This window comes from Salvelinus alpinus, chromosome 9, assembly GCF_045679555.1.
Source record: "Salvelinus alpinus chromosome 9, SLU_Salpinus.1, whole genome shotgun sequence".
NCBI lineage: Eukaryota > Metazoa > Chordata > Actinopteri > Salmoniformes > Salmonidae > Salvelinus > Salvelinus alpinus.
In genome coordinates this window covers 46,810,180-46,882,268 of record NC_092094.1, presented here as the reverse complement: position 1 = coordinate 46,882,268, position 72,089 = coordinate 46,810,180, and the positions used below count along the sequence as shown (strand labels likewise).

At 42.0% G+C, this 72,089-nt stretch overlaps 3 protein-coding genes and 1 pseudogene across 7 annotated transcripts in view; 3 read left to right on the top strand and 1 right to left on the bottom strand.

Annotated features, from left to right (window-relative positions):
* Positions 1 to 20,810, top strand: part of LOC139530232 (calcium-dependent secretion activator 2-like) — a 250,472-nt gene extending 229,662 nt beyond the window's left edge. Inside the window, exons 23-28 of the mRNA XM_071326441.1 lie at positions 2,827 to 2,901; positions 3,236 to 3,319; positions 3,429 to 3,461; positions 8,129 to 8,236; positions 17,213 to 17,317; positions 17,527 to 20,810. Of these exons, the coding sequence (XP_071182542.1) occupies positions 2,827 to 2,901; positions 3,236 to 3,319; positions 3,429 to 3,461; positions 8,129 to 8,236; positions 17,213 to 17,317; positions 17,527 to 17,697 (576 nt within the window). The 3' untranslated portion in view covers positions 17,698 to 20,810. The remainder of the gene's footprint in view (positions 1 to 2,826; positions 2,902 to 3,235; positions 3,320 to 3,428; positions 3,462 to 8,128; positions 8,237 to 17,212; positions 17,318 to 17,526) is intronic.
* Positions 20,811 to 27,622: 6,812 nt separating this feature from the next.
* Positions 27,623 to 30,579, top strand: LOC139530231 (fez family zinc finger protein 1-like). Its single transcript, XM_071326440.1, has 4 exons — positions 27,623 to 28,808; positions 28,916 to 29,050; positions 29,403 to 29,535; positions 29,851 to 30,579. Exons 1-4 carry the CDS (start codon positions 28,026 to 28,028, stop codon positions 30,102 to 30,104), a joined length of 1,305 nt encoding a protein of 434 aa, XP_071182541.1. The 5' UTR covers positions 27,623 to 28,025; the 3' UTR covers positions 30,105 to 30,579.
* Positions 30,580 to 48,978: 18,399 nt separating this feature from the next.
* Positions 48,979 to 54,165, top strand: LOC139530960 (alpha-aminoadipic semialdehyde synthase, mitochondrial-like; annotated as a pseudogene).
* A 3,914-nt stretch (positions 54,166 to 58,079) lies between these two features.
* The window catches only part of ptprz1a (protein tyrosine phosphatase receptor type Z1a), a 68,714-nt gene continuing 54,704 nt past the window's right edge, over positions 58,080 to 72,089 (bottom strand). For 3 of the 5 annotated variants that reach the window (XM_071326434.1, XM_071326437.1, XM_071326438.1), the window contains 19 exons: positions 71,674 to 72,089; positions 68,560 to 68,698; positions 66,067 to 66,158; positions 65,734 to 65,819; positions 64,987 to 65,007; positions 64,701 to 64,797; positions 64,530 to 64,612; positions 64,246 to 64,380; positions 64,011 to 64,145; positions 63,606 to 63,769; positions 63,073 to 63,208; positions 62,684 to 62,830; positions 61,728 to 61,821; positions 61,179 to 61,255; positions 60,748 to 60,903; positions 60,491 to 60,643; positions 59,783 to 59,925; positions 59,127 to 59,262; positions 58,080 to 59,014 (listed from right to left, as the gene is read on the bottom strand). The exon at positions 71,674 to 72,089 is cut by the window's right edge. In XM_071326434.1, the coding sequence (XP_071182535.1) occupies positions 58,871 to 59,014; positions 59,127 to 59,262; positions 59,783 to 59,925; positions 60,491 to 60,643; positions 60,748 to 60,903; positions 61,179 to 61,255; positions 61,728 to 61,821; positions 62,684 to 62,830; positions 63,073 to 63,208; positions 63,606 to 63,769; positions 64,011 to 64,145; positions 64,246 to 64,380; positions 64,530 to 64,612; positions 64,701 to 64,797; positions 64,987 to 65,007; positions 65,734 to 65,819; positions 66,067 to 66,158; positions 68,560 to 68,698; positions 71,674 to 72,089 (2,554 nt within the window). In that variant the 3' untranslated portion in view covers positions 58,080 to 58,870. The remainder of the gene's footprint in view (positions 59,015 to 59,126; positions 59,263 to 59,782; positions 59,926 to 60,490; positions 60,644 to 60,747; positions 60,904 to 61,178; positions 61,256 to 61,727; positions 61,822 to 62,683; positions 62,831 to 63,072; positions 63,209 to 63,605; positions 63,770 to 64,010; positions 64,146 to 64,245; positions 64,381 to 64,529; positions 64,613 to 64,700; positions 64,798 to 64,986; positions 65,008 to 65,733; positions 65,820 to 66,066; positions 66,159 to 68,559; positions 68,699 to 71,673) is intronic. The other 2 variants (XM_071326436.1, XM_071326439.1) reach the window with 2 other exon arrangements.

Here is a 72,089-nt window from a genome sequence, read left to right as displayed (position 1 = left end):
CTGGTGCACTTCACAAAATAGATGGCATCACGAGGATGGAAAATTATGTGTATATATCGAAGCAACATCTCAAGACATCAGTCAGGAAGTTAAAGCTTGGTCACAAATGGGTCTTCCAAATGGACAATGACCCCAAGCATACTTCCAAAGTTGTGGCAAAATGGTTTAAGGACAACAAAGTCAAGGAATTAAAGTGGCCATCACAAAGCCCTGACCTCAATCCTATAGAAAATTTGTTGGCAGAACTGAAAAAGTGTGTGCGAGTAAGGAGGCCTACAAACCTGTCTCAGTTACACCAGCTCTGTCAGGAGGAATGGGTCAAAATTCACCCAATTTATTGTGGGAAGTTTGTGGAAGGCTACCCAAAACGTTTCACCCAAGTTAAACAATTTAAAGGCAATGCTACCAAATACTATTTGAGTGCATGTAAACTTCTGAACCACTGGGAATGTGATGAAAGAAATCATTCTCTCTACTATTATTCTGACATTTCACATTCTTAAAATAAAGTGGTGATCCTAACTGACCTAAAACGGAATTTTAAGTTGGATTAAATGCTAAGGTGTATGTAAACTTCCGACTTGAACTGTATCTTTTTTATGAAAGTTACTCTAGAGTCAATGTTTTCATCAACAACAAAGAAATCTGCGAAAACTAGATGTTTTAGGCTTTGTGAATGGAAATGAATGGAAATCTAATTAGCATAATAAGAAAATCCCAATCATCTGTTTAAGCTATAGATTAGTTTTTTTCAATGGGCTGCATCACAATCTGCTGTCTGCGTATGCGGTGGAAGGTGGCCAAGCTATAGCAATGTTTATCAGACCATGAGACATCCCAAAAATCGTTCTTCTTACGAAAACGTCTGTAGCGTCCGATCAGTTTGGGCTACACACTAATATGACGCTCTATGGAAAGGTGAGACTCTCAAGAACACGTACATGTCGGACTCGTCTGAAGACCGGGACCCGTTTTAATAAATTATGGAAGTACAGTATATATGGAAGTAGTTTCGTGCAAAAAAAGAGGTTAAATATGGGTGAAGAATCAATTAATTAAAATTCCTGAAAGAAATCTCATATAAAATCTTACATCTCCCAGATTTAGGACAAACACTTTAAAACAGACTTCCTTTTGATTTGTTTTTGACTATCTGTTTTCCCATGTATGAATCTGTTATTCAATGTGTTTCTATGGGCTAAAAGCAGTAAGGCCAAATTCAATGTTTCATCAAATAATATTTTTTATATATGTTTTTAGAACTAAAGCGATCCTAAAATTCATAATCAAATAGATAAATGATGTAGCTTTGTAGAACCCCCCCCACACACACACACATTTAAGTTCCCTCTGATCCTTGTAAATGCATTAAGCAATTTGTCTAACTTCTGACTTGTCTCAAAGGGACCTCAATGTGAACTACATCCTAACATTCTGTTGCACATTCACCAGAGAATGTCTTTGGGTATAGCAGTCTGTGCCAGAGTGCTCGCTTTTGATCGACACAAAAGAGATCCTGGCATTTCAGATGCTTGTGCATTGAATGGTGTCTGCCATTGCCTGCTTCATCATACTTCCTATTCAAACCACTGAATGGAGGAGTCGTCATCAACTTTTACGAGACCAAATATTTCCTCCTTTGTGATTTTCCAATTAATCATTCCCCAGCGTATAATCGAATATCTTCATCAAAAGCATCTCTGCAAATTAGGACTGTCTTGCTGTATACCAATTTATCCCCAGGATTGTTATGTCTAAGGGATGATCAGCTGTTGACTATGTGGTCGTTGGTATTGTTATTGGAATGAGGCACTTGCATTTGAAAATGACAGTTGGGCCTTGGAAGAAAAAAAACTGGCTGAAGTGACTCTTAGTGGTCTGCTACCAGATAAATGTTTTTAAAATAAATTATTGTTCTTTTGGGTGTGGCAAAAACCTCACAATTTAATATTCTTTAATGTGAAGAAGGACCTCACAATTAGGCCCCCTCTGTAAAATAGAAAGAAAACACAGCAATGTTAATTGAGGTAAAAAGTCCTTAAGATTCGCTTGAAATTCAGTTTATGAAAGAAGCTGCCATTTCATGGGATGGAGAAAAAGGTGAAAAGAAAATTAGGGCTGCCGATAGTGACCTCCAGACCCTCAATTTGTCACTGATCTGCGGGCTTTGTTGATTGAAATTTTTAATTTGGGTGTTCTTTAGACGCACCGTGAAAGGGCATTGTCGCTAAGAGATGAACTCTCTGGCTGCTGTGCGAGCGTCGAAGGCAGCCAGCCATTCAACGCTGCAAATGGAGGTTCTCCCTCCCTCTTCTCTCCACCGTCTCCCTCCATCTCTCTCTTTCTCACTCTTTTCTATCAATACCTCTTTCTGGCTGCGCCATTGGTTTTTTGGGGAGGGGAAAAAAGTCCCATGAATATGGGGGTTATGAGACATGAAATGGCGGATTAATTGAATCTAGTGAGAGTCTTTGGTCCCCGCAGCTGGACCGGTGCTTTAGAGAAACACAAGGCTGCTCTAATTGTGGGGAAGCACAAAAAGTATCCTTCGAATTCCTTTGCCTTCCAACGAGAGCGGGAATGCCATTCAGCAACATAATGGCCCTATTAGCTGCTTAACTCAGCGGCGCTACATGGGAAGATTTTCTCTGCTGAATGTTTGGGGTGGGGAGGCGGGGTAGAGAGAAGGAGAGAGAGTGTGGTCGTCCATGCGTGCCTTGTGTGTTTGTGCGTGCGTGACAGGATGAAGGAATCATTTTCACCTTATCTCCCTCATAGATTTGTAAAATGCTTGTTTGTTTGTTTGTTTCCTTGCCATCTTCTCAGCAACAGTATCATTCGAAAATCGACGACCTGATCGATGACACGTTTAAAGACATGATTTCCTCCCTGGTCTCAAAGGTACAGTATGTTACTGCACATCCTCCACAGGCTCAATGACACCATCCTCCCTATAGATGCAGTATATGTCAGCCCACCTCAAATCAAATGTCCATTTTGCTAAGAATCACTATCATTCCTTCTCTTCTTCTCTTCTTCTCCCTTACCCAGTTTTATTACACCTGCTTTTTATTTTCATATTCTATGCAAAATATGATAGAATATGTTCTAATCAAACGATGACAGGAACACATAGATCATTTGAACAGGAGAAAGTCATTCAGGCTGTGCACTCATACCCCATATTCCTTTACAAATGGCAAACTAACATGTCTGATTGTCTTCTGCCCTGGAGTTTGCTGGACCTCTAGACACCGTTCTCTCCAAGCTCTCCAGATATGACGAAGGGACATTATTTTCTTCGATCTTCTCTTTCACGGTAAGTAGCAGCGCTTTCAGTGCATTTAGTGCTAACAAAAGCCAAGTTTTATTTGTTGCAACCAAATCTGCTCAGTTGAACTTTTTTGTGTCTTTCCTTTGCCTCGAAGGTGAAAGCGGCTGCCAAGTATGTGGATGTGCCAGTGAGTATTGTTTCTCCTTCGTTTCTAAAGATGTCTTACTTTCTCATATGAACCTGTTTGCACAATTTATTACTGTCTAAAAGAAACATCGCTCGGAGCTGGCATTGAGTGGGATCATATTGTTCAAGATTTTTTCATCAAACGCTGATGTTAAACGTGGGTGAAATATTTTAACATTTCACCTCGTACCACCATGGTGTGTCAGAGCGTTCAAAGTTGAGGCGGGGTGCGGGGCTAATTATTGGCACAGTTGTCTAATGAAAACTTTTTGGAGCGATTCGCCAAGGTGTCAGTCATGGGCGGTCACCACACGCCACAGCAACACTAATGAGTGACAGCGCCATGGCAGGGAGCAGGAGCTCTATATCAGCAGACAGAAAGATGACAAACAGCGATGAGGAAAGGCCTCCAATTACCAAAAGAGAGACGCAACAACACATACTGAAGGACATGCACATTACGCCTACTCTCCATTGGTCAGGGATTGTAAAGTTAAAGTAGAATGTTGAGGTAGGTTGTTCAAATTTGGGCCAGGTTGTCATTACTTACTGCAGTCAAATGACCTAGTGGCCTCATGGGTGGAATGCAGGGGAGGCTGGTGGGAGGAGCTATAGGAGGACAGGCTCATTGTAATGGATGGAATAGAATAAATGGAACAGAGTCAAAGATGTGGTTTCCATATGTTTGCTGTGTTTGACACCTTTCCATGAATTACATTCTAGCCATTACAATGAGCCCGTCCTGCTATGGCTTACAAAAAAAGACATTTGTACCATGTCAGATATAGAGTGAATATGTATTATATATATATATAAAACAGAAGACTGAAATATAACAAAACCGTTTGACATAGAAACACCAGATTTCCGTCAGGGTTTTTGAAATAATGTTTATTAATTACAAAATTTGAAAAATATTAATAACATTCCACCAGCGGCGGCTGGTGTTAACCATGTGTGTGAGGTGTATACTTTTGTTTCAAAGTAGATTTATTTAAGACTACCAAGAAAAACACTCTGTGTGACCCTGATTTAGCCTGCTGCAGTACAAGGTTAATTGTGACATACTCTTGTTCTTAAGCCATCAAAAGCTTTGTCCTGTTCAAGATTCAGTCCATTCACCATCGTGGGCTGAGTTTAGTTCTGTTTCGGTCCACAAATCCTACTCTTAACCCAAAGCAAGAGGTGGTTTCTCTATATCATAACCAAGCTCTTTTCAGAATCCATGAGTAGAGCCTTGGCCATTAGTTTGTAAAAGTCTGTAAACTTTTGATAAAGACAGCCAAGCTAGAGCCTCGCAAAAGCCTTTTGCCAAACCTTTGTGGTTCTCTTCAGTCCTCCCCCTCCCGCCTGTCCTTGACTCAGCAAATCCCACGTGTCCTATTGGCACTTTTTCCCAGAGCTCTGAGCCTGTCAAATCTCCTCTCCTCCTCCTCCCTTCACCTGAAATTAGAATGTAACCTCCACCTTGCGCTTTTGTGTGGAGGGAACCGAAAGCTGCTACGCCCCGGTTACAGGTGGGCTAAAGAGAAGAGGAGGGTTGTGTCGCTGGGGCCTTTAGCAGGAAACTCTTTTCGGTCCCTCCCTTTTTTGTGAAGACTGCTGTTCAAGGGCCTCGTGTTGGCAGTGCACCCTACTGGTTCACACACATGCACACGCGCGCACACACACACACACACACACACACACACACACACACACACACACACACACACACACACACACACACACACACACACACACACACACACCCAACTGCACCTGGGGGAAACCGAACCAGGGTAGGAAACCGAACTGGCAGTGTATAATTAACAGCAACACATTTTGTCCCCTCTCTCTCTCTCTCTTTTGTCTCCACAGCTCCCAGCGCTTATCCCCATCAGGTTAACCGGGCTGCCTCGCCCTAACTGTACACCTCTCATTCAGCCACCACTTGGCCTGGCTCCACATTCCCTCTCCTCCTTCACCCTCTGTCTATCTCCACCACCTCCACCACACACGCATTTCTCTTTCTCCTTCCCTTTGACATGATGCCATTTCACACTGGATTGTTGACGGTCTGGAACAGCCTGTGTGTGTGTGCGGGTATGTGTCTGGCGTGTTTGGCTACAAGTCAAGTACAGAACTAAAGTTTATTTCTTTGAAAGAGGGCAGAGCGTGACAGAGGGCGACCGGTGTGTATTTTGTGCGAGGCCCCAATCTGGACTGTAGCAGTGTTGGAACCTGGCCTCTGTCTGTATCTCTACCATGCTTCCCTGTCACACTGCTTTGTCACCTTGTCACAGAGGGAGAGAAGGAGAGAGCTACTGAAAGAGATGGAAAGGGGGATAGAAAGAGAGGAATAGAGAGGGCCCTGCCTTGGGGGTGTGAGGTGGGGCAGTGGGGGGGCAGTGATATACTCCCAATAATCCTGATACACACACTCACACACACAGCCCCACACCTGTCCAATTCACACTGTCACTCATTGCAGCGCAGGAAGTGGCGGATTTAACATCTCCACCCACTGGATTACAGTTTTTTGACAGCCCTGTCAATCATCATCATGCCCAACCACCCCCCCACCCCCTCTGACCTCACATCTCACCCTCCTCACCCTTATTGTACTTTAGCCCCTGTGACACTGAAGTACAGCTCATCAAAGGTCCATATGATTTACTGTGAATTGAATGTAACCTTCGATTAAATACATTCATGTCACTTTGTATTACATCCTTTTTATAGTATGAAATACATTTCTTTGTGAGAAACATATTTCTATGCTTTATATTGGATGCCCTATTTTATGAATTTAGGAACAGCATGGATCACAAAGGAAAATGTGATCTATAAAGAAGCTCTACTCATTGTTTAAGGTTTTTATTTAAGTGAAATGTGTTTTATAGAGGAAATGTAGGGATATTTTGAGGGGAATATGAGTATATGGATTTGAGAGTCAATCAGTATTTATTTTTAACACATTTTAGGATGGCTGTTTTGCTGCTAGGCAACTGAAAATAAGCCATTCAGTCAAGCAACAAATATCTATTTGGATGCATGAGCAGAGGTGAGTCCTCAGCACCATCTACTATTGTGTGCCTCAGGTTTTCCTCTCCAGCGTCTTCTTTATCCAACTAAGCGGCAAAATCACATAAATGATGGTAGCTGCAAACACATTTGTGGTCGGTTCGATCCTTTTTAAGGGACCATTTATCGTTTAAAAACGATTTAAACCAAAAACAATGGACCCCAGTTATATGACAATGAATGAACAACATCTTTGTTTGAAATATACAGGATATTATGATGCTTTGCTGGGTTGAATGTAGTTGTATTTGTACAGGGTTTGATTTAAGTTTTTATCGATGTTGGGTCACATACATCGTGTGGCTCAGTTGGTAGAGCATGGCACTTGCAACGCCAGAGTTGTGTGTTCGATTCCCACTGGGGACCAATTGGAAAAAGTATGGAAATTGTATGTACTCACTACTGTAAGTCGCTCTGACACATCAGGGTCATCCCTGTCACGTCAGAATCGCCTCTGTCACGGCAAAGCTGACTGGGTAGAGTTGGCCCCTGTTGACTTGCTCCCAGCTCTAATGACTACCTCAACCTAAGGTAATGACACACACACAGAGGCTACCCCACTTGGTCAGTTACCCACCTTCCGCTTCGGTTGCCACAATTACAGTTGGTAATCACAGTCTTCTCTTCCATCTCTGTTGAAGAACATCAGTCAAAGGGGTTTTCTGTGCTCAGGTTTTTATTTTATTTGCACATACAGAAGCTCCTTTTCCACAGGGGAGTTGGCGTGTTGTGTTCAGCACTGTAGCAGGACAGCAGGCCCCGGGGGCTATCTAAGGCCCTGAGAAGCGGGTGTGAAAGATGTCAAAGCAATTACAATAGCATTACAGTGTAATCTCCAACTGACATAGAGAGTGTGAATGGAAGAGGGTTAACCCTTTTTTCTGCCTCTGGCCTCTCTCCTCTGGCGCCACGATTGCTTTGACATTCACTAAATGTTTAGTTGGTAACAGCTCCACCGCTTGTTATTCTGACAGCAAGTGTGCAGAGTCGTACCTTTTACACATCTCTCGAAGAGAATGGGATGTGTTAGAGTGCAGCAGTTGAAACTCAGTATCCATGTTGTCCAATGAAAATATCACTTTTAAAGGGGAAATCTGCCATAGCGACATCAATTTTTGACCTTACTAATGATATGTACCCATTGATTCTTGAAGAATATAACTTATAAATGCATCGTGAGCTTAGTTCAACTGCTGTACCCTGTCAGAACCCAAAATATAAGCTTATTTTACTCCAATGTTTGTAAATGAAGTAAATGTCAAGTAAATGTATAGCCTCAAAACATGGTTAAAACTATAATTTTGATATCATGGATGGTTAGCCCTTGCATCATAATTTGAGAGTGGTTACATTTTTCCAACCGCTCAGCTTTTTAGCGAAACAGGTGGGGGGGAGTTTGCTTTGTTATTGTTTCAACTGCTGATGTCCACTTTAAGGCAATGAATATGGCCATTCTCTGTTTAGGTGTTAAAGTCGAACACACCAGTCCACAAATAGTGTCTTCCCTATTACGCTCCCCATGTTTAACCCTATCTATCACCTCCTTGTGGTTTTTCATCTCTCTTCTTCTTCTCCCTGTCTCCTCTCTCTATCCGCTCTCAGAAGCCAGGGATGGACCTGGCTGATACCTACATAACGTTTGTGCGGCAGAACCAGGACATCCTGCGAGACCGCGTCAACGAGGAGATGTACATCGAGAAGCTGTTTGACGTAAGTGTGTCGACCGTGACGTGCACTCACACTTGCACCTTGTAGACAGGTTGGCTGGCAACGTCACGAAAATTATGCGCAAGCATCTAGCTGGTCTGTCAAAGCCGTGCTTTGTAATGATTGTGAACGGTCAGATAGCTAGCAACAATGACAAGAAGCTGCCATGTGGGGAATCGTAGGTGGCTCGATTCAGCTACTTTTATCTTGTTCTTGATGCCATGTTTTGTTTTGAGGTGTTTTGAGTGATTTCATGTCAATGCTAATATGGCTAAAATTCGCTAGCTATCTAACCAACAATTGTAACAATGTATTTGAGTGAGAAAAAGTGCTCATTGTGCAAATCTATTTATGTTTTCAATAAACATTCGAATATGAAATATAGTTTACATGTTGTCAACAACCTAATCCAACACCTAAACAACCTTTTGCTAAACAACCAACATATCTATATTATCTAGTAGAAAGAGGAGGAAGGGAAGCGCTACTAAGGTACACAATAGTACATTTTGGTAGATAGAAGGTGCTCTTTGGTAAAAGGGGTAAATTGGTCATCAAAAAGAAAGGAGGACCAAGGCACTCTTCATATAATTAATTAAAATGCCTTTATTAGTATGGCATTTTAATTAATTATATGAAGAGTGCCTTGATCCTCCTTTCTTTTTGATATCTATATTATCGTAGACATATGAGTATGGCAAGGAGTATGGCTATTGTTAAGTCCCTATTGCTTCATAAACTCAGCAACAACAAAAAACGTCCTCTCACTGTCAACTGCGTTTATTTTCAGCAAACTTAACATGTGTAAATATTTGTATGAACATAACAAGATTCAACAACTGAGAGATAAACTGAACAAGTTCCACAGACATGTGACTAACAGAAATGGAATAATGTGTCCCTGAACAAAGGGGGGGTCAAAATCAAATGTAACAGTCAGTATCTGGTGTGGCCACCAGCTGCATTAAGTACTGCAGTGCATCTGCTCCTCATGGACTGCACCAGATTTGCCAGTTCTTGCTGTGAGATGTTACCCCACTCTTCCACCAAGGCACCTGCAAGTTCCTGGGCAATTCTGGGGCGAATGGCCCTAGCCCTCACCCTCTGATCCAACAGGTCCTAGACGTGCTCAATGGGATTGAGATCCGGGCTCTTTGCTGGCCATGGCAGAACACTGACATTCCTGTCTTGCAGGAAATCACGCACAGAACGATCAGTATGGCTGGTGGCATTGTCATGCTGGAGAGTCATGTCAGGATGAGCCTGAAGGAAGGGTACCATATGAGGGAGGAGGATGTCTTCCCTGTAACGCACAGCGTTGAGATTGCCTGCAATGACTACAAGCTCAGTCGGATGATGCTGTGACACACCGCCCCAGACCATGACAGACCCTCCATCTCCAAATCAATCCCGCTCCAGAGTACAGGCCTCAGTGTAACGCTCATTCCTTCGACGATAAATGCGAATCCAACCATCACCCCTGGTGAAACAAAACCATGACTCGTCAGTGAAGAGCACTTTTTGCCAGTCCTGTCTGGTCCAACGACAGTGGGTTTGTGCCCATAGGCGACGTTGTTGCCGGTGATGTCTGGTGAGGACCTGCCTTACAACAGGCCTACAAGCCCTCAGTCCAGCCTCTCTCAGCCTATTGCGGACAGTCTGAGCACTGATGGAGGGATTGTGCGTTCCTGGTGTAACTCGGGCAGTTGTTGTTGCCATCCTGTACCTGTCCAGTAAGTGTGATGTTCGGATGTACCGATCCTGTGCCGGTGTTGCTACATCATCCACTGCGAGGATGATCAGCTGTCCGTCCTGTCTCCTTGTAGCGCTGTCTTAGGCATCCCACAGTACGGACTTGGCAATTTATTGCCCTGGCCACATCTGCAGTCCTCATGCCTCCTTGCAGCATGCCTAAGGCACGTTCACGCAGATGAGCAGGGACCCTGGGCATCTTTCTTTTGGTGTTTTTCAGAGTCAGTAGAAAGGCCTTTTTAGTGTCCTAAGTTTTCATAACTGTGACCTTAATTGCCTACCGTCTGTAAGATGTTAGTGTCTTAACGACCGTTCCACAGGTGCATGTTCATTAATTGTGGATGGTTCATTGAACAAGCATGGGAAACGGTGTTTAAACCCTTTACAATGAAGATCTGTGAAGTTATTTGGATTTTTATGAATTATCTTTGAAGACAGGGTCCTGAAAAAGGGACGTTTCTTTTTTTGCTGAGTTTACAATGGTATTGAAACCTGGAAGGGACACAATGTTATACTATACACACGCCTTGCTTTTTAGCATTTAATGTTTTTACTTACAGTCAATAGTACAAACAACAGACAGATAACTTCACAACTCCGCCTGAAAATTAAAAATATATATATTTAACTTTTATTTAACTAGGCAAGTCAGTTAAGAACTAATTCTTATTTACAATGACAGCCTACCGGCGAACAGGGGGTTAACTGCCTTGTTCAGGAGTAGAACAACAGATTTTTACCTTGTCAGCTCGGGGATTCGATCCAGCAACCTTTTGGTTACTGACCCAACACTCTAACCACTAGGCTACTTGCCGCCCCTGTTTGTGTGTATATGTTTTCACTTTTCTTCTGCGTTTTCGTCATACTAAGAACATAGAATGAGTGAGTAACAACGCTATGTTACAACGCTATGTTAAAATAGTTAAATACATTTTGTTAAACACAATAGAAATAGGAACCAGTGGACATTATATCTGCTGTGTTGTGATGCCAGTACAGTATATGTAGGTGTTGAATGAAAAACAGCATAAAAAGGAGACACATTTCACCCACTTTATTTATCCTATTCTGAGGTGAATCGTTGTCAGGTCAAACAGAGTGTGTGTGGGATTCCATCAAACCTTAAATGTGCGGTAGTGGACACACAAACACACTCCCTCCCTCTCACTAAGACACAGACACACATGCACAAAAACAAACTCTCTTTCCTTTTCACTCATAGATACAGTGACACACACTCTCCATCTCACTAGCTGCTATTTCTGTCCCACTGTTTCCCTTTCCTTGCACCCCTCTTCCTCTCATTTTATACACACTTCCCCCACCTTTCTCTCTCTTCTTCAGCTCTCTGTCTTCCCCTTTCCTGACCAGTGCTTTCCACTCTACTTTATATCTCCCTCTCTCAGCCATTTTATTTTCACTTTTCTTTTCACAAACTCCCTCCTCTTCTCTGGACCCCTCTTAACCTGTATGCACCTCCCTTCCCATTTCTCCCTCACACATTTGCCCTCCTTTTTCCTCTCCCTATCTCATTTGCACCCTCTTATTGTTGTGGGGAGGCCGCATGATGTGATGAGTGCGAGAGGACACTTGTTTCACAGTGAGAGTACCCCATTGTGACTACTTCCAGGGCCCAAGCTAACCCCCCCAGGGTTTTTGTTGACCTGTCTACCATTGAAATATGCTGAGAGGTGCCCTGTGTGTGGCCCCTTACTTCCTCTATATATCCTGCGGTTGCAGTGTGTCACAGAGTACCTTCAGTGTTCAGCACATAAGATGAAATGCATACACAATTACACACATCTAAGGCACACATACATACACATACGTACCTATCTGACAATGCATGCAACAACAACAAAAAACGATTCATCCATCCGACACACACGCAAACACAGCCCTCCTCATTGCTACCCTCTAAGATTGGGTTTGTAAACTTGACGTGGAAACTGAGATTGGAGTAAAGCAGTGTTGATTTGGGGCTGGGGAGATGGGGAGGAGGGGGTGGATGGGAGACGGAGGAGGCAGGCACAGCTCTAATGGACCCCACACACTCACAGTCATGCACTAGGAGGAGAGACAACGTCAGGGTCTAACCATGTCACCACACACACGCTCACCGCCTGTGGTTGTGTGTGCTGGGAAATGTGATGATCTCTCCATAGATGTGTTAATGTGCACACATCTGTCTGTTTATGTGTGTGGGTAATTGCATTGCATGAGTGTAGCTCTTGCTGCTTTTGGGTGCCATCAGCTTGTATTGGTCAGCTGTTTTTAAGTGTGTTTGCATGTGTGTGTATGGTTTACTTGTGTATGTGTCGGTGTGTATGCATGCATGCATATAGAGTCGGATCCAAAGTTATTGACACCCTTGATAAAGATGAGCAAAAAAGACTGTATCAAATAAATGCATATACTGAGCTATATTGTATGCTCCAAAAATGTATACTAGTACAATTGCTCAGATAAAGACATTTTGTTTAACAAGTTTTTTTTGTTTCTCAAAAAGATAAGGGTCAAAATTATTGGCAACCCTGTCATTTTTATTTATTTTTACCGTTTTTCTACATAACGGCACTGAGCTTTTTTTTACACTAGTTGTGGTTTGGCGTTGAAATAAGGATGCTTAAGTAGAAAAGAACCCCAAAATATGGTGGTGGATCTTTGCTGTTATGGGGCTATTTTGCCTCCACTGGTCCTGAGGCCCTTGTTAAGGTCAACGACATCATGAACTTTACCCAGTACCAGGACATTTAAGCCAAAAACCTGGTTGCCTCTGCCAGGAGGCTGAAACTTGGCCACAAGACAATACTGGCAAGACAATAACCCCAAGCACGCACATCAAAATCCACAAAGAAACGGTTAATTGGTCATAAAATATTTTTTTTGCAATGCCGTCTCAGTCTCCGGACTTGAACCCCATTAAAAACCTGTGGTTTGAATTGAAGAGGGCAGTTCATAAGCGCAGGAGAAGGATATCAAGGATCTGGAAAGATTCTGTATGGAGGAATGATCTAAGATCACTCCCAATGTGTTCTCCCATCTCATAAAACATTTGAGGAAAAGGCTTAGTATTGTTATCCTCGTATTGCAAGGTATTGAAAACATGGTTGCCAATAATTTTGACCACAACCTTTTTAGTATTTGTAGTATTTATTTTATACAATCTTTTTTTCTCATCTTTATCAAGAGTGCCAATAATTTGGGACCTGACTGTATGTGTTTCTACACATGAGGAGCAGCCAAGATAGTGTTTGGCTTCCTTTGTTGATGACGAGGGTAATGCATGCCCTTGCGGGCGACCAGTCCTTCTTCTCGTCCTCCATATTAGGGGACAACTCTTCCTGATTAATCTGATAAAGCCTTCTGACAGGGGCCACACAAACTAGCCCTCCCCTCCAGCCAGCCCCCAGATGTGGCCCTGCTCTCTTCACTCTGCCCTTAACCACGTCAACCGAGGGACACTTAAGTGTGTCATTAACATCTCGCCGTCAGAAACACCACAAAGACACACTCAGCTACCAAACTACATAAATAATGTTCCAGGAGAACTAATGACAACAAACGACCTGACGTTCACTCGTCTAGTTAACGCTCTCTTGTTCCCTCCATCTGTTTTCCCCCTCTTCCACTAATCGGCTCAATTAAAGTGCATCTCCATTTTCAATTTCACGCTCGCTCCATTGAGTGCCAGGGGGCGGCTAGCCTGTTACCGAGTAGGCTGGCTCTCGTTGTAGGTATTAATGTTTTTATTGGCTGTTGTGGAGCCAACGATACTCAAAGTGAAATGAGATGGATTCTTCTGGAAAGGGAGCGTTAAAATATCAGAGAGGACAGGCCGAACGATGGAGAAAGTGTCATGCTCTTTGTCAGAAGTCCTCACTTGAGAAGACATTGATAGAAACCCAGATGCTTTCAGTCACCAACATCCCACTAGTTTTTTATTTCCCTTTCAATGAGCAGGGAGCTCAATGTAGGAGATTGCATCGTCAAATTAACTCTGTATAGAGTGAGGCACACTGGCTCCAAATAGGGTTCACCAACAGTGTACTGTGCCTTTTACTTAAGTCAGTTGTTTTTTGTCCCCTAAACTCCCAAGCCTTATCATTTCAAATAGAACAGCTAACTTATATGTAAATATACTATGCTATCTATACACCTACACTACTATACTATACCAGTGACTTAATTGAAAGAACCATGTGAGATGATTTGCATGAAGAAGAAATATTCTGGCATACTACTGTATGTAGCCAGGAGAGAGGTGTGAAAGGTAGCCAGCCTGGTAATAGAACTACAAAGACATTTACAAACAAATTATGCATTCTATTTTTAAAGCAAGGAGGTGAACCTCTTCAGACCCACACATTCAGGTATTCTTCAGTAATTGGCATATTTGAAAGTATAATGGTTTTAATGGAACACTGTTATCCTTTTAAACCCTATCCTTTGACCTTGTGTGATGTGTTGTCTGGGGGTGACTGGAGAGGGTGTTGTGGAACTTGTCAATGGAAAATGTTAGTCTTCTATACAAAAAAGGGATTGAAGGAAATATAGCAATAAACACTTTGAATGTAGTAATAAACAAGTTGAATGAGATGTACAGTCACCTCAAATTATTGGCACCCTTGATAAAGATGACCAAAAAAGACTCTATAAAATAAGTAGTACAGATAATGAGCACACAAAAAAAAGGGGAAATTATATTGTTTTATACTAATACAATTGCTCAGATAAAGAGACTTTGTTTAACAAGTTTTTTAAAAAATATGAAAAAAGATAAATGTCAAAATGATTGGCACTTTTAAAGATTCTTATAAGTAAAATCAAACAAAATTCAATCTGCATTAACATTCTACTTTTTTAAATGAATCTCATCTTAAGGAACTGTATTTGGGCCTTCCGTGGCTTCCTGTTCCACTGGGGTATAAACATTTGGTAAATCGCATGTAAAAACCTTTTGTCATCCATCACCATTGGGAAAAGAGGCAGATGGTTGTTGACTTTCATCAAACAAGCGATGGGTACAAAAAAACTCAGAAAATAACGAATATACCACTTACCACTATCAGGGCAACAATTAACAAGTTTAAAACCAATGGAACAGTGGTAAACTTGTCTGGTAGAGGATACAAGTGTATCTTGTCCGCACGCACAGTGAGGAAGATGGTTTGGGAGGCAAAGAAGGGACAACATTTGAGAATTACAGAACTTGCTCGCATCTAGGGTCATCAAGTCTCCAAATCCACATTTAGACGCCAATAGGCTATTTGAAAGGGTTGGTAGATTATTCTTATTTTTATGAGAGCAACCAACAAAGGTAAACACCTGGAGTTTGCTAAGCGGCATTGACACTCGGATTGGAACTGGTGCTATGTTCAGAGGAGTTGACAAAGGTCTTTGTCCATGCACACCAGTGGTGGGTTTGGCCTCAAAAGAAGGATGCATATGCCGCATATACTGTAAAATACAGTGGTGGATCTTTGATATTATGCGGCTGTTTTGGTTCCACTGGTCCTGGGGCCCTTGTTAAGGTCATCGGCACTCTGCCAAACGCCAGGACATTTTAGCCCAAAAACCTGGTTGCCTCTGCCAGGAGGCTGAAACTTGGCTGCAAGTGGATCTTACAACAAGACAATGACCCCAAGCACACATCACAATCCACAAATAAATTCTTAGAGGTCAGTCCATAACCACTGACCGAAGGATATCAAGGATCTGAAAAGATTTTGTATGGAGGAAGATCCCTCCCAATGTGTTCTTCAGTCTCATAAAACATGATATAAAAAGTCTCGGTGCCATTGTCCTCGCAAGGGAAGGGTGAACAAGCTATTGAAAATAGGGGTGCCAATAAATTTTGACACCTATCTTTTTGCGATTTATTTGTTACTTGTTACTTTTATTACTTAACCAAAATATTTTTCTCTGAGCAACTATATTACAATTTAAAACAATATCATTTCCCCATATAGCTTCACTATTTGTATTATTTATTTTGTAGTATTTTTTGCTCATCTTAATCAACTGTGTGTGTGTGTGTGTGTGTGTGTGTGTGTGTGTGTGTGTGTGGTGTGTGTGTGTGTGTGGTCTGATGTTTTCCAATTCACTTAAAAATGTATCTGATGATTTATGCATATCAACATCTGATGGTGCCCACATTGATCGTGTCCCCGCTTGTAAATATCTGGGCATCTGGATTGACGAAAAGTTATCATTTAAAAACCATATGGATGAGTTAATTAAGAGGTTGAGAATAAAAATAGGCTTCTTCTTCAGAAATAGACCATGACTGTCCCTGAATAGTAGAAAGCAGATCATTCAGTCAACTCTCCTGCCAGTGCTAGACTATGGTGACACCATTTATACAGCTTCCACTTCACTGATACCACTAGATGCAGTTTACCACAGCGCACTTCGCTTTATTATGGGCGACAGGTTCAGTACACATCATTGCATCCTATATCAGAATGTAGGCTAGCCCTTTGTTAAGTCTCGTAGATTCATATGCTGCTCTCTTTTTGTTCATAAAGCCCTCTTGCACAGACTTCCGCTGTACCTTACTTAATTGTTCAACAACAGACTTACGAGTCACCAGACCCGATCACAGGGATGGCTAACTCTAGAGGTTCCGTTGATATCTATGGAAATAGGTAAATCTGCATTCAGTGTTTTTGCACCCCATGTATGGAATGATCTGCAGAGCTCGTTGCTCCTTGGTGCTTTGTTACCTCTAGGGCAGTTCAAGTTGTTGATGGAGGACCTCCGTGTTAAGGAATGTGATTGCTTTTTTTTTGTTGCTTGTAAATATTGTATGTTTTTATTGCGTTGTATTTGTAAATGTTGCACATTTGTATGACTGTGTACATGCAGCGCTCCCTTGAACAATAGGCCTTGGTTTCAATGGGATTTCCCTGCTAAAATAAAGGTTCAATTAAAAATACAAATAAATACTATTTCTTAACAATTTACACAGTCCTGGCAACCACTAGCCTATGCTTAGCCATCTAGCTTAGCTAAATTACATTTGCCGTTATAGTGTAACTCAGCTATATCTTCTGTTACTTCATGCTCACAACCACGTTATATCAGCCTTATTACCTTGTGACAGATATAGTGTATAGAATCATTGTAACTTGACATGTTGCTTTATCTACAGTGTACCTCGGTTAAAAGAAATGTATAAGCTGACTTGTTTGTGTCTGTCTGCGTGTGTGTGCGTGTTCACAGCAATGGTACACCAGCTCCATGAAGGCTGTGTGTGTGTGGCTGACAGACAGACTGAACTTGCAGCTTCACATGTACCAGTTGAAAACACTCATCAAGATTGTCAAGGTAACGTGCATTGTTGAAGTGGTGTGAGTGTACACTGTAACCATTCAGCTGTAGGCCTCCGTTCAAACATGTACCTCAATCCAAATATTAAGTCTAGTGTTCTAAGAATTCTTCTTCCAGTTGTGAATTAGCCTACAACTGTACAAAGTCTCGGTTACCCATTGCCTGCGTGTCCTCTGTGTGTTTTTGTGTTTGGTTTCATCCCACAGAAGACATACCGAGACTTCCGGCTCCAAGGAGTCCTGGATGGAACCCTGAACAACAAAAGCTATGAGACCGTCTACAACCGACTCACCGTGGAGGAGGCTACCGTGGTGGTCAAGGCTGGCGACGGTCTCCAAGGTATCACCATGAGAGACAGTGACGAGGAGGATGGATGAACTTTGGGAGGAGGATGGATGAACTTTGGGAAGTGTGTACTTGTGTGGAAGGGATGGCGATTGTGTGTGTGAGACAGAATGATATGGAGGGGTTGGAGAACACACACTAAAGTGTGGGATGAATTCATCCATCGTTGTGTACCCCCTCTCTCTCTCACCCATCCCTAGTACATTAGTGGGTACCTTCCCAGCCATAATGACATGATGTTATTTGTACAGTACAGCTCAGTGGTCACCAACTGGTAACCTTCAGTACCCCTTTGTTTATTTCATTTGTTTGTTTGTTAGTTTGTTTTTACTTTATTTTAATGGTGATGTAGACCAAGAAAAGTTTCAAGTTGTTCTCTTAATGCAGACCTTAATGCTCAAATCAGTTTTGTTTTTCAAATCCGTTTTGGAATATTGACTGTCCAAACAGTACAAGTGACCAAATCGGATTTTGCTGACAAAGCAGTCTTTGCTGACATGGCAACGCTAGTTGTCATAGTAACAACTGTTGTGTGTGCAGTGGTGTTGGCTGATTGGTGGTGGTGCTCATGCTTCCTATCACTCAGAAGATATGTACTGTAGCAAGCTAAGGTGACGACAACAACAGTAGCTATGTCTCCATTCACTCGTCCAGTGATTTTGTGTCAACATTTAGAAAGTTTGCAAAGAAAATAGATGCAACAATTGCCTGCTAGGTAGGGTGTGTTTCCATTGAACTACCTTGTGTCGATAAAAACAGCTGGACATAATGTCACACCCCAACAACAACAACGCAAAAACCTACAGTGTCAAATTAAAATGTAGTGGCGGAAGTGTTTCCATTACCCATTTAGGCAAATTGCACATCAATACATTGGTGACAACCTGTATGCCCTCCCACCTACCCGTTTCATGTCTCGGGTAGCCTTCGAAAGCCAGCAAGAATGCAATAATTGAGTAGGCATTTAGAATTAAATGTTGTGGAGCTTTATAGTTATGTGAAGACATAGTTATGTGCCTCGCGTACCTTAAAAAATATTCTGCAATCAGAATTTATTAGAAAAACCCAGTTTCCATTTTAATTTGTCACAATAAAAAAAGTTCGACCGAAAGAAAAATCCACCAGTTGAACGAATAAAAATGTTGTCCATCTTTAGAAAAGTTCTCCTATATCTGCCATGACACATGTCGCAAGGATTTTTTGTTGACATTGCTTTTGTCTAATTAACCTGGGTCAATGGAAACCTGCCTAGTGCCTGTCATGAACATTTCCCAATTGCATTGAATGTTCAAAATCATAGTGTACATACACTTTTAAGCCTCAAAGGATAAGATGACCCAACTTTCAAAATTATCCCTTTTGGCTAGCCACAACATTCAACAAGCTAGCTAGTTGTTTAGCTTACTAGCATACTCACTAATTTGTTTGTACATGACTAACATGCTAGTTAGCTACCACATGTTCTTGTCAAACTGTCAACAGAGTAGCTTACAAGCAACGAGTTATGCCAAATAAAACAGTCTGAAAACCACTTGAGGGCAAATAAATCAGTCACATTGCCAGGAATCCGATTTGTATCTGATTTCAAAACACCTACAAATGTGGTTTGAACTGTGGCTTGAAATATCTGATTCGATGTGATTTTTGACTGTTCAGACTGTAGAAAAAAAATCAGATTCAAATCGGATATGCAAACCACTAGAATTTGAGTCACTTCAAACTGCCAGTGTGAACAAGGCTTTATGGTTACCTAGATATAGCCATGCCAATTCAAACAGGTTTCTGAGATCTCACCAATTGCAGGTCCATTCTGTGGTAAATTTACAAAGTGCATTATGAGGACATTGGGGTTGTTCTTACATAAGTACCCTGAAAGACAGTCGATACAGGCAATATCCATTTGTTTATGCTGTGCACTGTATGAATGGAATGTATACTGTAGGTTAAAGTGTCACATTATCATGTATGTAGGCTATGCTTGAATGTGATTTCCTCTACAAGAGTTACCAGATGACTATGAACTCAAAGCTGTGTTAAATAGGCTATACCTGATGGATTGTGTGCATCATGTTTGGAATCTGAATTGACGTCTTAACTGTAATACTTCAATGAAATATATTTCTATTGTCTTCTGTGCACCTGGTTTTGTTAAGGTGTGTTCTAAGTGTTGGATTTAGTGTTTTTAATGCAACCATGGTGTCCTTATTGACTACATTACTCCATAAATTATATTAACAGCACATTCTGCAACTACGAACCCTTTGGATGGTAAGGTGATGGATGGAGCTGTACGTTATTACATTTTTTTAAGGAGCTATGCATATTGTTTTATAAAAATTGCTATTTAAAACAAAATTACTCAAATCACAACAAAAACATAAACAATTGAGTATTTCAAAATATCAAGCTAATAGGTATTTATAAGTTATATTTTTCAAGAATCATATATCATTACCATAACTAATATACAAATTGTGACTATCTTACAAATTGTGACAACCTATTTGCCAACCTATTCCAACAGTTTATAGTTTTGTTAGAAGCCTAGCTGAAAAGTTTCCGTCATGACATCAACATTGACAGTCACATGTGTTGAAATACACCTAGCCTAATGGCCATTTCCTTTGATTTTTATTCATCTCAAAAAGTACTGAATTTCATAAATTGTCATTTTCTTGAGACGTGACAACCTCGTTTCAACTAATCATCTTGTTCAATGTTATCACGAGCAGACTTTTTCTCCCCATTCACTGACCTGTGTAAAAGGAAAGAATCAATATTCTGAGTAGTTTTAATTTTCCTCCAAATGGGACGAATACAGTTCTGTGGTCAAATTGAAGAGTTTGGTTCCAAAGCGCTATATCCACCAATTTTATTCGCCTGAAATGATTGCTTATGGTTACCTTCATGTGTGTGTGTAAAATATTACTGTTCTCAGATTTGTAATTCATAGATTATGTTTATTATTATTTAAATGTTTTGCTAAATGCTATGTATCCATTGTTTAGCTGGAATGGAATGTTCGTATAGTATATTGCCTGTGATATGTGGTTGTCTCACGCTATCTTAAGATGAATGCACTAACTGTAAGTCGCTCTGGATAAGAGACTGCTAAATGAATAAAATATAAAATGTAAATATTTTACATACTGTTTGGATATACATATTACTGTTTGGATTCATTTTTTGAAACTTCAAAAAAAATATTGATGTCACAAATGTATAATTTGTACAGTTCTTTATATAAAACCTAACAGGACTACTTATTTCTCTGAGAGTGAGGCGGATATACGCAGTGCCTTTAGAAAGTATTCCCACCCTGTAACGACTTTCCTCTTCTTCTGACGAGGAGTAAGAGATATCGGACCAATGTGCAGCGTGGTAAGTGTCCATTTTAATATATAAAACTGCACACTACAAAAATACAAAATAACAAAGTGAAAGAACAAACGAAAATCGAAACAGTCCCGTATGGTACAGACACAGGAAACAATCACCCACAACACACAATGAAAAACAGGCTACCTAAATATGGCTCCCAATCAGAGACAACGACTGACACCTGCCTCTGATTGAGAACCATACTAGGCCCAACACATAGAAATCTAACAACAGAACAAAACATAGAAAAACAACATAGAATGCCCACCCCAACTCACGCCAAACTAAAATAAAGACATAAAAAAGGAACTAAGGTCAGAACGTGACACACCCCTTGACTTTTTCCACATTTTGTTGTGTTACAAAGTGGGATTAAAATGGATTTAGTTGTCATTTTTTGGTCAATCTACACAAAATACTCTTTAATGTGAAAGTGGAAGAAAATTTCAAATTAATTATTTTATTAATTAATGGAAAATAAAATGTTTAATAAAATATATATTGATTAAATAAGTATTCAACCCCCTGAGTCAATACATGTTAGAATCACCTTTCACAGTAGTTACAGCTGTGAGTCTTTCTGGGTAAATCTATAAGAGTTTTGCACACCTGGATTATCCAATATTTGCCCATTATTCTTTAAAAAATGATTCAAGCTCTGTCAAGTTGGTTATTGATCATTACTAGACAGCCATTTTCAAGTCTTGCCATAGATTTTAAAGACAATTTAACTCAAAACTGTAACTTGACCACTCAGGAACATTCAATGTCGTCTTTCTTTCTTGATGTCTATAGCATTCTCTCTGGTATGCAATCTGGTTTCCGCTCAGGTTATAGATGTGTCCCTGCAACCTTAAAGGTCCTCAATGATGTCACCATTGCCCTTGATTCTAAGCAATGTTGTGCTGCTATCTTTATTGACTTGGCGAAAGCGTTTGATATGGTACACCATTCCATTCTTGTGGGCCGGCTAAGGAGTATTTGTGTCTCTGAGGGTTTTTAGCCTGGTTTGCTAACTACCGCTCTCAAAGAGTGCAGTGTATGGAGTCAGAACATCTGCTATCTCAGCCACTGCCTGTCACCAAGGGTGCACCCCAAGGCTCGATCCTAGGCCCCACACTCTTCTCAATTTACATCAACAACATAGCTCAGGCAGTAGGAAGCTCTCTCATCCATTTATATGCAGATGATACAGTCTTATACTAAGCTGGCCCCTCCCGGATTTTGTGTTATACCCTCTACAACAAAGCTTTCTTTAGTGTCTAACAAGCTTTCTCTGCCCTTAACCTTGTTCTGAACACCTCCAAAACAAAGGTCATGTGGTTTGGTAAGAAGAATACCCCTCTCCCCACAGGTGTGTTTACTATTTCTGAGGGTTTAGAGCTTGAGGTAGTCACCTAATACAAGTATTTGGGAGTATGGCTAGACGGTACACTGTCATTCTCGCTCCTCTATCATAATCGCTCCTCTTTCACCCCAGCTGCCAAACTAACCCTTTGGCAGCTGGGGTGGCAGTTACCAGCAATTGGACATTGTTCTTAGGGGGGGGGGGGGGGTAGTTACCCCCACATTACCTTAATAGTTATATAGACATGTAGGCCTAAAACAATAGAAATTGGTGAAAACAATTGCAGTTTCATTCCAAAATGCTATATATACATTTTCAGAAATGTTGGTAAATTAGCTTTTATTGTTTAAAGGTAGACTCAGCGATATGACATAGATGCAGAAAGTAAACAGCATATTGGGTCAAGTTCCGCAACAACTAAGAGCATTGAAGCGCAAGGCTCAACTCCTCCACTGCTTTGGTGCTCTGGTGCCTTGGCTACAACGCTGTGAACAGCATGATGCGAACCCATGCACCTGTGCAGATACTATCTGTGACTGTGTGAGAGCGAAGTCTTGCATCTCGCTCATCTCCAACAGTTCGTAAAGAATGGCACCTATTGCTAAAAAATAAAGAAAAAGAATAGCTGACATTGAATATCCCTTTGAGCATGGTGCAGTTATTAATTTCACTTTGGATGGTGTATCAATATACCCAGTCACTACAAAGATACAGGCGCCCTTCCTAACTCAGTTACCGGAGAGGAAGGAAACCGCTGTAAACAGTTACAGAGTTTAATGGCTGTGATAAGAGATAACTGAGGATGGATCAACAACATTTTAGTTACTTCCCAATACTTACATAAATTACTTTATATCATTGATCTTGGCTTCATAATACTGTTTCTTCTGCTTTTCATTTCTCGATTTTCAGTAAGTAAGTCAGATGTGCAGCCAGACTTATTAACCACTCCTTTTACCTCATCTTTCAACCATACCGTTTTTCAATTCCTCACCAACCATGGGGCCTTAACAGTTAGTTTCTTAACAGTTGCATGTTTATCAATAATTGGAAGTGCAGCATCTAGATGCTCCTTATTAATCACATCAGACCAACAATAATGTTGATCTCTTATACACTATTTTAGGCACAGCTTTTGGAACAGCCCTTCAAATTAGTGGATTTGGCTATTTCACTCACACCCGTTGCTAACAGGTGTATAAAACCGAGCACATAGCCATGCAATCTATAAGGGCACAGGGCAAGACCCAGATGCAGACACGGGAGGCAGATGGATACTAATAAATATCAGAGACTCGAACCAAGGGGCAGGCAAGAGAATGGTCGTGGACAGGCAAAAGATCATAACAAGGTCAGAGTCCAGGAGGTACAGAGGCAGACAGGCTCGAGGTCAGGGCAGGCAGTATGGTCAGGCAGGCGGGTTCAGAGTCAAGGCAGGCAAGGGTCAAAACCGGGAGGACTAGCAAAAAACAGAGAAAAGGAAAAAGCAGGAGCATGGAGTAACACACTGGTTGACCTGACAAAACAAGACGAACTGGCACAGACAGACAGAAAACACAGGCATAAATGTGGAAGTGGGGATAATGGGGAAGATGGGTAACACCCGGATGGGGTGGAGACAAGCACAAGGACAGGTGAAACAGATCAGGGTGTGACACAATCTCCATAGACAAACAGTAGAATGGCCTTACTGAAGAGCTCAGTGACTTTCAACGTGGCACCGTCATAGGATGCCACCTTTCCAACAAAGTTCGCCAAATTTATGCCCCGCTAGAGCTGCCCCGGGCAACTGTAAGTGCTCTTATTGTAAACTGGAAATGTCTAGGAGGAGCAACGGCTCAGCCGCGAAGTGGTAGGCCACATACAGCTGGAACGAGCTGCAACAAACACTCAAACTGGACAGTTTTATCTCAATCTCTTCATTCAAAGATTAAATTATTGACACTCTTACTGACAGTTGTGGCTGCTTTGTATGATGTATTGTTGTCTCTACCTTCTTGACCTTTGTGCTGTTGACTGTGCCCAATAATGTTTGTACCATGTTTTTGTGTTGCTACCATGTTGTTGTCATGTTGTGTTGCTACCATGCTGTGTTGTCATGTGTTGCTGCCTTGTTATGTTGTTGTCTTAGGTTTCTCATTAATATCCTCACTATCCTCACTATCCTCTTCTCATTAATATCCTCACTATCCTCTTCTCATTAATATCCTCACTGTCCTCACTATCCTCTTCTCATTAATATCCTCACTATCCTCTTCTCATTAATATCCTCACTGTCCTCACTATCCTCTTCTCATTAATATCCTCACTATCCTCAATATCCTCTTCTCATTTTGACGCCAAATCATTCTTAAGTAGCCTATCTAAAAAAATACTGTGTAACTCATTTAAGTTACTTTGTTGATTATTTGGACGTGAGTTGGACATGATTTGGAAAATTATGTTAGGTACCATTCACTTGCATTGGACTACGGGGGGCAGTTACCCCCCAGCACACTCACCTTAAATTGTACTGCTTTATTAAAAACAGATTTAAAAAAATATATCTAAACAAGTGGATTATGTATCTTTAGTCTCCCCTAATGGTAGGTATATCTATAAAAAAAAGTTTAGAGGTTAATTTAAGTAGATGTAATACTGTACATTACTTTTTCTAATAGACAAAATATTTGATCAACTTACCTCAGAATCGTTTTGTTAGAGTGACTTAAAAAAGATCAAATTTTGATTTGTGCAAGAGTAGTGGCAACCAGGGAAAGTGTTGAAAATTGTTTCTGTGAGAATGACAGGGAGGGGTGCTAGTTACTCCACATTACCCTATCTCACATGACACAAAATAAGGTGTTGTTGAATTTGTATTTTCAACAGAAATACAAGTGAAGAGGAGAAACAGCATCAGGAGACCTCACCCACGGTCCAGCCAAAGATGTTTTATAACTAACTGTGGTCCAGCTGTCGGTCTGTGTCGCCACAAGCATAACGTCGTTCTGCTGTGGAGTTAACCAATCAGGATATCCCCTTATTAATTACTGACAGCATGTAATTACTAAGTAGTTAATGGTCGGTTACTTACTTGATGATTGAAGCAGTGTTATAATTTACACAGTGTGAAGGCTTAAGTCTAGCCTACGTCCAATGTTTTGTTTCGTTTTGTTCGCCAGAAAGATTAATAAAAACTATTTAGGCTACACTGTACGAATAGGCCTAATAGGCCTATAAGCAATATGTTATGGGTTAATTTTCATAATAAACCCCATAGGAGGCTACTGAAGGAGTTTAGCCTATTCTTTTTTTGAATTAGGCCTATTTGCCGTCCGCAGAATTTTCACAACATAAACGATTCTTTCGCATATTAAAGAAATGAATGCATGCAGTTAGGACTATTTATTTTAGGCTTTTAGTATATAGACCTAACCTTAAATTCAATTGGTGAAATATCAGTATTTTTTGGGAGCATTTCTTCAATAACTTTTAGCCTAATAGGAAAGGTAAATAATACCTAATAATACTATTTATAATAATACATATGCATTGACTGAGATTAAAAATAGGCCTAACTAAATAATAATAAGAAGAAATATTATAAATAAGAAGTATTATTATTATTATGCATCACTGTTTATCCCTTGAGCCGCGTCTTTTACTACAATCACTGTGTTGGTTACCTAAATGATCCTTGCAATAGAAGTGAGCTGTATCGCATTCTCTTCATGCCATAGTCTCAGAATTGAAGGGAAAGAAAAAGCCCGGGGGGAAAAGAAAACACAAGGGATTAACGCCAGTTTATACCAATACTTTGTAATTATACGAGATTTTAATGTCAATGAACTGATTTCAAATGATTTTAATTACGTGAAAGATGTTTAGGTCTGAATCCTTACCACCGCATCAATGAATAGCAAGCCAAGCCATATGGGTTTGTCAAGTCTCCAAAATGTTTAACTGAAAGAAATTCGAGCAGCACAAGAAAGCACCCCGCTGATTCTCTTTAAAAGGCTTTAGATTATAGGCTATTTGACACCAAACAGAAAGCATTTTGACCACCAATTTGATTTGTTTCACTCAATAAACTTAAAATATCGTCACCTATTAATTTCGACAATCCGTATCATATAATATATTGAATAATAATTACTCCAATAGTTATGTTATAATAATAATAATAATGTAGTGTTGCTATTAGTGCTACTTTAATTAGAAGAAAAAATAACGCCAACATATCTCTTTATTCTATTCCGTGACATTCCTTCATCATTAATTTCTCGGTATCCTATATTTTTAATTTCAATTGGAAGAAATCAAACAGTGTAAACAGTCTGAATAAACATTTCTGTAACGGAACGCAGACAGTTTCAATCAATGCGCATATTTACCTTGTTCATTGTCAGAATTGTCATTGAGCATTCTTCTAGATGTACCCAGATGAAACGTTCCACGGTATTACCGATATGACTTCAACCGGAACAGTGGGCAAGCTTTCATTACTGTACATTCGCTAGAGAAGTTGTTGCTCGGATACATACACCTCTCCTGACAGCGCAAACCTATAGTCCTTGAGGCACATATGGAGCTCATCATGCACACCTCGGCAGTCCCACCGGCTTTGGGTTTACTTGAGCACCCTCGTGTATAGGCCTACTGGCAGACTGATAAAAAAAATGAATAGCTCTACTTGAATTAACTTAGTGTTTTATGAAAATACTGTATCCTATATTCGATGTTATACAGTAGCCAAAATGTAAGGCCCACACCTTAAGACAAGCGTCAAAAGCTTTTTATCAAAATGTATCCACTATAATTCAGATTAGATTGTAATGTGTTCTGCATAGTGGGGTTTTCTTGTTGTTGGATTACTATAGAGACAATTAGAATTGTTCATTCGGTTAAAAACGCAATGAGTAAAAGGTAGCTTCATGTGTCTGACCAATTTGAAAATATAGGCCTAGGACTAGGTCCTAATAGCTGAGTTATAGTATAGTAGAGAGGATTTATACATCTACTGCTTTGTACATTTTTATAAATAACAGTTCATCTTTAATATAAGCATAATACACATTCGTAAAACCAATGTCTATATTCTTTTAGATTGTTGCATGCTTAAAATATCATGCACCAATTAAGATATCAAATTCTGATATGTCAAATGCTGACATCCTCTGACCCCACAGAGCGCCTGTCTTGTGCGATTTCAAATGATGTCACACGAAACCACAAGGGGAACTCAGATTTGCCAAACGCATTACAGTTGTACAAGACTCCGGCCACCAAAGAACAGCTCCTTTGCGACGCGGGTAAGACAAACGTTCTGGTAGCAGTAGCCTAGTAGATGGGCCACAAGTGGAGAATTGATGGAAGAGAATTGAGCAATTATCTACTTTACTTTTTCTTCTTGGGCGGTGACTATTGGTGAGGTCTTGGCTGCGTTATTGACTCAACACGCCTTATTGAGCAGTCGTGCTAGACATAAGTGCTGATTTTCCGGAATCAACGCAAGCGAGAACAGTGAGGGGGCTCACGTCGACTCAGAGTGTGCCGAATGATGTCCTTTCTGTCGGGGCAGTGAGAAGGAATCAAAGGTATCTACAAAAGGACCACCAACGCCTGCTTTCCAAAGGTGTTGTTTTGAAAGTTATGGACAGTGCGCTCTACCACTCAGCGGGAATTTTCGGCACCCCCTCGGCTTCTGGAAACTTGACTGCGGGCGGAAACATGATCACCTCCACCAAGCCTCTCGCTTTTTCGATCGAACGGATTATGGCCAGGACGCCCGAGCCAAAGTCGATACCTTTCCCCAACCTGTTCCATCACACTCCGGTGGGCAAAACGGACCCGAAGCAGCCGCTCAACATGACTTCATCATCACTGCATTGCATGATACCATTAGTGCCATTGGCATACGAACCGGGTCATAAACTAAATATTAATGGATTAGATACGAGTAACTTTGACGCTTCTTCGTATAATTCAAATGAGTTGGTCAGTATTGGTTTGAACTATAAGAACGAACAACCAGATCTGAGCTCGTCGGTGGGACAATACAAACTTTTTCGACCACGGGTGGTAAACCAGTCATCTTTTCATGCCATGGGGGCTGTGTGCTACCTGAACTGCGGGCAGAGTGCATGCCCACCCCCAGCCAACATCGTAAACATCCACCCCATGGCCTCCTACTTTCTCAACACTCCACTGCAGCATGCGCGCCAGAGAGCTTTCCTCGCGGAGAAAAATAAAATGTCTCACTGCTCAGACAGATACGCATCCGGAGTTAAAGACATTTCCCAAACTCAACTCCATCACTACATGAAAGAGAGCGCACAGATTATATCGGACAAACTATTCAAGGGCTCTTCCAAATTGAACAGTGGTTGCCCAAGTGGCAAACCCAAAGTATTCACCTGCGAGGTTTGCGGAAAGGTAAGAACATCCATTTCGTACATCTGGTAGTCTCTGCCTTGAGGGCCTGCTTGATCATTTAAAATCGTTCATGTTAGAATCATAATATCTGTATTTTCTATTCACAGGTGTTCAACGCCCACTACAATTTAACGCGCCATATGCCCGTGCACACTGGAGCGAGACCATTCGTCTGCAAAGTATGCGGCAAGGGATTTCGACAAGCAAGCACCCTTTGTCGCCACAAAATTATTCATACTCAGGTATTCTATTCAATCATCATAATCATACCCAAAGCCATTCCTATGTTCTATGTTGTTTAAGCGAGGCTATATGAAAACCACAACATGGAACTAGGCCTGCATTATCGGTAAATTTGTTAGAACCACGCATCAATGCCATTATTGTATTTTAGGATAAAATATTACTATTTTTGCCTGATGTTGAACATAGGATTCTCAACGTTCACTTGTTTAACAGTAGGCTATAGGCTATAGTCTAGTTTATTATAGGCCTATATATCTGCAATTGTACTGTATGCCTACAGCTTTAGTTGGAACCCAAATAATATTAGATTTCTAAAATCACATTAATTTGTTCATATGCCCTTCACAGGAAAAACCTCATAAATGCAACCAATGTGGAAAAGCGTTCAACCGGAGTTCAACTCTTAACACTCACACACGAATCCATGCAGGTTACAAACCCTTCGTCTGTGAGTTCTGCGGCAAAGGATTTCATCAAAAAGGTTATAAAGAATGTTAATGTTAAGTGTTCTGGATTATATGATTGGAAATGTACCTTGTTATGATCATTACTCGATTTGTCCAAATAAAGTAGCTTAAATAGATGGAATAATTTGCAATATCTGGATATGAGATTATTATTTATTCTGCTTTGAGAAGAAAATCTAGATTGCTTTCAGAACTGAATTTACGTTGCTTAATTCAACTCAGATTAAATGTACAATGTATGCCTCAGTTTATGATTTGGAATTGACTGACAACTGTGGCACTGACTCTTCACAATATTGTTGACATCCACTTTTTTTTTTATCTTCAAGGTAATTACAAGAACCACAAATTGACGCACAGCGGGGAGAAACAGTTCAAATGCAACATCTGTAACAAGGCCTTCCACCAAGTGTACAACCTGACGTTCCACATGCACACGCACAATGACAAGAAGCCCTTCACGTGCCCGACTTGCGGCAAGGGATTCTGCCGGAACTTTGACCTGAAAAAGCACATGCGAAAACTACACGATCTCTCTGGATCCCAATCCCCTGCCACTCTCGCCACAGGCGAAACTGACTAAAAAGCGCCGAGGCTAAAATGCCAACCAGGCGCCTTTACGCACACTGATTTGCCCAAATCTGGAATTACGCATGCGAGTTTAGACCGCGCAAAGATGTTGTGGACTATTCTATTAGTACATATTTTCCTTGAATTTGACATAATAATGTCACACTACTGTTGTTTTAAATCTCAGGATTACTGTAAAATGTCGATATTTATTTGAAAATGTATAGGCTAATAATTTAAGAGAATAATTGAAGACTATGTACAAATTATGTTTTGCTGTGATAAGTGTGGTACCCTACCCCATTTTATATGATGCCCTTGATAAAGTGACATGATTTTCCAACACTTGTGTATATGCAAAGTTTTGCAGGAAACGAGGGTCTTTGACACATAGACCTATAGGCTACGTTTTTAAACAGGTGCACAAACTCAATAATTTAAGTTATGAAAATAAAATAATGACAATAAAATGAAACTCTGTATATGTCCTATTGTGTCCGATATCCTATTTGACTGACATGTTTAAGAAAAAGGAGTTCCATTATTTAGAAAGTGATAGACATAGCCTAGAACAAAATATGGTGAGAGGAAGTACTCGGGTAATAATAACAGTACTAGTATTAGTAGTAATAATAATAGCCTAATATAACTTTACTGTTATTATTGTCATCATCATCATCATCATAGGCCTTCGATTGTTGTAGTGATTATTAGGTCTATATCATCATCATCAGTTGCTGTTTTTGTTCTATAAAAAAATAAGATTTGGGTTTTCTTTTTTGCTTGTATGGAGGATAATCAGTGCCACTTTACAAATGAAATGCTAAATTGGAATATCAAAATGACAAATGCATTTATATTTTCATATCAGTGTGCATGATTCATGTCACAATGAAATTGCAGTGTTAAAATGACAATCGAAAATTCTAAATGAAAATGCTAAATGGTGCATCGAAAATGGAAAATGGTAAACAGAAAATTATAAATGTAATGTTCAAAGTGAAATGGAAAGTGCTTGTTTTCATTTTCCAACTGCCCAACGTACAATTTTCTCTTTTCATTTTCAAAGTGTATACAAATTGCTTCCTGGAGGCTGAACCACGAGCTCAACATGACTCCACCATGCATTGCTACATCCTAGCCACGTCACACTCTTTGTGCATAGATTTTAGTGTAAACAACAGGGTTCAGACCCGATTTCCTTTACGCCAAAATAACATTTGGCATGCTAACCCAAAGCCTGGGCAATTTAGCTTGGGGAGCCAATGCAATTTTTCTTGTCTCAGGCAAAGTAACATCAGACATCGTTAGTCATCACAGGTGCTTGGTCACTGAACCACCTTTGTTACACAAGCAGGTACTTGACCACACCGCAGGCACACTTTGAAAGAGAACAATAATCACAACACCATCACAAGACAGACTCCTCAGGCTCAGATGGGTCTCTGTGAAGAGGAGGAGGTCAAAGGATGATGCTGCATTGTAATTGAGGTTGTTCAGTGACCACACATGCACGATTAGTATGTCTAACCTGAAAAATACAGTTTCAATTTCACTTTACACATTGCATATACAAGTTTTTGCCATTTCCCAATTTTGTTTAGAATACATTTTTACCTGCCAATTTTAAATGAGACATTTTCAATTTTCATTTTAACTTTGCAATTGATGTGGCATTAATCATGCACACTGATATGAAAATATAAATGTGTTTATCATTTAAAAATTCCTAGTAAAGCTGGAATAGTTCATTGAAACAATAATAAAGCGGTCATCCCGCCTCTGTGTGGGGAAAATGCTGAGGGATGGGCCTGGACAAATGTAGTCTTCCGTGGCCATACCTCCAAAGTTACGTTGTTGTCACACCTCGTTTGGCGGTCCGGAGAATTTTGTATTAGCCAGAATGGCTACAATGGTCCAGCAGCTACATTTTGACTGGATGTTTGAATTCAAGAACCATACCCCCACATGCCTGTGAAAGGTGTGCTGCATGTAATGTTCATCACTGCTTTCCTGGTAGATGAAGGCATTACAACTGCTCTGCTTGAACACTACAAAAAAAATAAGTTATGGCTATGGTCAGCTCTAGCCTTTTGGGGCCATAAGCGAGATTTTGGTTGGTGGCCCCCCTCTTGATGACTGAGAGAAACATGTAATATTTAATGTTAATTTCCTGAAACACATTTCGACATGGGGCATAGTGAAAATGTTGCAGATTAAAGCACATTTTCTGCAGTTCTACACATTTTGCCACACAGAGAGAAAATGTAGCAGTTTTATAACACATTTCATGCAACTCTACTTACTTTATTTTGCCATGGGGCAGAGATACATTTTTGCAGTTTAAAGCATGTTTTCTTCAGGCGGATAGAACATTTTGACATTCATATCACATTTCATGGATTTTTACAAATTTTGCCATGCGGCAGAGAGAAATTTTGCAATTTTAAAGGACATTTCCAGAAATTCGACCCATTTGGCCATGGGTTGGAGAAACATTTCACTTATGTCGCTTACACCTGGAGCCAGCCCTGGTTATGGCATTTAGTTAACATTTATTTAACGAGGCAAGTCAGTTAAAAACAAATTCTTATTTACAATGACGGCCTACACCTGCCAAACCTGGACGACGCTGGGCCAATTGTGCGCCACCCTATGGGACTCCCAATCATGGCCGGATGTGATGCAGCCTGGATTCAAACCAGGGTGTCTGTAATGACACCTCTAGCACTGTGATGCAGTGCCTTAGACCGCTGAGCCACTCGGGAGGGCATGCTTACCTACAGGCTATAGTAAATGTTTAGTGTATCAAGTGTAGCCAACAGTCTGTGATTTATTGAAATTGAAAGTCACCACAAACACAGCATACATACACATATTTTGATGGGGTTTTAATCAAGGATATTAACCCCGGATTGCTGAAGCTATGTATTTTTCTTCTCCGTCCAAGCAAGGCATTTGATTGGTTTGACGTGTTGCAAAGCCCCTTTGTAGCTGCTTTCTGTTATGGACTTCACCAGGCTTTACCAGGCTTTACGAAAAGGGAAGACTGGTTCTCGACGAGGCTAGGAGAAATGTTACCACACTCAAATTCATAGACAGAGCTATGGGTGCAAGGGCTGACCATCCACAATAGCAAAATTATAGTTTTAACCATGTTTTGAGGCTATACAGGGTTTGTTTACATTTACATTGTTTACAAACATTTGGGGTAAATCAAGCTTATATTTTGGGTTCTGATGAGGTACAACAGTTGAACTAAGCTCATAAAGCATTTATAAATGATGTTCTTCATGAATCAATGGTAGCCTATATATAATTTATTTATAAATCAAAAAATGGATGTAGCAACTAAGGATTCTAGCTTTAAGCATTTAATTTTCAAAGTGGCACTGATTATCCTCCATAAGGAGTTTATCATAATGGTGAGTTTTGAATGAAGTTAAAAAGTTATGTAGCCTCCAGTGATATAGGCTTACATGCAATGTAAGGGATGTAGGTTAGGCAAGCTATATGTCTTTAGGACTCTTGTGGGCAGTTTTTAGAAATACCAGTCCACAGTCCATGTAGCAAAATAGGCTATGATTAAGCAATACTCGTCTGCAAATACGAGACATTTGCGAACACCGTGGCAAAATGTCAAGCGCAGTTTTATTAGGGGGGGGGGGAAATCATATTTGCAGTACACTGACAGGCAACATCACCTGACCTTGTGGCTCTTCACCTAACATGCCAAAGGAATGTTACATTTCAGGATTCCAACTTGGAACGACTTTCATGGACATGGTATATTCCGAGGTTTGAGCTCATAGGCTAGCTTTTAATTATATGCAACTGATCTTAAATTATCATAGGTTTTTCTTCAATCAGGATAGGCTATTCTCCAAATTGAAAATAATAATTTGGAATAAGGTGGTGAATTATTCAATGGGGACAATCAGTGAATGTGCCAATGTTTTTTTTTGGAGCCACATTTTTGGCAGAATTTGGTCGTGTTCCACTGCTTAGACGTTGCATGCATCAACCAACAGTTGCGTGCCACATCATTGACTGTGTCAAGAACTGACAGATTGCTATAACATATGATGTTGTTAGCTTAAAGGTAAAATACTTGTCGAGGCGTTGTAAGTTCTGGCAACATCTAATCAATGGAACGCTACCTAATGGGCGTGTTTGAGTGGTAAGGCTAAAGCAACTGACTGTAGACGAGAGTCGAGCAGTGAAGTCGGTGGAGGTGCATCAGCGACAGCCGAAAGGCAGACACTAATGTGGTTTTCCAACAGCAAGGTTCAGATCAACATGGCAGTGTTGCCATTGTTTATTTATTTTTTATATACAGTACCAGTCAAAAGTTTGGACACACCTACTCATTCCAAGGTTTTCCTTTATTTTTTACTATTTTCTACATTGTAGAATAATAGTGTAGACATCAAAACTATGAAATAACACATATGGAATCATGTAGTAACCAAAAAAGTGTTAAATAAATGAAATATCAAATATATTTTGATTTGTTTAACACTTTTTTGGTTACTACATGATTCCATATGTGTTATTTCATAGTTTTGATGTCTACACTATTATTCTACAATGTAGAAAATAGTAAAAATAAAGAAAAACTCTTGAATGAGTAGGTGTGTCCAAACTTTTGACTGGTACTGTATATATAGATATAGCTATTGAAATTCAAAGTAAAAAATGTAACTTAATAAATGAAGGTAAAAGAAAATGTACCAATTGTATAGAAAACTAAAGGGTGTGCAATGTAACTCTCTATGTAAATTGGAAAATCTGCCGTTTCCAGCTGCAATAGTCATTTACAACATTAACAATGTCTACACTGTATTTCTGATTAATTTGATGTTATTTTAATGGACAATTCTTTTTTATTTTCTTTCGAAAATAAGGACATTTCTAAGTGACCCCAAACTTTTGAACGGTAGTGTACATATGAGATGATTAATTCCAGACTAGTGTTTTATTCCCTAAAGTGGCCAGTGATTTCTAGTCTGTGCCTATAGGCAGCAGCCTCTAATGTGCTAGTGATGGCTGTTTAACAGTCTGATGGCCTTGAGATAGAAGCTGTTTTTCAGTCTCTCGGTCCCAGCTTTGATGCACCTGTACTGACCTCACCTTCTGGATGATAGCGGGGTTCGGGTGGTTAATGTCCTTGATTATCTTTTTGGCCTTCCTGTGACATCGGGTGTTGTAGGTGTCCTGGAGGGGGGGTAGTTTGCTTCTGGTAATGCGTTGGGCAGACCACACCACCCTCTGGAGAGCCTTGCATTTGCCGGTGGTGCAGTTGCCGTACCAGGCGGGGATACAGCCCGACAGGTTACTTTCATTTGAGCGTCTGTAAAAGTTTTTGAGGGTTTTAGGTGACAAGCCAAATTTCTTCAGGCTCCTGAGGTTGAAAAGGCTCTGTTGCGCCTTCTTCACCACACTGTCTGTGTGGGTATTCCATTTCAGTTTGTCAGTGATATGTACGCCAAGGAACTTGAAGCTTTCCACCTTCTCCACTGCGGTCCCGTCAATGTAGATAGGGGGGTGCACCTTCTGCTGTTTCCTGAAGTCACAATCATCACCTTTGTTTTGTTGACGTTGAGTGAGAGGTTATTTTCCAGGCACCACACTCCCAGTGCCCTCACCTCCTCCCTTTAGGCTGTCTCGTCATCGTTGGTAATCAAGCCTACTTCTGTTGTGTTGTCTGCAAACTTGATGATTGAGTTGGAGGCGTGCTTGGCCATGCAGTCATGGGTGAACAGGGAGTACAGGAGCTGAGCACGCACCCTTCTGGGGCCCCAGTGTTGAGGATCAGCGGAGTGGAGGTGATGTTTCCTACCTTCACCATCCGGGGGTGGCCCGTCAGGAGGTCCAGGACCCAGTTGCACAGAGCGGGGTTCAGACCCAGGTCTTCGAGCTTAATGATGAGCTTGGAGGGTACTATGGTGGTGAATGCTGAGCTATAGTCAATAAACAGCATTCTTACATAGGTATTCCTCTTGTCCAGATAGGATAGGGCAGTGTGCAGAGTAATGGCGATAGCATCGTCTGTGGATCTATTGGGGCGGTAAGCAAATTGAAGTGGGTCTAGGGTGGCAGGTAAGGTAGAGGTGATATGATCCTTGACTAGTCTCTCAAAGCACTTCATGATGCCAGAGGTGAGTGCTACGTGGTGATAGTCATTAAGTTCAGTTACCTTTGCCGTCTTGGGTACAGGAACAATGATCGCCATCTTGAAGCATGTGGGGACAGCAGACTGGGATAGGGAGAGATTGAATATGCCCGTAAACACACCAGCCAGCTGGTCTGCGCCATCTGGGCCGGCAGTCTTGTGAGGGTTAACACGTTTAAATGTTTTACTCATGTCGGCCACGGAGAAGGAGAGCCCACAGTCCTTGGTAGCGGGCCACATTGGTGCCACTGTGTTATCCTCAAAGCATGCGAAGAATGTGTTTAGCCTGTCCGGAAGCAAGACATCGGTCTCGGCGACGTGTCTGGTTTTCCTTTTGTAGTCTGTGATTGTCTGTAGTCCCTGCCACATACATCTCGTGTCTGAGTTGTTGAATTGCGACTCCACTTTATCTCTATACTGACGTTTAGCTTGTTTGATTGGCTTGCAGAGTGTATAATTACGCTGTTTATATTCTGCCATATTACCAGTCGCCTTGCCATGCCATGTTAGAATCACCTTTGGCAGCGATTACAGCTGTAAGTCTTTCTAGGTGAGTCTCTAAGAGCTTTGCACTCCTGGATTGTACAATATTTACACGTTATTCTTTTAAAAATTCTTCAAGCTCTGTCAAGTTGGTTGTTGATCATTGCTAGATAGCCATTTTCAAGTCTTCCCATAAATTCAAGCCGATTTTAAGTAAAAACTGTAACTGTAATTTTAAAGTCAGACCTACAAAGATGGTCTCAATGCACAAATTCAAACTCTTTTCAGACATGCATTTCCATCATTAAGATGAACATACTTCCTCTGATAAACTTCTACAGCTCTAGGATTCCCCTCTCATCCCCACTGGGATATTGGAAGAAACTGCATCCCCAATGTCCCAATGGCCTGGCGCCCCCTGGAGGAGAATTTAGCAAAGCCGCACAGGCTCCAAGATCTGGTATAGTCCAACATCTCTATCAAAAAAGCCAAACTCACCTTTGGCCATATCATCACGCAAATGCTTACAATATGGCGTTCAATGGGAAGCCATTGAAAATATATTATTAATCATCAACCCCATATGCCATTGTTTAATAATTACAGGCTCATTTTGGGTTGGGTGGCCAGCCAATATCTTTTCCAGCTTGGAGTGAGAGAGGAATTCATACTCTGACATTGTGGAGTGTTGTAGCCTACGTGTGTTGAATAAAGCAATACAATATGGCTGGGTCTTCATTTTTCTTTTCTTTTTAACCTACGTGCTTATGGAGTACCCTGGGATTCTGATCTATTATCTCATCCTATCCACAAATAATGACAGCAAGGGTAAGTAAGGGCATCCAAATGATATATATTCAAACCAAGATATTACCAATCCATTCAAAGTGGAACAAAGATGTACCAGCAGTAAATACTAACTGGATTACTGTCTGGTCCCAACATCATATTTTCATCATTAAAAAAAATTATTTTCAAATCACCAAAGGACCCACTACAATTTTGCCCCTGTGAGTGATGCTACTCCAAAAAACTTTTCCAGATGAACATAAACTCAACCCCGGTCTGTATGCTCTGTCCCCATGGTACTCCTGGCACATTTATTCATATGGTCTGGAAATGCCCAGAGGTTTTCTTCTTTTGGCAATCTGTGGCTTTGTCATTATCAGGCATTTTGTCTAAACCCATCCCATGTCTGCCCAATGTGCTACTGCTTAATGATGACTTCACTGAATTTAACATACAGGCAGAGAAAGCCCAACAGCAGCCAAGAGAATGGTTGCCTTACGATGGCACACTGCCACATCAGAAAAGTATTTATTTATTTATTTATTCATAGACATAGCTCTACCTGAACTGTCAATCTCTTGACTACATGGTACAAAATCAGAGGATATTAACATATGGACGACAATACTTGGCAGTATGAAATCATTACTTTAAGATATGCACTTAAATAAGAAGATCCTGTTAGGGATGCACAATATTTCAGTGAACATAAAAATGTTCATAAAATGTTCTAAAAATTACAAAATCAGCATCGGCCCGATGTCTAGTTTAACGTCGATGTGCAAAACCAATATCAAAGCTGACATGCATACCTATATAACATAGGTACATGACGTAATGACGCCTAGTAAAATGTTGCACTACACGTGCAACACAACATTCCTGACCTAGCCCACAATGTCTGCTGTGGGGTTCGAGCAGTCCACAAGTCGAGCAGTCATTTGAAAGAGTAAGAACATTTCAGCGAGACAACTCAAAGACGAAATCCATTACCGCCAAGATAATGGAATTCCTTGCCCTTGACAATCAACCGTTCTCTGTCGTGGGTGATATTGGCTTTCGCCGACTGGTCAAGCACCGGTACACACTACCAAGTGCGCTATTTTTCAGATGTTGCCCTACAGGAGATACACAGTAATAGCGTCACTGCTATTAGCTTCACGACTTACATTTGGACCGTGATATCAGCCCCATGAGCATGCTGACTCTGACAGCACAGTGGGTCGTCAAGGATTTCGTATTGCATGCTCATGAATGTGCTGGTTGTCATACCGTTGCTGCCATTTCAATGGCATTTGAGAACATGTTTGAAACTTGGTAACATGAACACACTACCTAGCTCCATTCGAACAAATGACTCGAGAAATAAGCTCATCAACTGCGCCTGCAGCAGACGTGATACCCTCTGTCATGGCATTGAAACGCCTGCTCAACAAAACTGCCGACACAGGCTGTGAACAAGCGATTCGGTGGCATTCTCTCTTTACTGTGTCGCCACCATGTTCGATGCTATGTACAAGGACCGCTACTTCGATGCAGACAAGAAACAGGGTTTACGTGAAATGTTACAGACACAGCTGGACAAGATGGAAACGTACACTGTGACAGTGCGCACCGAGGAAGAGAGGCCACGGACAGACAGAGCTGAAACTTCACTGCTTGACATGTATGTTGAAATCATGGTTGAGAATTAAATGACTGAACAAATGAACAATGAAACAGCACAGCAAGTAAGTGCTGGTAATGGGGACACGTAAATGCCAACAAAATAACTTTTTGGTGTGTGTAACCTTTATTTAACTAGGCAAGTCAGTTAAGAACAAATTCTTATTTACAATGACGGCCTACCCCGGCCAAACCCGGACGACGCTGGGCCAATTGTGCGCCGCCCTATAGGACTCCCAATCACGGCCGGATGTGATACAGCCTGGATTCGAACCAGGGACTGTAGTGACGCCTCTTGCACTGAGATGCAGTGCCTTAGACCGCTGCGTCCATGTGTGTGTGTTAACTATTTAACTGTACTAGAATGCTTAAAAGGCCGCAAACATCTTAAATATCGGTTATCGGTATTGTTTATTTTTTGGGGCAAGGAAAATATTGGATATCGTTATTGGGCAAAAATGTCATATCGGTCATCACTAGATCCTGCATCACTAGATCACTAGATCACTGCATCACTAGATCCTGTGGGTGGGATTGGGTAGGGGATGTGTATTTCTGTTTGTTTGTGTTTTTTTGTTTTATAAACAATTCTAAAAACATGATCACAAAAAGCTGTAACTAGGCCACTCAGGAACATTCAATGTCATCTTTGTAAGCAACTCCAGTGTATATTTGGCCTTTTTGTTTTAGGTTATTGTCCTGCTGTGAATTTGTCTCCCAGTGTCTGTTGCAAAAGACTGAACCGGGCTTTCTAGGATTTTGCCTGTGCTTATGCTATTCCGTTTGTTTTTATTCCAAAGTAGTCCTTGCCAATGACAAATATACCCATAACATGATACAACCACCACGATGCTTGAAAATATGGAGAGTGGTACTCAGTGATGTGTTGGATTTGCCACAAACAAAATGCTTTATTTTTTGTCCATTATTGCAAACATATTTTTGAATATTTGTATATTTTCTTTTCACTCTGTCATTTAGGTTAGTATTGTGGAGTAACTACAATGTTGTTACTCCATCCTCAGTTTTCTCCTATCACAGCCATTAAACTCAGTAACGGATTTAAAGTCACCAATTGGTGTCACGCTGGTATGAAGGGATCGGGAGACAGGCGCAGGAATTCGTAATAGGGTTTTTTATTTTCCCAAATTACAGCGTGCCATGTAAAGGCACGGGGACGGTGACCAAACAAACACGTATACAAAACACAGGGTTAAAACCCAAACAAAAGAGCGAGGAGTACCTCGAATAAATAACACTAGCACACAATGATTATCACACAGGATGAGACCCGTAATCATCTGCGCACTCCACAATGGCACGAAAGCCAAAACAACATGGCACAGGTACTCACACGACCAACGGACATTGTTACAATAATTAACAGGACAATGGTGAACAAAGGGCACACTTATACAATGACTAATCAATGGAAATAGGAGCCAGGTGTGCATAATGAAAGTTCCTGAGGGATCCGTGACAATTGACCTCATGGTGAAATCCCTGAGTGGTTTCATTCCTCTTCGGCAACTGAGTTAGGAAGGGCGCCTGTATCTGTCACACCCTGATCTGTTTCACCTGTCTTTGTGATTGTCGCCACCCCCTTCCAGGTGTCGCCCATCTTCCCCATTATCCCCTGTTTATTTACACCTGTGTTCTCTGTTTTGTTTCATCAAGCCTACCAGCATTTTCCCTTCTGCTCCTGTCTCTCAATTGTTCCTGTTTCCTAGTTTTCCCTGTGTTGACCATTCTTCCTGCCCTGACCCTGAGCCTGCCTGCCGTCCTGTACCTTTGACCTGCCTTTTGCCTGCCACTGTTCGATTAATAAACTGTTGTTACTGCGTCTGGGTTTTACCTGAAACGTGATAGTACGAACTGGCCATGACTGACCCAGCAGACTCGGAACAGCTGCGCAATGGCATCTCCTCCCAAGGAGCCACCATTGGTAGGCACGAGGAATTGCTTTGTGGCCTTATGGAGGGGTCCACACCTTGGCCGAACGCCATGACCGGGCGTTGGACATTTTGCTGGAGTAATTCCGTGGGTTGGCTGGGAGGCAGCCTACTATTACGGTAACCTCCCAGCCCCTCAGTAACTCGGCTGTTAGCAGCGCCGCCTCGCTTCAATGGAGAGCCGGGCACTTGTCAGACGTTTCTAGCTCAGTGTGCCCTCATCTTCGAGCTTCAACCCTCCTCCTACCCTCGGACCGCTCTAAGATAGCATACCTTATCACGCTGATGTCCGGGAGGGCGCTCGCCTGGGCTACAGCTGTATGGGAGCAACAGCAGGCCATATATGCGTCAGTCTGGAGGCGGTCGTGGGAGAGGTCAAGAAGGTGTTTAATGCCCCATTCTCTGGGAGAGAGGCTGTCCGGAAGCTACTCCAGCTTCGGCAGGACGGTGGATTTCAGCACGTTGGCAGGTGAGAGTGCCTGGAACCAGGAAGTGCTGTTCGACATGTTCCTAAACGGAGTCTTGGAGGAGGTCAAGAACGAGCTTGCACCCCGGTAGTTACCGATGGATCTCGATTCCCTCATCGCCTTGACCATCAGGATCGATGGGCGACTACGGGAACGACGGAGGGAGAGGAGATTCGATTTCGATCGCCCGTCCAAGGATTCCACCTCGCCTCCGAGGCATCCCAGAACTCCCAGACGGCCCCGTTGCCAAGATAACCCGAGGCTACCCGAGGTTCCCCGAGAGTCATCAAAGACGGCCGAGTCACCATTTCCCGAGCCTCTGCAACTAGGCAGAGCTGGGTTGTCTCCAGCGGAATGGCTATACAGGCTCAACACTAAGAGTTGCATGTATTGCGGGACTCGTGGTCATTTTGTGTCCTCTTGTCCGTTAAAAGACCAGGCTCACCGGTAGGAGCGAGTACTCTGGTGGGCCATATGGAGAAGTTTTCTGCTTCCCTTACTGGCACTCTGTTTCATGCCATTCTCTTCGACTCTGGGGCTGATGAGAGCTTTTTAGACCCTACCCTGGCTTCCGAGCTAGGCATCCACACTCAGCATTTCTCCATTCCTATGGACGTTAGAGTGCTGGACAGGCGCTCTATAGGCTGTGTCACCCACAACACCACTCCCATCAACCTATGTGTGTCAGGGAACCACAGCGAGGCTATCCAGTTCCTGCTCATTAAGTCTCCTCAGATTCCTGTGGTATTGGGATTCTCCTGGCTCCAGCGACCCAATCCCCTCATTAACTGGTCTACTGGTGCCATCATGGGCTGGAGCCCGTTCTGCCACTGCCATTGCCTGAAGTCAGCACAACTTGCCCTGGGACATCTGCCTGGGGGCTCGGAAGTTGCCCCGGACCTCTCTGCCATTCCCGCGGAGTACCAGGACCTCCGGGAGGTGTTCAACAAGGCCCAGGCAACTTTGCTTCCGCCGCACCGACCATATGACTGCGGGATTGACCTTCTCCCTAGCACTACTCCGCCTCAGGGATGATGGTACTCTCTGTCGGGACCAGAGACCAAGACGATGGAGACCTACATTGGGGACTCCCTTGCTGCAGGATTCATCCGTCCTTCTTCCTCTCCCGCCGGCGCAGGGTTCTTCTTTGTGGAGAAGAAGGACAAGACCCTGCCCCCGTACATCGACTACCGGGGTCTCAATGACATAACGGTGAAGAACCGCTACCCCTCATCTCCTCAGCCTTCGAGCCGCTCCAGGTGGCCACCGTGTTTTCCAAGCTGGATCTACGGAACGCCTACCACCTGGTGCGGATACGGGAAGGGGACGAGTGGAAGACCGCCTTCAACACGAGTATCTGGTCATGCCATTTGGCCTTACCAACGCCCCTGCTGTGTTCCTGGCTCCAGTTAGTGATGTTCTCCACAACATATTGAACCGGTTCGTCTTTGTCTACCTTGATGACATCCTCGTCTTCTCCCACGCCACCCAAGAAAGCAGAAAGGTGCGAGTTACATCGCTCCACCATCCCTTTTCTGGGTTACATCATTGCTGCAGGGAGTGTACAAATGGATCCCAGGAAGGTGAGAGCGGTAGTGGATTGGCCCCAGCCAAACTTCCAGGGTGCAGCTGCAACGTTTCCTGGGGTTCGCCAACTTCTATCGCCGCTTTATCCGGGGTTACAGCACCCTGGCTTCCCACCTGTCAGCACTCACCTCGCCCAAGGTTCAGCTCATGTGGTCTCCAGCTGCTGACCGGGCGTTCCGGGACCTCAAACATCGCTTCACCACAATTCCCAACTTCGTCCATCCTTACCCGTCCCGTCAGTTCGTGGTGGAGGACGATGCTTCGGATGTCAGAGTGGAGGCTGTCCTGTCCCAGCGTTCTGCCCTGGACCTCAAGCGACATCCCTGCTCCTTCTTCTCCCATCGCCTCAACGCCATGGAGAAGAATTACGATGTGGGGAATCGTGAGCTTCTCACAGTGAAGATGGCTATGGAGGAATGGAGGCACTGGCTGGAGGGGGCTGAAAACCTGTTCATCGTGTGGACCGACCACAAGTACCTGGAGTATCTCCACACCGCCAAGCGCCTCAATTCCAGGCACGCTAGATGGGCCCTGCTGTTCACACGGTTCAACTTCTCCCTCTCGTACCGGCCGGGATCCAAGAATATCAAGCCGTGTGCGCTGTCACGCCGCTATAGCCCCAAGACTACTACCCTGAAACCCGAGACCATCCTTCCCACATCGTGCCTGTTGACGGCACTCAGCTGGGGAATAGGGGAGCAGGTCCGTGAGGTGCAGCGTTCCCAGCCGAACCCCTAATAACCGGATGTTCGTTCCTGACGCCGTCCTCTCCACGGTCCTCCAGGCTTGCCTGTCATCCGGGCTCCCCTTCAGACCCTGGCATTTGGTGGCCTACCATGGTCCTAGACGTGTCCGCATTCGTTGCCGCTTGCACGGTTTGTGCACAGAACAAGACTCCTCGGCAAGCTCTGGCTGGTCTCCTCCAACCTCTGCCTGTCCCTCACCGTCCCTGGTCTCACATCTCCCTGGGCTTTGTCACGGGTCTTCCCCTGTCTGATGGCAACACTGCCATCCTCACCGTGGTAGATCGGTTTTCCAAAGCCATCCACTTCATTCCTCTCCCCAAACTACCCTCTGCCAAAGAGACGGCCCAGCTCATGGTGCAGCATGTCTTCTGGATCCATGGTCTACCAGTAGACATGGTCTCCGACCGGGGTCCTCAGTTCTCGTCCCAGTTCTGGAAGGCGTTCTGCACCCTCATTGAGTCGTCGGCCAGCCTGTCCTCCGGGTTCCACCCCCAGTCCAATGGCCAGTCGGAGCGAGCCGACCAGGACGTAGAGACTACTCTGCGCTGCCTGGTCTCTGCCAACCCGGCCACCTGGAACCAGCAACTTGTGTGGGTCGAATATGCCCGCAACACCATTCCCTACTCTGCCACGGGCAAGCTGATCGCCACCAGACCCTGGCTCCCCGGTATCGGATAGGCCAGAAGGTATGGCTGTCCACCTGGGATCTGCCCCCCTGGGTGGAATCCCGCAAACTCTCCCTTACCCTTCATATACATCCTACCTTTCATGTGTCCAGAGTTAAACCCATGTCTCACAGCCCTTTGTCTCCTGCCTTTTGCCTGCACCTGTTCGATTAATAAACTGTTGTTATTTCGACGTTGTCTGCATCTGGGTCTTACCTGAAACGTGATAGTATCTTTGTAGAGACTGGGTATATTGATACACCATCCAAAGTGTAATAAATAACTTCACCATGCTCAAAGGGATATTCAATGTCTGCTTTTTTATTTTTACTAATCTACCAATAGGTTCCCTTCTTTGCGAGGCATTGGAAAACCTCCCTGGTCTTTGTGGTTGAATCTGCGTTCGAAATTCACTGCTCGACTGAAGGACCTTATAGATAATTGTATGTGTGGGGTACAGAGATGAGGTAGTCATTTAAAAATCCTGTTAACTTCTCACGAGTCACCAACCCTGATCCGGTAGCACCCCCCACCCTCCACCCCACTGAGTAGCATAGCTAGCATAGCGTCACAAGTAACTTGTAGCATCTAAATATCATTAAATCACAAGTCTAAGACACCAGATGAAAGATACAGGTCTTGTGAATAAAGCCACCATTTCAGATTTTTAAAATGTTTTACAGGGAAGACACAATATGTAAATCTATTAGCTAACCACGTTAGCAAAGGACACGATATTTTTACCAGGCAGATTCGGCTAGGCGCCCACGGCCAGTTCACATGCACAACAGATATGATATAACATCGTAAATTGGGTCTTACTATGGCTGATCTTTCATCAGAATGTTGATCAAAGTGTCCTTTGTCAAGATGAGTCGTTGGTTCTGTTCAGAATTGTTCCTTGCCCACTCCATTTAGCACAGGTACCGGTCGAGTGGCACGGATTTCTCAAACGTAAATACAATCCGACAACGGAACACCGCAAAACTCCCGGAAAAATTCAAATAATCTGATTAAACTATATTGAAAAAACATACATTACGATGATATGGTCACATGTATCAAACAAAATTCGACACGGAGATAGTTTTCATACATAACGCCAGCAAAACAGTACACAAATGCAGCTCAAATTCGAGCGATTCAGTAAACCGGAAGTTGTCGGTCACACCAAAGAAATGGGTCCTATTTCACGTCAGTCCCAGATAAACAAAGAATTTCTCCTCTGACGTCCTCTTGACAACCAGAGGAAGGCGAATGAAGTGTGTTTCTGGTCATAGGGGGCACGACCATATATAGGCAGAGCTTTGAAGCCAGCATAACACATCTTGATTTTATGTTCTTGGTCATGGAAAGTGCTGTGGAATGACTTCTGTATCACTCAGAGACAAAATTGAAACGGTTTTAGAAACTAGGGATTGTTTTCTTTCCAATGGTATTATTTATATGCATATAGTAAGAGCAATAATTGAATAAGAGGCAGTTTAATCTGTAGAGCAAATTATGCTAATGCGAAAATAGCACCCCCTGTATTCTCAAGAGGTTAACTTCTCTAGGGTAGGGGGCAGCATTCGGAATTTTGGATGAAATGCATGCCCAAATTAAACTGCCTGCTTCTCGGGCCCAGAAGATATGATATGCATATAACTAGATATGGTTTGGATATATTTGGATAGAAAACACTCTACAGTTTCCAAAACTGTTAAAATAGTGTCTGTGAGTATAACAGAACTGATTTGGCAGGCGAAAACCTGAGAAAAATCCATTCAGGAAGTCGTTTTTGGGGGGGGTTTGTAGTTTTCTATTCAATGCCATTACAGTATCCATTGACTTAGGACTCAAATTGCCGTTTCTATGCCTTCCACTAAATGTCAACAGTCTTTAGAAATTGTTTCAGGCTTGTATTCTGAAAAATGAAGAAGTAAGAGCAGTCTCAATGAGTCGACCCTAAAGTGTCACAGAGCTTTTTCATGTGCGAGACGGAGAGAGGGCGTTTCTTGTTTACCTTTTAAATTGACTACGTTATTGTCCGGTTGAAATATTATCGATTATTTAGGCTAAAAACAACCTGAGGTTTGAATATAAACATCGTTTGACATATATCTATGAACTTTACGGATACAATTTTGATTTTTTTGTCTTCCTGTTTTGACTGCGTTTGAGCCTGTGGATTACTAAAGAAAACGCGCGAACAAAACGGAGGTTTTTTGATATAAAGAGACTATATCGAACAAAAGGAACATTTATTGAGTAAATTAATGTCTGCTGAGTGCAACCATATGAAGATCATCAAAGGTAAGGGATTAATTTTATCTCTATTTCTGACTTGTGTAACTGTGCTACTTGGCTGGTTACTGTTTGTAATGAATTATCTAGTGGGCTATGTTCTCAAATAATCGTAAGGTATGCTTTCGCCGTAAAGCATTTTTAAAATCTGACACTGTGGTTGGATTCACAAGAAGTTAATCTTTAAACCTATGTGAAATATGTTTTGTTTTCTGAATTTTTATAATGAGTATTTCTCTATTTGAATTTGACGCCCCGCAGTTTCACTGGCTGTTGAAGAGGTTGGACGCTAACGTTTCACGTACCCAAGAGAGGTTAAACACTATTATTGCACACAGAGTGAGTCCATGCAACTTATTATGTGACTTGTTAAGCACATGTTTTACTCCTGAACTTATTTATGCTTGCTATAACAAAGGGGTTGAATACTTATTGACTCAAGACATTTCAGCTTTTCATTTTTCATTAATTTTCAAACATAATTCCTCTGACATTATGGGGTATTGTGTGTAGGCCAGGTACACAATCTCAATTTAATCAATATTAAATGAAGGAGGGCTAAACAAAATGTGGAAAAAGTCAAGGGGTGTGAACACTTTCTGAAGGCATATAATATGCAGTGACTCAAGAAAGTATTCAAACCCCTTGACTTTTTCCACATTTTGTTAGGTTAAAGCGTTATTCTAAAATTGATTAAATTGTTTTTCATAACTCATCTACACACATTACCCCATAATGACAAAGCAAAAACAGAGTTTTTGAATTTTTTAAAATAATTTATTTAAAAAAATGAAATATCACATTTACATAAGTTTTCAGACCCTTTACTTAGTACTTTGTTAAAGCACCTTTGGTAGCGATTACAGCATTGTCTTATTGGGTATGACACTACAAGCTTGGCTCACCTGTACTTGGGGAGTTTTTCCCATTCTTCTCTGCAGATCCTCTTAAGCTCTGTCAGGTTGGATGGGGAGCGTTGCTGCAAAGCTATTTTCAGGTCTCCAGAGATTATTGATCGGGTTCAAGTCCGGGCTCTGGCTGGGCCACTCAAGGACGTTCAGAAACTTGTCCCGAAGCCACTCCTGCGTTGTCTTGGCTTGTGTGCTTAGGGTCGTTGTCCTGGTTGGAAGGTGAACCTTCACCCCAGTCTGAGGTCCTGAGTGCTCTGGAGCAGGTTTTCATCAAGGATCTCTCTGTACTTTGCTTCGTTCGTCTTTGCCTCGATCCTGACTAGTCTCCCAGTCCCTGCCGCTGAAAAACATCCACACAGCATGATGCCACCACCATACTTCACCGTAGGGAAGGTGCCATGTTTCCTCCAGACGTGGCGTTTGGCATTCAGGCCAAAGAGTTCAACCTTGGTTTCATCAGACCAGAGAATCTTGTTTCTCATGGTCTGGGAGTCTTTAGGTGCCTTTTGATAAACTCCAAGCGGGCTGTCGTGCCTTTTACTGAAGAGTAGCTTCAGTCTGGCCACTCTGCCATAAAGGCCTGACTGGTGGAGTGCTGCAAAGAGGGTTGTCCTTCTGAAAGGGTCTCCCATCTCCACAGAGAAACTCTAGAGCTCTCTGGGTGACCATCGGGTTCATGGTCACCTTCCTGAACAATGCCCTTCTCCTTCGATTGCTCAGTTTGCCCGAATGGCCAGCTCTATGAAGAATATTGGTGGTTCCAAACTTCTTCCATTTAAGGATGATCAATGGAAACAGGATGCACCTGAGCTCAATTTTGAGTCTCATAGCAAAGGGTTTGAACATTTATGTAAATAGGGTATTTCTGTTTTTTATTTTTAATAAATTTGCAAACACTTCTAACAACCTGTGTGTGTGTTTAATGTGTATTTTATATTGTATTATACAATATACAGGGCGCATTTGGAAAAGAGACCTAGGTCTCAATATGCCTTCCCTGTCAAAATAAAGGTTCAGAAACACACACACACACACACACACACACACACACACACACACACACACACACACACACACACACACACACACACACACACACACACACACACACACACACACACACACACACACACACACACACACACATATTTATGTTTCAGTATGCTGCCGTATGGGTATCACCCAGTGATCGCCAAGCACTGCATCACCAAGAAGGTGAACATGGTGACTGCCAGCTACCCGAGTCCAGTCATGAAGGACCTTCAACAGAGGTGGGAGAGAAGTGCATGGAGAGAAGATTCCTCTGGAGTGAAAGGGTTAGGGCTAAACATCTATGTAGAAGTGGAGATTTAATGGAGAATGTGTTTTATCTGGTCTTAAAGGCCCAGTGAACTCAAAAACTTGATTTCCCTGTGTATTGTACACTGAGTATACCAAACATTAGGAACAACTTCCTAATATTGAGTTGCACCCTGGACTACCATACCCCGTTCAAAGCACTCTTTTGTCTTGCCCATTCAACCTCTGAATTGCACACATACACAATCAATGTCTCAATTGTCTCAAGGCTTAAAAATCCCTCGTTAACCTGTCATCTACACTGATTGAAGTGGATTTAACAAGTGACATCAATAAGGGATGATGGCTTTCACCTCGATTCACCTGGTCAGTGTATGTCATGGAAAGAGCAGGTGTCAATGTTTTGCATGCTCAGTGTGTTTTGTACATATTTCCACACGATGAGGTGTATAATACTGTGAAAATGATGATAATGCCCTTTTAGTGTAAGAGCTGTTTGACAAGAACGCCTGAAATTTAAGCCTGTTTAGGTGGGATGGAGTTTTGGCTTGCCTGGTGACATCACCAGGCAGTATAAGTTAATAACAAAGGCAGTTTCAAACCTCTCTGCCAATAGCAACAAGTTTTCAGGTTACATATCCCTCCCATTAGGCTCATCCAATTAGGCCCCTCACTCAGACCACTCCCAGACAGTCCTAGCAAAATTCTTGCTTGAGAAATTGCTCTGCTAAGAAGCTATTGTTGTTTCTTTTTGACATTTAAATTTTTTTTTAAACAATCACAGTAAGGTACTTGATTTTTACCCAATAATTTTTACCCAGAAATGATTTGATATTGAGATAAAAATGGCTGCATTGGACCTTTTAATGCTAATCATGGGCTATTTGATACACAATTGACTAGATGTAAGCTACAGGCAGGCACCAAGACACTTGATCTAATTGCTTGAGTTGGCATTAGGCAGGATAAGCTACTAGTCAAGTGAATATATTGTCTCTACGTGGGGCTGGTGTGGCTGAGTGTGTTTGTCTGTGTGTTTCCTTTCAGTGCTGAGGAAGCTGGCATCACCATAGTGAATGAGATGTGCCTGGACCCTGGCATCGACCACATGCTGGCTATGGAGTTTATCGACCAAGCCAAGGCGGACGGCTGCACTGTGAGTGAAACGTGAGGGAGATTGTGAAAGAATCTAGTATAAGTGATTTGTGCTTTTGAAAGAAAGTGTTTTGGTGATTGTGGAATCTGCACACATACGGGATTCTGTGCATGTGTGTGTCTGTGTGTATGTCTGTGTACGTGCTGTGCACATAATGATTGATTGAGCGTATGTCGAAGGGATGAGTGGCATCTTGTCAGTTTCCTTGGCAGCCATATTGATTGCGGGCCCAACAGATTGAAACACCATGCGTCTTTGATTTGTTCATTTTCCCCCCATCTTGACGTGAAGATGAACGGACTGTACTATCACACAGGAAAATGGACAAATGTGCCAGCATGTTGACAACGCATTTGACTAGTCGATGCACAAAACATTTGATAGATGTGTACGTGCAAATTGTGTTTTTAAATCCATTTACGTGTGTATGTGTGTGTTTAGATTGAGTCATACAGTTCATTCTGTGGTGGACTCCCTGCACTAGAGTGCTCAGACAATCCTCTGCACTACAAATTCAGCTGGAGTCCTCCTCAATACCATCAGTCCTGCCATCTTCCTCAAGGACAACAAGGTACAGTAGCCATCTAGGATCAGCAGATCCTCCCCAAATCCTAAACTTAACCATTAGGGCCGGAATTGATAAACTGACCCAGGATCAGTGTCTAGGAGTAACTTCATCCTCCTCTATGTCCCCCAGGTGGTGAGCATCCTAGCGGGCGGTACTCTGATGGAGTCTACGTCTCCCATGGACTTCATGCCTGGCTTCCACCTGGAGTGTTTCCCCAACCGCGACAGCACCAAATACGGCATCGAGCCGGTCCACACACTCATCAAAGGAACACTCCGCTTCAAGGTACTTCCAACACCAGCGTGATGAGTATGGCGTTACTGTCAATCTCGATAGTTCTGTGTCGCTTTGGATAAATGTTGTATTTCTGTCCAACAGGGTTTCTCCAAGTCCATGAGTGGCTTTGTGTAGCTGGGTCTGATCAACACTGACCCCTGCCCCATGCTAGAGCTCCTGTCTCCTGGGTAAATATAATGATACTTATAACAGCTTTAAAAGATGCGATTTCACTTGGTTTTGAGAAGCTTACCCCACCAGCGATAGACTTCCTCAGGCTCGTTCTGCAGTTGCAGGGGCACAGATAAAACATTAACAAAGGCTCCAAAAACGACGAAATACGTCCTTTGAGAAACAGCAATGCTCTCAGTGTAGTGATACAGGTCTTTAGATGTTGTACACATGAAATTGTCATTCCAAACTTTGTCCTCAACGGTATATTCCATTTTGTTGGACTCGAGCGTTACTTCTCCGTGTGCTTTCTCATTCCCATTGTGGTGATTAAAGCCTGTGCATGCTCACATACGGAGAAGAATTCAAACTAAATGGAATATAACGTTGGGGATTCAGTTAATTTACATAAATAATTTAGATTTGGTAAAAAAAAGGATTACTTGTCCTTTAATTTACTTAACTTAATTTAGAATGTGCTTTTCATAAATGGTTATTAAAGTACCAGGATACACCCAGCAAACGCTGCATCACTTATACACTAGAGCTACAATGGAGATTTGACTGACAAGACTGAACAAAAACAACAAAAAATCCCTGTGCAACAGAAAGAGCTGCTGAGTATACAGATGGGCTTGTCCCTGTCTATCTCTAACGATGCATTTGAGGGAGCTATCTACGATATCATCCGCCAAGACGACTTCAAGATGGAAACATTCAAATAGTGAGAGGCTCAAGTCCTGACCAGATACCGTTCAAAATGTTGTACTCATATCTTTGCTAAATGCAGGGGTTAAAGTTCTCAGTCACTGCGACGGAGAACATCTGTCCCATTATGGCATCTGTGAGTGCACGATCAGCGCCATTGGGACAGATAGAATGTTGCGATCTCTTTACATCTCCACGCCAGTGGTTCCAAAGCGGCGTGCCCCCCTCCTAAATAAATCAATATATATATGTTTTCGTCAACACTTCTATCGTTATCTTAAACTTTTGTACATGGCCAGCACTAGCACCTGGGGGAGGCTGCAGCACGCGCTAGTGACTGTTAGACTTTCTTCAGCAAAGATGGCTGACAAAACTACTAGGATGGAAGCAAATGTAAGTGATTATACCGTCATAGCGAATCATGCTAAAAATGTACATTTGACAGGAATATGTTAGTTAATGTAGAGACAAACGATTAGGCATATTTTTATCATAAAGTTAATTTACGAAAATCGCGATTTAGCAAGCTAGCTGACTAGCTAACATTAGCCAGCTAGTGGCTAGCTTTATGGGTGTTGTGGCACATACATCAAGCTCTGATGAACTGTCTGGAAAAGCATGAACTGGAGTCGCCTCTTCACTGTTGACGTTGAGACTGGTGTTTTGCAGGTACTATTTAATGAAGTTGCCAGTTGAGGACTTGTGAGGCGTCTATTTCACAAACTAGACACTCTAATGTACTTGTCCTCTTGCTCAGTTGTGCACCGGGGCCTCCCACACTTTCTATTAGAGCCAGTTTGCGCTGTTCTGTGAAGGGAGTAGTACACAGCGTTGTACGAGATCTTCAGTTTCTTGGCATTTTCTCGCATGGAATAGCCTTCACTTCTCAGAACAAGACTAGACTGACGCGTTTCGGAAGAAAGTTCTTTGTTTTTGGCCATTTTGAGCCTGTAATCGAACCCACAAATGCTGATGCTCCAGATACTCAACTAGTCTAAAGAAGGTCAGTTTTATTGCTTCTTTAATCAGGACAACAGTTTCCAGCTGTGCTAACATAATTGCAAAAGGGTTTTCTAACGATCAATTAGCCTTTTAAAATGATAAACGTACGCCTATGAGGATATTCCATAAAATCTGCCGTTTCCAGCTACAATAATCATTTACAACATTAACAATGTCTACACTGTATATCTGATCAATTTGATGTTATTTTAATGGACAAAAAAATTAGATTTTCTTTCAAAAACAAGGACATTTCTAATTGACCCCAAACTTTTGAATGGAATTGGAATTTCGCTAAACAATGCTAATTAGTGTTATGACTGGAAGTCTATGGTTATCTACTAAAGTTTCAGTCATGGGATTTGTTTTGCTTTAACCCCTGTAAATGTCTTTAATTAATACTGTTTGTATGGTCAGGTTCGGGATGCTGAGTAAGGAGGTCGTCCCCCATGCAGACACCGTGCTTCACTGGCTAAGCACTTAGAGGCCCTACTTTGGTAATATGTGCAGAAGTTCTCACTCTACTCTTTTACTGCCACAAACACCAATATGTATCTTTCTCTAATCTTTATATTCCTCCTTCTCTTACTTTCTTTATACAGAAAATAGCAGTAAAGATTATTTAAAAATAGTATAACCCTCTCTCTCCTTCTCGGTCCATCCGTGTCCTCTCCTTTTAGATAAAGGCGAGCGGGACATGCTCATCATGAGGAATGACGTGGGCCTGCGCCACTCCACAGGCGAGCTTGAGACCAAGCACATCAGCCTGGTGGTCTACAGAGACCCCAACGGCTACTCTGCCATGGCCAAGACCGTGGGCTACCCTGCTGCCATCGCTGCTTGCATGGTGCTGGATGGTCACTAGGGTAGACTTGAGTCCTCATTGCATTTGTGATGTCTGAGATGTTAAGTATGGTTTAGTGAGGTAATCAGCCATTTTGTTAAAGCCCTGGGGAAACCACTCATTTTGCTAAAGACGAATGTACAACCCTAACGTGTCTGTAAAAGTGAAGTGAAAACTGACTTTCAATCTGCAGGAGAAATCAGTATTAAGGGACTGGTGGTGCCAATGACCAAGGACATCTATGGACTGGCTCAGAAGAGACTGCAGGAGGAGGGCTTACAATTCACTTCAAAAGCACCAAGTACCAAGAGTAGTAACTCATGAGTCATCAGCTGCGTCTCAAATATTGTATATTGATTTCCTTTCCTGGTGTCCTCTCCTTCATCTGCACTGATCCAAAAAAGACCCCACACATGAAAAAATACAATTCTATTCTTCAATTCGGTTCAATTATTTCAGAAGAGTGGTGAAGGCAATATGGTAGAAATTGTAGGAGGACAGGAGACAAGGAGAGGAAGACTCAGGCTAGTGAGAGATGCACCCTGACTTTCTGCTTGTTTCAAAGGCATTTCCTCACAGCATCGCCTTACCTCAACCAAACAGTTACATTGCAGGTGAACAGTTTCCAAGCAACTTTAAATAAGGCTGTACATGGAGAACCACAACTTGCTGAGTGTCGTTATAACATGTAACGATCTTATAATCTTCGCAGACCTGCTAAGACAATGTGTATCAGAAATTCACCCAAAGGGTCTTTCCTTGACCATAACATATTCCTGTTATTGATCAGCTGCTGCACAGTTCCAAAGATTTGTACATAATTTACACATATGCTTCCCACAGTTGTGTCAAATTGACTGGATGTCCTTTGGGTGTTGGACCATTCTTGATACACACAGGGAACTGTGTGAAAAACCCAGCAGGGAAAGGCTGAAAAACCCAGCAGCGTTGCAGTTCTTGACACAATCCAACCGGTGCGCCCGGCACCTACTACCATACCACGTTCAAAGGCACTTACATCTTTTGTCTTGCCTATTCTCCCTCTGAATGGCACACATACACAATCCATGTCTCAAGGCTTAAAAAACTTTTTTTAACCTACTGTATCTCCCCTTTATCTACACTGAAGTGGATTTAATAAGTGACATCTGTAAGGGATCATAGCTTTCATCTGGATTCACCTGGTCAGTCTGTCATGGAAAGAGCAGGCGTCCTTAAAGTTTTGTATACTCAGTCAATATTTGTATTTTAAAACTGCTCAGAGATTATAATGTGGCATAGAGTACAGTTGAAGACAGAAGTTTACATACACCTTTGCCAAATACATTTAAACTCAGTTTTTCACAATTCCTGACATTTAATCCTGGTAAAAAAAATCCCTGTTTTAGGTCAGTTAGTGTCACCACTTTATTTTAAGAATGTGAAATGTCAGAATAATCAAATCAAAATCAAATGTAATTTTTTATTTGTCACATACACATGGTTAGCAGATGTTAATGCGAGTGTAGCGAAATACTTGTGCTTCTAGTTCCAACAATGCAGTAATAACCAACGAGTAATCTAACCTAACAATTTCACAACAACTACCTTATACACACAAGTGTAAAGGAATGAAGAATATGTACATAAAAATATATGAATGAGTGATGGTACAGAACGGCAAGATGCAGTAGATGGCATTGAGTACAGTATATACATATGAGATGAGTAATGTAGGGTATGTAAACATATAAAAGTGGCATTGTTTAAAGTGGCTAGTGATACATGTATTACATCAAGATGGCAAGATGCAGTAGATGGTATAGAGTACAGTATATACATATGAGATGAGTAATGTAGGGTATGTAAACATCATATGAAGTGGCATTGTTTAAAGTGACTAGTGATACATTTTTTTCATAAATTTTTACATTGTTAAAGTTGCTGGAGTTGAGTCAGTATGTTGGCAGCAGCCACTCAATGTTAGTGGTGGCTGTTTAACAGTCTGATGGCCTTGAGATAGAAGCTGTTTTTCAGTCTCTCGGTCCCAGCTTTGATGCACCTTACTGACCCTGCCTTCTGGATGGTAGCGGGGTGAACAGGCAGTGGCTCGGGTGGTTGATGTCCTTGATGATCTTTATGGCCTTCCTGTGAAATCGGGTGGTGTAGGTGTCCTGGAGGGAAGGTAGTTTGCCCGCCGGTGATGAGTTGTGCAGACCTCACTACCCTCTGGAGAACCTTACGGTTGTGGGCGGAGCAGTTGCCGTACCAGGCGGTGATACAGCCCGACAGGATGCTCTCGATTGTGCATCTGTAAAAGTTTGTGAGTGCTTTTGGTGACAAGCCGAATTTCTTCAGCCTTCTTCCTTGCTGATTGGTAATATAGCTGAATTGCTTTCCGTAACAGCATTTTTAGGTCTGGTTCCCAAAGAGATTATTTTTAGTTGACATGAGCTATGGTTCCAGTGAGGCACCAATTACCAATAAAGTATGCATTTTTATCTCTGTACCATATCAAATGTTACTCATCAACTATTGACATTTCTGTATAAATCAATGATAAATACAGTATGCATCCATTCTGTTTTCAATGGATATAGCGGTGTCGTCTCATTACATCCTCTTTGAAAAAACAATCAGCTTTTCCTTCCACTCAATGTGGGCCCGCCCATGCAAACTAGGCCACCAAGCCATGGATAATTGGGCATGTAATTATTAAAAGTCAAAAATGCAAATTGGGGTATGGATACAGCCCCTGGTTAAGACGGTGTCTGGACACTTGACCTAATTTCCCCTGAAAATGTGCATTTCTTTTGGAGTCTTAGATGGATTAGAACATGAAAATCTACTGGAATAACCAATTCTCCACATGGATTATTCCATAACTCCATAGAGTCGCATCTCCGTCTCCGGAAATCCATAATCCAGTGTCTAAAATGGATCCGTTTCATCAAGCCACCCGTTTGTCTTCTGACCTCACATATTGTTTCTTAACAAGGGCTTATCAGGAGCCTGCCGAAAGATCATTCTATCATAGCAAATCTTTGATCACCCCCACAAAGCCCCCTGATCACATTTGGGTGAATGGTGTATATAGGAGATAGGTGGTTCAAGAGGGGGCAAGACAATGAGGAAGTGGCAGTTATATCTTTTTTAACCATAAACAAATACTTTCTTTAATGACTTGCATAGCATCTAGGCAGACTGGGCCCAATTCCGATCTGAGTTAAGCATGTGAAAATGTTAAGTAATTCCCTTTTTATGCACTTTTCTTTCTGTGTATTCTGACCTTGAATTTAAGCTTAATGCTATTCACCTGCTACACCTAATGAAGGTGTGTCTACAGATACTGAACGCAGCCCAGATCAGATTACAGTGTAAGTTTTTACATTCTGGAACGTTCAATGGAAAGGAAACAGTACTGAACGACCAGTTGAAAAACAGGGATGGTTGGGCTGTGTGCTGGGGAACGCTGTCAGCATGGCCACTGCCCTTTAAATACGTCACTTGTTGCTTCAAGCCACACCAAACGGGAGCAAACGTACCTGTCTGTTCAAGAACGTTTGGGGAAACGTGTCGTTCAGTATAAACCGTTCTGCAACATAGCAAAAAAGCACCTCTTAAATCCCAAATAATGCCACCACCTTAACGTGTGAGGAAATCATGAATAAGGTCTCGTGATCCTACCAGCATCTACTTGATTTTTTTCAGATAGAAATAACGCCATTCTCCATGCACTGTAATTTATAACCTGATAAGAACTATTGATAAGAGCTAGGTAAATGAGTACTCTGATTGGATAAGAGAATTTAAAAAATAAATTACAATTGTTTTACATCTGTTTTACCTTATAATCGCTGGAGACAAATGTGAAGCCAGTCATATGGCAGCAAATTGAAGCATACCTTTCCCACTGCAAAATGGACAGCTCATACCTTGGCTTGATTGTTAAGGCTTAGCCCAGCTGCCTTACTTGGAAATGATCATGCATAATAATTATTTCAAACATCTGCTGAACAATTTGATGGGGTCAGATGAACTCTATTGAGGCACTAATAACATACTGTATATTCACAATGCACCTGACCTGAGGGCAGGATGCCGCCCACGCCTCAGGCTGTATCGTGCTAGCATCCAGTTCAATGTGAAGTTACACCAATTATGGAACAGTTTAACTTTAATGTACTGTGCACCCACAGGTCTAGATTGACCTTCACAGTAGTTTAAAAAAAAATGGAACAGACCACTCCAAAAGCTCCTTCCTTGGTTCTCTTTCACTTGTTTAATCCTATGTCTAATCATCCAGCAAAGTTTCATGTACAGCAAAAAACGTGTCAGTACCCCAAGCTTCATATTTAGTCCATTACAAAATACAGAACACTAGCTATAACATTAAAACATTTTTAAAAATTGCTTTGACTAAGTTATTCGAATGCAGCCATACATTGAAAATTGACAAAAAAAAACGTAGTAAAATATAAAAATCTAGAAGTATAAATAGAAATTTGGTCCATTGTCTTGGTTGCTATAATATTATTTACATATTAGATTTATTATTTCATGCCAATGTGCATTTTTGATTTCAAAAGCTCACTGTTGCTACAAACAAAATAGTATTTACATTGTCTAGATGGAAGAATGAGTTGCTCAATGCATTGACTCTACAAAAAATAGGCTAACAAAATGTTGTTTAACGTAAAAGTTGCATTTTCCCTTCTTTTTTTTTTATAGCTTACTGCCAATAAATACGAAAGTTTAGGGAAAACAGTTAGTTAAGCAAACATCTCAAGACGGCAGTATCGACAAAACATCGTAAAGTTAATCTACAATTGTATGAATGCCGTTAGAAGTACAAGATGAATATACAAAGGCACACATTACAGGGTCGTGCGGTATCATGTCCAGCGGTCAGGAAACTGCCATTCAACGACGGAGAACAGAAGAGGAGAAAAAAAGGAGGGGAAAAAGGCAAAGCTGCTGTCTTTAAAAACTGAACACAGTGAGACAGGCAAGAGTCCATACTGGCAAGTTAGGGGCCCCGTTGCCATGGTTACACCAGGGACTCAAGGCTCTCGGCTGTGCTGACAGGGCCCCCTGGGACCGTTCCGTTGTTGTCAGAGGACTGGAGCGTCCTCTCGTCCTCCTGTGTGCCAACCAAGCTCAGCATGGCTTTGTACAGGAACTGGTACTGCTCCTGAATGAGAAAGAAATATAGAAACTGTGCTGTTGAAGGGAGAATGTTTTAACACAAAATGGCTAATGTGCATCACTCAGGTACAGTCAGGCGGTGATTCAGATTGACTAACAACATCAGTGAAGGTCCCGGGCCTCATGAGGTTGATCATCTTGGCCACCTGGTACACGTCCACAGAGCTCTCCAACTCTAGTTGGCACACCAGAGTAGACAGGGCACAGAAGGTTCCCGCAGTAACACCGCCAATCCTGCAAAATCAGACCAGCGCCATGAAGTGCTTATAAAACTGAAAATCTCTGCTCATATTAGCCAGGGGCTAAGCTAGCTTTAGATACTTTGGGCTAATTCCAAGACATATTTGGGAAATGTTACAGGATTAGTGCTCTATGCTCCAGTTTGTAAGTATTTACTGAACCTTTACAGTATTATCTGTGGTTAAAACCAAGGATTGAGCGCCATACAAGAGTATTGAGACAGGATTGTCTCAATAGGCCTGGATCAGTGCAGGTTTCAGTTCCAAGAAATATTAAGAGTATTGGAAATATGGACATATCTTCTTATCCTCTTAGGTCAGAGTGGATCGTCTTGAATCTATTACCAGTGGCCAAAATAGAAGGCAAAAGAGGGATTCAGGGGTATTGAGCTTGCCTGGTTCCAGTTGGGTGAGATTTTGACTTTTGGGACTATTCCATTGGTTCCAGGTCTTGAAAAAGGTTTAGAGTGGACATCATTACCTTATTTCACAGATAAATAATCAATAGGTCTTACTCGTCATGGACAACCATGGGGCCCTCCTTGGAGGAGCTCTCCTCCCTCACCAGGCTGAGCAGCTCAAAGGTGCTGCTGATGGGTCTGTCTGGGTTGGGCCAGCGAGGCGTCCGGTAGTGCCTCACCTCCAGAACATAGTCATCCTGGCCCAGAGGGGGACAATAACACAATAAGACAGAGTGAGAGATAGAGAGACAGTGCGAGAAAGAGAGTGTGTGTGTGCCTGTGTGTATGTGTGTTGAAAGTGGTCCAGTGATTGGAGGTACAGATGGTTGAGTGAAAACTGTGTGAAAAATAACAGCTGTGCTCCATTGACGTGTGGGGAATGTGTATTGAATTCCATTTCCACCCTTCATTTGGTTTCACCATGGGCCAAGATCCAGAGAAATATGAGCAGAACAACTCCTAAATGGAATACTCATGTTGCTATATATTCCCTCTGTGTAACAATAAACAGTTGTTAAATGTTTTTGGGGTATAGACACAGTGATAACATTTGCTGAGCACTAGCAACTGGTCCATAACGACTGGCCCATAGCGACTGGTCTTTTCTATGAGGCTGTTCTTTTTGGGCTGATCCCACAGTGTGTGGCTGATCCTCCTCTTCAATGGAGTTAGTCTATTCTAAGTAGCTGATCATGCTATTGTGACTGATCTCTTATCTTATCAAGCTGATCTCCCTGGTCTTACTGATCTCCCTCAGCTCACCTGTGTAGCCTCCAGGACATAGTCCTGCACCACCAGCATCTCCTCGTTGACCAGACACACATGGTTCTCGCTCCGCAGGGTCACTGTGAACGCCTCACAGCTGATTGGCTGCTCCTTGCGGGGCCAGTACACGTACGGCTCCTCCCCCTCTGCCTGAAAACACAGAAAGATGTGATAAGGACTTCCTATTTGAGGCACAAAATGGCTGCCTGCATACATCAGCAGTTTTGTGTCCAGGAGGACAGATAGATACCCACCAGGCTTGGTGTTCCCAGTGTTCCCGCTGTTCCTGGTGTTCCCGGCAGTGTGACGATGACCTGAGCGTTGTGATCCCAGATCATCCTCCAGAAGTCTGTCACCGTGCTGGCCAGTGGGTTCTGGGTCACGATGAACTCAGTGCTCTGCCGGTACCCCTGAGGAACACAACCGGTGGTAGAAAATTTAGACAGGTGGTATAAACATTCATACAATTTAGACAGGTAACCAAAAGTGGAATTTACTGAAAATGATGGCTGGAATGGAGTGTTATGACTGTAATGGAGTGAATGGTATCAAACACATAAAAAACATACGTTTGATACCATACCATTCCATTCACTCAATTCCAGCCATTATTATGAGCAGTCCTCCCGTTAGCAGCCTCCACTGCTGCATCTGACTCCTTTATGTAGAATGGTTGGGTTCTTACCGTGAGGTATGAGGCGTTGATGTAATCTGATGTAGTTTCTCCCACCACCGTAGACAGACACACCCGTGACCTTTCAACTGGAGACAAAGCCACGCGATGTTAAACTTCCTCATTAGGTATAGAGAAGGTAATTTTGTATAATATTAATATTACAATGATTAGCTTTATTAAAGCAGAATGACTTAACCATGACGACTGCTTATCTACCTAAAGTGATTTTGTGACACACATTTGCTTACACCAAACAAGAGTAAAACAGTTCCTAAGGTTTATGCTTTCAAATAACAAAAAAATAAATAAATATGTATAACAGTTTTTGTTGAGGGGTCCAAGTGTGGGGAATTTTGCTAAATGTTCATTTGAAAGTGACAATGTTGAGGCCAGGTGAGGTCTCATTGTCTACACACTGTTAAACGGATTTTACATTTTATGTTTCTGAGTCCAGTATGAAGGAAGTTTGAGGTAGTTTCGCGCTAATGCTAGTTAGCATTGGCTCACGAAACTACCTCTAACTTCTGGAGAGTATTAACAAACCTGTCTGGAACTCACCGGGTATTAAAGAGGAGTTTCTGTTCTTCTCTCTGTTGCACTCTTTCAGGGCTGCCGAGTAGTCACACTGTTTGGCATTGGACTGGGATACCAGCTGTAATCACATTGAGTACGATTACATGCACACAATATGATTATTGTGAATAGTCAGATTAATATAATAGTTTGATTTAAACGTTTACATGTTTTCCAAGAAGAACGATTTCCCAAATAATCCTGTTTACATAAACACATCTGAAATCAGACTACCTGATGGGACTGTGATAAATGCAGAAAATTGCCAATCTAAATATATGTTCTACCACAGCAACTATGTTATTTTTGGGAAGCCTATTCGATGCTGAGTTCGGATATTTAAAGTTTGTACGTGAAAACTATTTCTAAGATACATACTTTCAGTTTTTCCGAACTCACTTCACTCGTGCAAAAGATGGAAGCTTCACTCGCGCTGCTCGTGCTAGCACACGTGCAGATCAAACACACCGCTGGAACTCCGATTAAGCTGCTTACATGTCCTAATCATTTGAAAGATTGCTCAGAAAACCAGGTGTTTTAATAGGCGTATACTTACTTCGATTATGACCGATTAAGATAAGCAGAGCAAGGTGTTTAATGCCATATTCGGCTTACTGACGTAATCTGTTTAATATTGAATTACTAGTGTGCATGTAAACGTACTCAGTGGCACCAGATTAACTGTCAGTGTTTAAACATGATGTGCCAGCGGTTGCAACTGCTCTTTTCAAAGGACAAAGAAAGACAATTGATGTGAAAAAAACTAAAACTGTCTTTAAACCCCATAGACAAATTCTCCTTTAAATGCACGTTTTACTTTTAGTTCGGCCCTTCATGTCCTACTGGAGTTGTTATGGAAAGTTTACCAGTTGTACATTTTGCTGTAATGCAAATACTTCCCCTATGACTTGTTGTAAGCTGTTATAAGCATGTGTCTTTACCTTAAACTGTTTCTCCAGCTGCGTCCTGCCGGAGGGCCCTGGGGTCAGGAGGTCATTGACGTAGCTGTGGATGAGGCTGGAGGAAACCTCCGTCTCCTTGCCCAAGATGGCCTCCACCAGGGCGTCGTGGATGAACACATACTGCTCCTGAATGCACAGGGAAAGTAGGGGTTGAAAGCCTTAGTTGGGTGTTGTCATTCATACAGTGCTGGAAAGGTAACAGGACAACTGATCATAGTAGATTCACTGTTTTCTTGTTGGTATCAGACCTGGGATCAAAAAGTATTCTTTCAAATACTTTAGAAGCCTTTATTTGAGCTTTTCTGGCGCAATGGCACCAATAGAAAAGTTCCAAAAGTGCAACCCCCCCCCTCTGGCTGAGCTCTCACCTCTGTCTGTACCAGGTGGTTCCTCTGTGTGCGGATGTGTTTGAGGAAACCCATGATGTTGACCGTGCTCTCTTCTTTGATCTGCTTCAGCATGCTATCCAACACTATGTAGGTGCCAGTCCTGCCTACGCCCGCACTAGAAACACACAGAGGTACACAATTTAGTTTACATTTAAGAGCCACATTTCAATAGAGAAAGTACTTGGATAGAGGAAGGTTCTGATATAGATTGTGAATCCTGGTATTTTGAGTTCACTCTAGTTCTCTATGAAATAATTGTTGACCTTCTCAGCTGGACTAGGTGAAAGCAGCCACAGAATGGATGTTAAGAGATTGCATTTAATGGAGGACCATGTCCATTCTATTCTATTTCTACGCCAATCCGAATGTACATTTACTTCCTAAATTGAATCATTCACATCCAGAAGATGAGCCATTTTTAATTGACCGAATTGAATTAGTAATTTCGGTGTGGAAAAATGGTATTGACCTCAAAGCTATTCTATACATTCTGCAAATCTATGGCTTCCTACCTGCAGTGCACTACGACAGGCCCCATGTCATCTGTCCTGGCTTTGGAGGACGTCTGGACGAAGGTGAGCACGGGGAGAGTGTACTCAGGCACGCCCATGTCTGGCCACTGGGTGTAGTGGTACTGTGTCACGGTCCGCTCGTTAATACGCCCCTTCAGTGAACCCTGGGGTTGGTGGGAGGAAACAGGAAGTGGTGAACAGGATGGGACTTTGGCTGTCACTTTGACACTTGGGATTCGTGAGTTCCATACGAAATGTTCAGAAACTAAAGTTGTAATGACGTAGTGCTTCAACTGACTTGTAGGGTAGGTGCAACCAAAGTAGATAATATATGTGAGGAAGTAGAGGTGAAACTATTAATGGTGAATGAGAGGTAAGTGTGATGTAAATTGTGTGACCTCTAACCTTTTGGACCTTGGTGTTCCTGAGGGTGAAGGTTCTCTCGGTGTAGTGGGCCAGAACCTTGCTGCTCTTCACCGTCACCAGGAAACCACCGTACTCATCCTGGCTCTCCAGGGGCCAGTACTGGTCACACTTCCTCTGAGAGACACAACAAAACAGTTTCGTATACTTTCATGAATAAGCATGAATAAACTATTACTAAATATGTATAAGCGTATAGGTGGCCCCGGTCTCTCACCCGTCCCTTCTCCACCAGGTTGGTAATCATGATGATGACGCCCACGTTCTGCTCCCACACCATCCTCCAGAAGTCCTCGGTGCTGGACTTGAGAGGGCCCTGGGCCGCGATGTAGGCCCTGTACTTGTTGAAACCCTGAGGAGGGAAGGGCGGCAGAGGAAGGTAAAAGAGAAAGAGAGTGAACAACAGATTATCTACTGACACGTCAACAAGACATTTGCCCTCATAACACTGCTAACATCTGACGTTATTGTGCAGATTGAAATGCAACAAAAATGTATTACGTCAACGTAGTTTGCGTTAATGTAATCTCCACTCTTCCCATCTTTGTCAGCCTGGGTTGAGAGTCTTACTCGGCTGTGGTCATCTAGGAGTAGAGGAGGAAAGAGATAAGCTGGGTGCATTCAATAATGTATGTGTGTGTACATGTGTTTGAAGGTGCATGTTTGACTTACAGGCCAGGATATTGATGTATCGGTTCTTGTTCTTGTTGTCTGGATGGTTGGAGCCGTCTGTGGTGATACCCAGGTCCACCGTGCACACCTGCACCTCCTAAAGAAACACATGACCTTCATCACTCCACCCCTAACATCCCACCATCCTCCATTACTATGCAGCCAAATAAAAATGTGTCATCAATGACAAAAACGTCAACATGGGCAGCTGGAAATGTGACAAACATCTACACACGTTTACTACAGAAATAATCGAATCAAAAGAGAAAAGGGAGACACAGCTTACCTCGTAACACTCTTTCAATATCTAATGGAGGGGGAGTGAGAATGCAAAAAGCACAGCAATGTAATGTCATGACACAAGGTGAGCAAAAAAGTCCAAATAAATAACAAGAAAACGGTTTATGGGCGAATCTCAACTTAAAGACACTGTTCATGCGATAAACAAGGCTTCGAAAGCGGCTTTCAGATTCACTCCATGTACCATGTTAATGTCCATATTAGCTTTGACTTACAAACCTATTTTTGTGTTATTGACAACATTTACACATGTATGCATTTACACAGCACTGATAAAATGCCAAGCTGGATTTAACATGGTAAGCAATGGTAAATATCCAGTTGAACCTATCTTAACTTGAGCCAGAGAAACATCAACATCCATGAATGCAGTGTAGATTATGATACATTTGTAAGTCTCAGTGGTAAGGACAACAAACATGGCTCCTCAGAGGAATCTGGGCCTGTAGCATGTAGAATGAGAGAGAGTGTGAGTTTGAATGGCCATCACAGTGCATAGCCTACCGCCCCATAAGGTTTCTGCATGCTGACCTTAAAATAATGGCAGCCACCGTGTAACATCGCAAACGACACGTAACAATTTCGCAAGATGGATACACACAGAACAGCATTAACTAAAAAACAGGTAGACAGCTGACTTGAAACACGTAACCAATAAATACTCGTTGTGTTTTTGTCATAAACGATATCCTGTGATCTGAGGGAGCAAAGGTTACAGAATGTGACAGCACACCTCAAACTCCCGGGAGAATGCGTTGCTGTGGTGGAGCTCTGTCACGTGCTTGACAAACTGCTTCACCGTAAGGGCTTCATGTTCATCTGAAAGGCAGAGAGCAAAGCTATTGATCAACAAAAGTCCTTTATCAGAATGAACGTTTGAAACTCAATACTCTGTCAGAGGCAGATGTTGAGTGAGGTAGTGTTAATGACAGAGGTAGGCTTGATGAAAATGTAGAACACGGACAGATGGAGAGGATAACTGTCTACATGGCTCTGTGCTTGTTAACACTTTTATCTGTGTGTGTGTGTGTGTTGCGTGAGAGTGTGCTTGTCTCAGGATGGTTACCTGTAGCTGTAAGCAATGGTGTGGGTGGAACAGATATGACTCTGGGCGATGTGTTGTCCTCTATGTAGAAATGGGCAGTCTGGAAACACTTTCTGTAGAAACATATGTACGATGATATAAGTTAATAAACTTGTATTAGATGAGATGGAAAAAAGCTTTATATTTGTCTCCGTGACCTATTGCCATTGATTTTTTACATTTTGTCCCCAAAAAATATAGCTTTTTTTCCATCTCATCTAACGCAAAAGAGGTATTTGTATGCTTTGTTCTCGTTTGGTGAAAAATGTGCAAAAGAATTGTGACAAAGACAATAATAATATTGGTGTTATGATTGAGTAAAATGTAATAAAAAGACAATAACTGTAGATATATTTTTGAGACGTAAAAAGATCACGCTCAGAGACAAGAAAGGCCTAAAAAACACTTTTGTTGTTGTGTTTTTTAAGATACAAAGACAACCACAGATGTTGGCGAACACATGGTAATCTGTCCGTAACACAGGAAAAAAAAAATCCTTCTAATCTCTGACAAGTTTTTAACAGGATCACGCATGCATTTCTTTTGATGAGCCTGTGTTCAGCTACCCAAAAATGGACATCACCACACAGATTACTCTGGACAACAAAACCAGCAAAGAGATGTCCCCAGTAGATAACATGTTTGCCTTTCTAAAAGACGTCCACACTTTGCTAAACCCAAGTGCACAGCTATGGGGTGGCCAAATGAACACCGTGTCACCAGGGGAAGTACAAGGATGCGACACGGAAGGGATTACCTCAATTTAGCCTCGCTCCAGTCGTTTTACAAGACGCTGACACAGCGCCTTCGTGTCGGACATAATGAGACGCAGGCCCTTTCCCCCTCCTATTCCACCCGAGGCCCTGTTCCCCAACCCCTGGACGACCCCGAGCCCCAAGCTCAACGCTCTACACTCTGAGTGGGGTACATCTCTCAGATTTAATCCCTTAGCAGCGCCAAGATTACTACGGCTTAACATGAAAATACAATAACAGGGCAGAAAGCATGAACAATATGTCACGTCTCCAGCCCAGTGGATGAGAAATGTACAGTCTTAAAGTGTTTACATTTTTGAAAGTGTGTCCTTGATTGGATTGCAGAAGTTGGTTATTTTACTGTCCGACCGGTCAGTTTGCCGCCACAGGGAAAAGTAGTATTTTTCTATGATCTCACAGTATGGGCAAAACGTCTTTATACCTGGAGACGCGCAACTCTGAATGCTGGCAGTTATGTGTAAGTGAACCTACCCAAACACAGCAAAGCTCATGTGAAAAGCCAGACATCAAACCGTAGTGAAGATATTGGATGTGTCATGGGGAAGTGTGTGAGAGTGAGAAGGAGATTGGGCCCGTGTCACAGAAGATTAGGCCTCCCAGTGAGACAGACAAATATGAGGTTCTTAAGGTCAACCCCCTCCACCCTTTGCATACGCCACCTCCCGTTTCACTCCACCCGTGCCCCCTGATGTCTGGGGACCAACCAGACCCAATCCTCGGTGACAGATGAATAACAATATGACAGGAATCAGCCCTGGGGCTGTTCCATTGGGAGGCATGAGGCTTACTGGTGCCAGTGTGTGTGGAGACTATCAATGCAGAAAGGAAGCTGTTGTTCATGTTCTGTAGCATAGCTGTCCGATTATACAGATGATGCTTAGGGTCAGAGGGGTCAGTGCGGAAACGATACTCATCATCATAATTGGATCTAATAATAATAATCATAATGGATCAAATAATAATAATTATGGATCTAATAGTAATCATTATGGTTCTAATAATAATGGATTATGGATCTAATAATAATAATTATGGATCTAATAATAATCATTATGGATCTAATAATAATCATTATGGATCTAATAATAATGGATTATGGATCAAATAATAATGGATTATGGATCTAATAATAATCATTATGGATCTAATAATGGATTATGGATCTAATAATAATAATTATGGATCTAATAATAATCATTATGGATCTAATAATAATCATTATGGATCTAATAATGGATTATGGATCTAATAATAATCATTATGGATCTAATAATGGATAATGGGTCTAATAATAATGGATTATGGATCTAATAATAATCATTATGGATCTAATAATAATAATCATTATGGATCTAATAATAATCATTATGGATCTAATAATAATCATTATGGATCTAATAATAATCATTATGGATCTAATAATGGATTATGGATCTAATAATAATAATTATGGATCTAATAATAATCATTATGGATCTAATAATGGATTATGGATCTAATAATAATCATTATGGATCTAATAATGGATAATGGGTCTAATAATAATGGATTATGGATCTAATAATAATCATTATGGATCTAATAATAATAATCATTATGGATCTAATAATAATCATTATGGATCTAATAATAATCATTATGGATCTAATAATAACCATCCTCCTTCTTCTCCTCCTCCACCTGCTCCTCCTGGTCTTACCTCCAGTAGATGAGGATGCCCACCAGGATGATGAGTCCCACGAAGGTGAGGGTGGAGACCACCGCCAGAGGGACCACGGCCCTCCTCTCCTTATCCCTGGCCAGACCCACCCTGGACTCATGGCTGCTGTTACTGGCGTCTGTAAGTGGGGTGAGAATAGAAAAGGAGGGGACAATGGATGAGGAGCTAATGTTGACTATTGAGACACACAGCACAACTCCCACAACAAATCCTTCACTCAATCAGCTTCTACAGTGGCAAGAAACCCTTTGGAATTACCTGGATTTCTGCATAAATTGGTCATACAATATGATCTGATCTTTATCTAAGTCACAACAATAGAAAAACACACTGTGCTTTAACTAATAAAACACAAACAATTATACGTTTTCATGTCTTATTGAACACACTGTGTAAACTTTCACAATGCAGGGTGGGAAAAGTATGTGAACCCTTGGATTTAATGACTCGTTGACCCTCCTTTGGCAGCAATAACCTCAACCAAACATTTTCTGTACGGTCAGGACGAATTTTGGCCCATTCCTCTTTACAAAACTGTTTCAATACAGCAATATTCTTGGGATGTCTGGTGTGAATCGCTTTCTTGAGGTCATGCCACAGCATCTCAATCAAGTTGAGGTCAGGACTCTGGGCCACTCCAGAAGGTGTATTTTCCTCTATTGAGGCCATTCTGTTGTTGATTTACTGTGTTTTGGGTTGTTGTCCTGTTTCATCACCCAACTTCTGTTGAGCTTCAATTAGCGGACAGATGGCCTTATATTCTCCTGCAAAAGGTCTTGATAAACTTGGGAATTCATTTTTCCTTCGATGATAGCAAGCTGTACAGACCCTGAGCAAAGCAGCTCCAAACCACGATGCTCCTTCCACCATATTTTACAGTTGGGATGAGGTTTTGATGTTGGTGTGCTGTGCCTTTTTTTCTCCACACATAGTGTTGTGTGTTCCTTCCAAACAACTCAACTTTAGTTTAATCTGTCCACAGAATATTTTGCCAGTAGCACTGTGGAACATCCAGGTGCTCCTTTGCGAATTTCAGATGTGCAGCAATGTTTTTTTTGGACTGCAGTGGCTTCTTCCGCTGTGTCCTCCCATGAACACCATTCTTGTTTAGTGTTTTACGTATCGTAGACTCATCAACAGAGATGGTAGCATGTTCCAGAGATTTCTGTAAGTCTTTAGCTGACACTCTAGGATTCTTCTTAACCTCATTGAACATTCTGCGCTGTGCTCTTGCAGTCATCTTTGCAGGACGGCCACTCCTAGGGAGTGTAGCAACAGTGCTGAACTTTCTCCATGTATAGACAATTTGTCTTACCGTGGACTGATGAACATCAAGGCTTTAGAGATACTTTTGTAACCCTTTCCAGCTTTATGCAAGTCAACAATTCTTAATCTTAAGTGATCTGAGATCTCTTTTGTTCGAGGCATGGATCACATCAGACAATGTTTCTTGTGAATAGCAAACTCACATTTTGTGAGTGTTTTTTACAGGGCAGGGCAGCTCTAACCAACATCTCCAATCTCGTCTCATTGATTGTACTCCAGGTTAGCTGACTCCTGACTCCAATTAGCTTTTGGAGAAGTAATTAGCGTAGGGGTTCACATACTTTTTCCAAACTACAGTGTGAATGTTTAAATTATGCATTCAATATAGACAAGAAAAATACAATAATTTGTGTTATTGGTTTAAGCACACTATGCTCGTCTATTGTTGTGACTTTGATGAAGATCAGATCAAATTGTATGACCAATTTATGCAGAAATCCAGGTAATTCCAAAGGGTTCACATACTTTTTCTTGCCATTGTACATACTGACTCACGAACACTTCAGCAGTAAATCAACACACGCACTCAGTTCTCAAGAACAAACATAGCAAAGGTTGAGCAAGTAATGCAATATAAACATGTGATTTCACATAGAGGTGAGACAACACTTGGCAAGTGAAACGTGTTAGCATCAAACTACTCTAGCATTTGAACTACATGTATTGTCGTTTTGTAAAAAAAAAAAACTGCACTTTTAAAGAATAGTCCAACTTACCTTTGTGTTCTAATACATCGACTAATTCAGAGCTCCTGCTTGAACTATGTAGACTTGTTGAATTCAATTTGAAACGCTACCCTAGACCTTTGCTTCAACATCTTTATACCCATTCAGTTAACAAATCTAAACCTCTAGCGACCTCTCTAAACCTTATACAATGGCGGCAATAAGAAGGATGAAAGTGAACACAAATGCTTTCACAAAGTTAACATGCACTAAAGGTTAGTTCGTGAGTATTGGCTCGAAGCTTGAAGCACACAATGGCTTAAATCTATGGGACTCTCAATGCAGCAAAGGTATAAGAGGTGTGAATGAGTGGAGACCATAAAAACCTATTGGGCAAAACTGTTTTCTGCCCGCTTCTAATGCAAAGACTTAAATGCAGATAATAGCTTCTATCGATGAGCTGTTTTGTCTGGGGTCTGAATGATGACAAAGATATTAAAGAGGTCAAAAATCGGTAAAAGATTCTAAACAGGGGCCCTGAGACTGTCTCAAGTGTTGTGTGAATTACATTGACTGTTTAATGGGGAATTAGACCACTTGTGGTCTGCTAAGGCAAACAATCTATTTTGGTGCGAGTTGGGATTTGCAAGAGATCTGCTGCCCTCTACAGGATGTCGCATGATGTTACAGCAAATAAACAGTAGAGACACAGAGAAAATACATAACAAAGAACACTGAAATGATGATGACTATGGAACTGATTGTGAACTTCAACATGAACCTGACACAGTAGAGCGGCCTGGATCTAAATTGTTAGGAGGTCTACAATCAAAATGTATAAAAAAGTTATGTCTTTGTTCTACAAAGAAAGGCCATGATGGTGAACAGACACACAGGCACAAACACTCGCACACACACTTTCATCTTATGGGATTTTAGTTATCGTAGACAGGTGGTGTGTTAAGTGATGTGCCTCCTAAATTCCAGAGTATTTCCTGTTCCATTGGCATCATGGAAGCTGTCGTTTTCCCCAATCCAACAGGTGCAGCACTGTGCCTTGATGTACGGGGAGATGTTGCCCCCTTGTGGATGTTTGTTTTACCTGCGATTGGCTCCTCCTCAGAGTCTCTCTCTGTGCGCTCGGGGATACTGAAGTCTGAGGACATCTCGTTGTCGTATGGGCTCTCGCCCTGTCCCGAGCCACTCTGCTCCTCCCCACCTAGCGGCCAGGGCACCGCCGCAGTTACCGCAGATACTGTTGCCGTGCTCCCCGCCGTCTCCGTGGCGACGGCACTGCCACTCTCACTCTCAAAGTAAAACGCAGAGGAGCGTTCATCATTGTCGGAATCGGGAGAGGCGGCAACCTCAGAGGTGAATGAGGGGGGAGAGGTGGGGATGTAAGGGAGCATTCCCTCCCCTGAGGCCGAGGCCGAGGCTGAACTCTGAATCCTGTCCCACTCTGCATCTAGCTCCTCCTGGGCTTCTCCCGACAGGGTCGAGCCAGACACATTACTGTCT

What these genes read in the sequence shown, in the direction of transcription:
- LOC139530231 (XM_071326440.1), top strand. Translation starts at nt 28,026, where the DNA reads ATGGACAGTGCGCTCTACCACTCAGCGGGAATTTTCGGCACCCCCTCG. An exon ending in CCTGCGAGGTTTGCGGAAAG is followed by an intron (nt 28,809 to 28,915) that starts GTAAGAACATCC and finishes TTCTATTCACAG; the next exon opens with GTGTTCAACGCCCACTACAA. An exon ending in CAAAGGATTTCATCAAAAAG is followed by an intron (nt 29,536 to 29,850) that starts GTTATAAAGAAT and finishes TTTATCTTCAAG; the next exon opens with GTAATTACAAGAACCACAAA.